At 45.3% G+C, this 72,089-nt stretch overlaps 1 protein-coding gene across 4 annotated transcripts; it reads right to left on the bottom strand.

Moving 5' to 3' along the window:
* Positions 1-57,260: 57,260 nt before the first annotated feature.
* On the bottom strand, positions 57,261-70,619 carry LOC138259462 (SERTA domain-containing protein 2-like). 4 transcript variants are annotated; one of them, XM_069207223.1, is made up of 2 exons: positions 70,448-70,619; positions 57,261-61,341 (listed from the first exon to the last, which is right to left on the bottom strand). In XM_069207223.1, exon 2 carries the CDS (start codon positions 61,333-61,335, stop codon positions 60,244-60,246), a length of 1,092 nt encoding a protein of 363 aa, XP_069063324.1. In that variant the 5' UTR covers positions 61,336-61,341; positions 70,448-70,619; the 3' UTR covers positions 57,261-60,243. The 4 variants fall into 4 exon arrangements, with proteins under 4 accessions (XP_069063324.1, XP_069063323.1, XP_069063322.1 ...); XM_069207222.1 differs by having other exon boundaries at positions 57,261-61,338; XM_069207221.1 differs by lacking the exon at positions 70,448-70,619 and adding an exon at positions 64,558-64,804 and having other exon boundaries at positions 57,261-61,338.
* Between the last annotated feature and the right edge of the window lie 1,470 nt (positions 70,620-72,089).

Here is a 72,089-nt window from a genome sequence, read left to right as displayed (position 1 = left end):
CACTTTGTATTCTTTTGGGAATCTTGGACTGAATAAGCAATGGTGGATTTGATCCATTATGCCCTCTTCCCTGACCGGACAAACCAAGCTGATGAACAAGTGTTCTAACTGCTGGAACTCTCAGAATAAACCAATAAAGTTATTTTACCATCCATCAAATGCAGAAATTCCTCCTCGGATGAGGTTGGAAAAGGAAAGAAAACAGGTAATACCACCTCTCAGACACGTGAAAAGAAAAGTTTATCTTGGATAAAAAGAAGGATCAGGCTTTAGAATAACTTCATACTCATAAAATGTCAAGAAATTAAGATGGCATATCAGAGAAAATAGCTCCCCTCCTCTATGAGGTGTAGTAATAGCCACCAAGAATCTACCTTAAAGGTAAAAAAATATAAATCATCACAGGATCTGAGCACACAATGGATATCCCAAAGTGGAGGCGTGCAATGAATAGTAGGTCTGGATAAAGAAAACCCCTTTAACGATCTACAAGCCAACACTTAACCTTCTTTTAAGCTCTTCCAGGGTAAACCATAACCTTTACTAGCAGCCCATGTTTTAAGATGAATAAGAAAAGGTTCAGCTGGAAACCATTAAGAGGGAATTGTAAAACAGAAGAAAGAGAACAAGTGAAGAGGAGAGAATAAAGGGCATGCCACTTTTGAAATGAAGCCCATTGTCATAAGTATGACCTTAAAATAGAAGGTCTGCAACAATGCTGGATAGCCTGTGGAACAGCGAGAGGAAGACCTCGGTAAGTAAGGATTCCCTTTCAAACTCAGACCAACAGCCTTTACTGAAGAGATAGAAACAACGGCCGCAAAAGAGATGGAAGTGGAGGAAGGACCCAAGAGACTGGAGTAGAGGAAGCTAAGACATCAACAAGGCACCTTGGTGTTCCACCAGTATGCATCCAGTATCGCTGCACCAGAAGAGCAATGGGGTCCAATGAAGATCTTCAAACAATAACATTTTACCACAAAAAAAAAGACAATAAAAAGGCTGTTGCTAATGCCATTCCTAGAGGCCTTTTTTTTAATGTAGCGCGAACTTGACCCGACGATTTTTGAGCGCTTTACATGAGCACCAGTTTCACAAGGTCATAGTCGTTTTTCGTTTATTTTTAAGGCATGGGAAGTGTCATTTACCCAGAATCACAGGGTGTTGAGTCGAGGGAAAGGTTCGAATTTTGTGTCCCAGTTCCAAAGTGGGCAGTTCGAGGTGTTGCGCCACATTCTCGACAATGCTTGTTTGTGGGAGGGATTGTAGTTGGCCAAGGTAGTGTCGCTTTGATTTATAGAGATTATTTTCGTAGCGAGATTCATAGAGCTAAATTTATTAACACTATAATCGCGTGACTTTGAATAGCTGGCCCCGTACACACTTCCGTTTAAATTATTTAGACTGAAATAATATTTTGAGTAGTAATAAGAGAAAAGTGTATTTTTCAAAATTAAAATGAGAGACAAGCTCGAGGGTCACTAAAAAAAGGGATGAGTATTCAAAGGGCATTATTCTTGGCTATGACAGGGTGCCTTAAATGGTTGTCACGTATGAACAAATTATGTAACAGCACAAAACAAACACAGTACTTAGTACGGGTTTCTTGGATTGGCAAGGACGCGCGGCTCAGGCTCCAGGGTGTCTTTTCACTAAAAACACGACTCCTTGATGCCGAATCCCAGCTCTCCACTAATTTGCTGTGTGATTACAAGCTGCTTTGAATTCCTGGCTCCTCTCCTTAAACGTCAATAATTCGCAAAACCTGCTTTGCCAGTATCTAAAAGCTAGAGCCACAGCTGACGCATAAATGAAAAAAATCTTCACCAGCAGCATGACTGTCGAGCACAGTACAGCCTCCTAAAAGAATTCTTTCCCCTCCACCATCTTCCCCCCACCCCCGCTGCCACTTCCTTGCTGGTGGGGGGGTTGCTGCTGGCGAGAGAGGCAGTTGGGTGGAGATTCCTTTTCTCACTCTTGCAGCAGGAGCTTGAGGAAGGTAAAAAACAAAGAACTGAATTCTGTGGACACTGCCGCCCCGAGGAACGTGTGATTTTCTATAAATAATGTATTTCATTTGAACATTTATTTCCCGTTCTTTGGATTCAGGAATACGAAGGAAGGCAGGAAAAATACAAACATTTATTGTTTAAATGTATTAATACGGAGAGATGGCGATTATGCTGCAGACGGTTTCAGCAATGTTAGTAAAAGCACTAGCATGCTTCCAGGTCCCTATTTTGATTGATAACCGCTCTCGAAAGCTAGTGCAGCTGCCTCTTGCGGTGTTTGTTACCGTGGGAAGCTTGAACGCCTGCTTCCTCATCAAGGCTGGAGAGCAGGGAGCTTTACGTATGCAGCATTAATACATTCTACACTTGGAGATGCTGTTAGGGAGCCCAGCAGGTACCCTGGTTTTAGGGGCACCTTATGTTACCTCCAGGAAATCCGCCTGCTCTATCTGTGCCTCGGTGATGCTGTTTTGACCACTGGGTCGGCTTGCCTTTGAGACTCGATCTACTGTCACAAGACAACCCCACGGCTAAAAATGCACATTTTGAAATGCGTCTGCTATAGTAATTTGTTGCTTCATCCCAGGACAAGAGCTCTTAACTCCTGTACAAGTGATGGTGCTGTCAAGAATCGACTACTGCAATTTCTTCCTGATCAATCTTCCCGAAACTCATCTCACTCCACGCAGTTCTACGTGTGGTGTCATGGTTCGTCTCTGGGGTCAAAGGGAATAACTGTCTCTCTCTGGTACCGGTAAGGGTCCCTTGGATTCCCATTGAAGCCAGGGTTACTTATACAAGGGTTTGCATTCACTCACAAGGCCCTTCACTCCGCCACTTCAGGTTACATGGCTGCAAAACTAAAGCGATCTGCTGGCTGTAAAGCTGACTCCAGGCCATCACCAACTGAAAATTCTCTACGTCGGAACCCCTTGACTCTAACAAGCATTTGCAATGCAATAGGTCTTGCATATGTTCGAGTTAGAGCTGTTAACGTTTTAAATGTCTAACTGAACTTTTTTTGCCACTTAAATTGAAAATGAAAAGTAAAACAGTTGACATAAGCAAGCCGATTCAAAGCCCCACTGCCGCCAACGACGCGAAGGAGAGACACAAAAGAAAAAAGAAGTTCGCTCACAGTCAAACCTATGTGCAAACGTGCAATTATCCATGTAACAGGGTTGATGTCTGTTAGAAATTGGGTCTTTGGTTGGCAGTCAGGTTACCCGCCATCCAAGTAAGGATGCTCACTCTGGTCAGGGTAAGTCACACACACTCCAAATTATCCTGTGCCCACCCTCTGGTAGCTTGGCACTGAGCAGTTAGGCTTAACTTAGAAGGCAATTTGTAAAGTATTTGTGCAATAAATTATGCAATAACACAGTAGAACACCACAAAAATACACCACACAGTGTTTAGAAAAATATATAATATTTATCTGGTAAGATGCAGGTCAAAATGATTCAAATTCAATAAGTACATGTTGAAATATCACTTAGAAGATGATATAAAGAGTCTTTAGTTCTTAAAAAGCAACAAATGTCTCTTGCAAGCACAAAGTACCTGCTTTGCGTTCAAATTCTCAAGAAGGGACCGCAGAGGAGGAGTTGCGTGGAAAACAGGAAGGTGTGCATTGATTTTTCTGGCGCACACAGACAATGCGTCGTTGAGTTTTCACGCAGGGCAGGCTTTGCGCGAATTTCCAGAGCATAGACTGGGATGTTCTTTGGGTTGCAGGGTTTTCGGACGCCCCAGGGATGATGCGTTGAAATCCTGGTCGTGCAGGACAAGGGCTGCGTTGATCAGGTGGGCGATGCGTGGACATTTTTCACGCACAGCAGGCGCTGTGTCAGTTCCTCTCAGGAAGTCAAGCTGCGTCTTTCTGGTTTGGCATGCAGTGATCTTCTCACCGCAAGGCAGGCTGTGCGTCGTTTCTTGCAGGCTGTGTGTCGATTTTCACCACCCACAGTTCTTTTGCAGCGATGAAGTCTTTTTGGTCCTGAGACTTCAGGGAACAGGAGGCAAGCTCTATCCAAGCCATTGGGGAGCACTTCTCAGCACAGCCAGAGAGCAGCAAAGCAGCAGAGCAACAGCAAGGCAGCTGTCCTTCTCAGAAAAGCAGTCCAGGTGAGCCCTTTGGGCAGCCAGGCAGTTCTTCTTGGCAGGTTGCAGGTTCTGGTTCAGGATTCTTGTCCAGCTGTATCTTTTCCAGAAGTGTCGGAGTTGGTAGGGTCAGAGACCCTACTTAAATACCCAAATGTGCCTTTGAAGTGGGGGAGACTTCAAAGAGTGGCTTAGAAGTGCAAACAGTCCCCTTTCATTTCCATCCTGTTTGCCAGGGTCCTAGTAGAGGGTATGGCAGTCCTTTGTGTGAGGGCAGGCTATTGTCCTTTGACATGTAAGTGTCAGGCCCTCCCAGGCCAGGAAGACCCATTCAATATACAGATGTGTGCAAGTGTGACTGAGCATCCTGTGTTTGGGGTTTGTCTGAGTGGAATGCACAAGGGAGCTGTCAACTAACCCAGCCACCATGGATTGTAAGGCACAGAAGGATTTAAGGGCAGAGAAATGCTCACTTTCTAAAAGAGGCATTTCTAAAATAGTAATAATAAATCCAACTTCACCAGTCAGAAGGATTTTGTATTACCATTCTGGCCATACTAAATATGACCTTGTTACTCCTTTCAGATCAGAATCTACCACTCAAGCAGTATATGAGGGTAGCCCTAATGTTAGCCTATGAAAGGAGCAGGCCTCCCAGTAGTGTAAAAACAAATTTAGGAGTTTTACACTACCAGGACATATAAACTGCACAGGTACATGTCCTGCCTTTTATCTACATAGCACCCTGCCCTATGGGTTACCTAGGGCCTATCTCAGGGGTGACTTGTATGTAGAAAAAGGGGAGTTTAAGGCTTGGCAAGTACTTTTAAATGCCAAATCAAAGTGGCAGTGAAACTGCACACACAGTCCTTGCGATGGCAGGCCTGAGGCATGGTTAAGAGGCTACTTATGTGGGTGGCACAATCAGTCCTGCAGGTCCACTAGTAGTATTTAATCTACAGGCCCTGGGCACAGGTAGTGTTATTTACTGGGGTCTTACAAGTAGATGAAATAAGCCAATTTGGTATTAACCAATGTCACCATGTTTTAAGGGAGAGAGCATATGCACTTTAGCACTGGTTAGCAGAGGTAAAGTACGCAGAGTCCTAAAACCAGCAAAAACAGTGTCCAAAAAGTGGAAGGAGGCAGGCAAAAAGTTAGGGGTGACCACCCTAATGCTGTCAGGTCTAACAATGTCTAAGGTGGTAACCAAACTGCCCCAAGAAGAGACAAATGTAAGGCATTCACCAATGATAACAAAGGATTTCTGAAAGGCAAGCCTACTAACAAGTGCTAGTGATGGGCTTGTGGTGGGCGTGGTTAAAAGCCCACAGATAGATGACAACAGGTCAGAGCATTTGCGCACCCGACCTAAAAAGGAACAATTTTTAACTCATTCTTTCACAGGGAGTACAACCAGAGCCTGGAAGTCCTTACCACCACCCCACTGACTATCTTTAAATCCAAACTAAAAGCCTTTCTGTTCAAATCACATTTATCTCATTATTTCATCCACCTACAAATACTATTGGAGTTATATTTTGCAGTGTTTTCTGCCTTAAGGATTACCTCAATATTCTGTAGTACTTTCCTGAGCCTCGTACGTGTGTACATCTTATTACTGAATACTTAAGACTTTTATTTATGTAACGGTCTGTATCGTATGTAAAGCGCCCTAACACCTCTGGTAATGTCTGCTCTATATAAAACCACATGAGCAAATATATTTGAAGCCCCTAATGCATTGAGACGGCGAACCATGTTCCCAATTTAGGTAATTGCAGTCACTTTGTTTCTCACTGTGTGAACTGGTTTATTTAAATGTCCTCTGCGGGAGAAGTGTCCACATACTGTTTTCTGTTATAAAAAAAAGAAGCAAGATCCTCCAGGCTGTCCTAATACACAGAGCTCTGGCAGCAACCTGTCACCGGGACTGGTTTGATGCCCCATTTACAAATATGTAGACCAGGTTTCAGCTGCATTAGTGAAGGAGAGCCCTATCGGTTAAGGTCGCACCAGTGAGCGCCCTGGATTACTACCCTGCATTTGGAGTGGGTCCACTTCGTGCCTTTTCACATTTATGTGACTATTACATGGATTTCCTTATCAGCAAGTTGCTAGCACTGTGCTTGTCTGTAGTGCATCATGTGGTCGACTGCCCCTCGGATGCGTGATTTGTGTACCCTGGCACACCAGCCTCTCGCAGTTTTTAGTCTTGCAGCTCTTTGCCTACCACCTGCCTTTGCTGACCACTCGTTTTGATTGGGGGTTAGGGTGGCAGTAGTATTGAATAATCCATAGCTGTATGCATGGGTTATGGCTCGTGGACCTTTGCAGTGGCGTGTACATTTCCCCACCTTTCTGACATTCGTTCGCTTGTTCTAAATCCTCTTAATGGAAAGACGCCACTGTGAGTATAGCCTCAATGTGAACCTCGTGGACATGCGATATAGTTCGGTGCCTCGGTCCAGTGCTAGAATGCATGGGAGATTTATTTTTGTTGCTTTTCCAGAAATTTATGGCAAAACTCGAATGACTTGCATGTCACAAGAATCTGCAAATTTATAATTAAGGAAGGCATGAAAAGTTTCCTGAGACTTTCTTAGCGCTTAGAGGATTTCACATGCTGGATTTACATGCAAAGTAGGCGTTCACAGCATCATTTCCAGTCTGGAAGTTTCTTAAGCGTTCTGCAGCTTCAGAAATATCTTTACCACCTTCTCATCTGGTTAGTGTGCAGAAGTGACTTTTTTTTAACCTTGCATTCCGTTTCCTTCTAAAACCCAATTGCCTGTTTTGGGAGCATACTTTATGTGCATTGAGTGGAAGACTGCAGAGCTCGGCATTTAGATTTTTCTGTCCTCTAGGTACCTCATGCTATGTTTCTGTTGCGAGCCAAACACCTGTGCAAGACTTGGGCCGCCAATTCTCTACCCACCTTTTCACCAGTTGGGTGTCTTGATGGGATCTCCAATGGTTTCAGAGTACTTTGGAGGACAGCGGTTCAGTGTTCAATAAATGTGCAATAATAATACATTCTTTTTGCAGGGTGTCTGTTCGGAAGTCCCACTCATGTGCAAGTAAAGTATTTTTATCACCCAGACTCCACACCCAACATCACGGCACGTGGGCTGCGCTTGTGTGGTTGAGACGAATAACGGCCTCCAATTTACAGATATAGTAGGGGTAACAACATGCCTTGAAGCACTGTCTAAACGTGTGACGTATTTTGGTTCACATATTTCTGTTACCGTGAACAGCTAGCATAGTAGTATCCATTAAGAAACAAGATTTGACAACACTAATAGGTATGGCCCTGAAAAGCATGCATTTTTTTTCTTAATTTGTACGTACAGTCAGTATGCAAAACATGTACAACATATAAAAATAAAGATGTGCCCAAGCTACCCAGGGACACAAGCTTTGCCACTAAAATGCCCTGCTTTTCAGACGACTGTGCACAAGTTATCAGGCAAAATGCTGTCATCCATAGTGCAAGACAGCCAGTGGATGATTTTGGAATGGCTACTGATCTGTGCTATAAGTGAGCAGACTAGTGGAGGTATAGGGCTATCTAAAAGGCCCCGCATAGGTATGCATTTATATGATGCATTTCTTGGAAAACAGGATTCAGGTAAGAAAGCTGCCCACAGACCAGACCTAAAACCGGCACCATTGTCATATGACAGGTTGATGCAAGCTGCCACTGATTTAAAAAGGAGAACTCAGAAAATTAGTTCTTGTTAGTTTAGAAAACATTTCCAACTCAAGGGAGAGGAAATCCCCGGGTCAGAAAACCTAAACACTTCTGGAACGGCAACGTTTCCAGAAAATTCACCCTACACCACCTCTTCTCAGGCCTGTAAGAAGACAAATTTAGAAACTTTAAAGTGTCAAAATTCCAGAGTTGACAATGTACAACAGTCACCTATACCGGATGAATTCGAGTCTTTTGAATTGTACATTATCATCTTCTTTTGAGTTCACGTTGTCCTCGAAGTCTCCCCCTCCAAAAAACAATCACACAAATCCTTCCTTTAACGCAGACTTGCAGCCGTGCAGAGTAGCCTCCATACTCTATCCACTGTTTTGCAAGTCTTCAGATCGTGCCTGTGCCTCAGGGTATAATACACTCTGGAAAAACGCGGACCCTTCTTCTATTGATCACTATGTTATTTTTTCGGCCGACTGATTTCGATAAAAGTTCCCGTTGCTGGGACAGTTAGCTCTGCCAGTATCATGCACATCTTTGTTCTACACTATAGGCCCTTCCAGAAAAGCCTGCCTTGTATTAAGACTAGTTGCTCATGTTCAGAGTTTCCGGGCATGATCATTAAGCCACATTAGGGGTGGGGTAAGAGGGGTTCTAAAAGCCCTACCATCAGAGCTGTGCCCAATGTGGGGTCTAGGAAGATCTTTTCAGGGCACTCTGGGCGAGCAGCACTGCTTTCTGCTCTAGGGGTCCAAATGGCATCAGAGAGGAGCCACCACCTTGGCCATCCCCAAAGTATTTGAACACTGTTTTTGTCGTGTACAACGCCGACTTTAGGAAACCAGATGCCCATACATGGTTTCCTCAGGCATTGATTGCCCAAATTCACCAGTTTTCATGGCCTGCCTCCTGTTCCAAATCGCTCTTTGTGACCCAGAGGTAGAGCCATGGCGGACCCAAAGGTCTCAGTCATCTTGGCACCCACCAGGGTCCTTCTCCTGCACATTTTGTATCACTCATGTTATGAGCACATTTTCATATAAAAACTTATTTTCTCTTGTACTGACCACAAGCATATCAAAAGCCGTGCAACCATGCTTTCAGGACAAATTTTGGAACCAAAAGCAGTACAAAACAAGTTAGAGTTCGGGAGCGAGCTGTCTATACTTCAACTTTTGTTAATATGCTTGTGGCAACATGGTGAGAATTGGAAGCCATGACCGACCCAGCCTGGAGGTCTCTTGAATGGCCAGTGCTGCACATGCTTCATACACCTGGGATGGGTTTCAAGTGGCCCTACACGCTGTGAAATCAAGATGTGCAGAGCTGCCTTGAGGTAATACCATCCTTTTAGAAGGTGTTGCTGCAATACAAAAGGTATGTTTCACAATGCTGTTTCAGAAATACCTTTTATCTTTAGAGATGCTAATGAGTAATAGGAGCTCTGGGAAAGAACTGGTCCTGAATCACCAAGAGACCCCTCCCCCAAAGACTTTAATGTAGCCTGTCCCATCTGGTAAGCGCCACACAAAATGGTTAATTTAGGAATTGGTGCAGCGAGAGAACTCCTGTAAATACTCCCAAACAATTGTACCACAGGTAAGGGCTATTGTCAGTGCTAATTCCAGGTGTGTGGACAGCTACTCAGCAATTTGAATTATTTTTTTAATTGTTCTCATAGATGCACAGTTGGTTTATGGTCTTCTTGAGCAGTATAGCCATACTGATTGCCAATAACTGATAGGTAACCGTAAAACTCCCTGGAACAGAGGATCAGTTTAATTTCTTGGGGTGGTTCATTGGAGTGTCAAGTTTTTTTATTACCTCGGTTCTAAAGTCTGGTTAAAGTAGTAAACCTTTCACCTCTAATGGTCAGGGCCAGTTGATGCCAAGAAGTCTTCCTCTTGTGTGCAACGCAAACTGTATAGCTGAGGCTCGTATCAATGCTGAGGACTGAATCTGTTATACAAGTTGTTTACAGTCAACAGTAATGAGAACAAATTCCATCTTGGTGGGGTTCAGACCAGGTGTTAAAAAAGAGGCCCACACACCACCACTTAAGGAAAACACATAGAAGGAGCATTTGCAACCTCCATGACAACATTGAAGTGTTAAGTTCCAGCTTGGCACACGCCACAAAAGTCAGTGATGACAACCGGTCCCTCCACCACCACTGCAGCAACCCCAAACATCACCACAGCAGCCACAAATGCAGCGCAGAAGGCGGGAGAGGATCTTTCGATAGCGTACAACCATCCTTGGGCTCAGGGATCACGATGTCATCAGGACTTACCGTCTGAACTGGGAGTCAATTGTACGCCTGCTGCACCACATTGAGCCAGACATCACTGCAAGGGTGGCAGCTCCAACAAACATACCAACCATGACCAAACTCCACGCTGTCCTCTATTTGCTGGCGTCTGGATCTTTTCAGTCAACAGGTGCACAAGTGTCTGGTATCTCCCAGCCATCCTTCTCGGTCTTCCTTCCAAAGGTTCTGTACACAATACGCCTCACCTCACACCCCACCAAATCTTCTTCCCAAACACCCAGCAACTGCAGCAGGAGACCAAGCAAGGTTTCTGTCTAATGGCTGGGTTCCCCCATATGCTGGGTGCAATGGACTGCACCTATGTCCAACTGGTGCCACCTGCAGAAACCTAACACTTGTACAGGAACCGCAAGCACATCCATACCATAAATGTGCAGGCCATTGGGGACCACCATAGGCTCTTCACAAACATCCTTACAAAATACCCCGGCAGTGTACATGATGCCTACATATTACAGCATTCCACCATCACCGAGTGGTTCCAGGATGGCCAATATGTTTGGTATGGTGGCCTACCTGCTTTTAGGTAGGCCACCATACCAAACAGTACACAGACAACACACCTACCATGTAGGATAAACAAGACATACACCACACTAGATACACCTGGCAGGGGAACACAGATGTACAGACACATATGCCACACTAAACTGCAATAGTTGCAATAATTGCACATCTCATACACATATACATTATACATCCACATGTGCATAATACAGCCACGACCTGACTGGAACACCACATGAAGACATACAGAACCCCTTTGCATACAGAAACTGGGCACAAACCACAAAGTGTCCACTGGTTGACAACTAAACACAGATCTCACACACATTACACCTAACAATGTTTAGCTCAGCAATGTGAATTGCGTAGGCCATGTTAATGTAAACAAAGTCACACATAGCCACACCCCCACATAAGTCATGGGGTATAAGCATCTGGGGGCACCAATATCAAATGCCACCCAAGTGTTGGCATGACCAAGTAAATATCACCGACACATACCTGACATACATATAGCGTGCACATTCACCTGTCTGCTGCATTGTAATGCACACATAGGAATACAACATTACCTGCCGTTAAAGACCATGGGGCAGAATGACGAGAAGTCGTCCAGCACCTAGTCCAGTGCCACCTCACATGTGCCCCTTAGCTCCACCTAACGCCACCATGTGTGTGCCATATACGAGAAATGGTCTACCATGGCACAGAGTTTGTGCAGTACTGTAAAGATCATGGATGCTTGTTATTGTAGGACTTTGCAGGAGTATGGTGGACATACCTGACCTTACATGCACCATGCATGGGGACCCATGTAAAAGAATGGTGTGCCCCCTCCCAACGCCTGCACTGTGCATGAGTTGAAAGTGTCTGAGATAAATCATATATAGAAATTTTGGAGATTCCACTGTCCCAACTTTTGATTATGATTATCATACAAATGTGTGATTCACACCCTAGTACACTTGATGGCTGGCACACCATTAACCTGCCACAAAAGGTCACTGTGTTGCACTGCATGCGTAGTGCCACATGGCAACATGGAGGCCAGAGTTTGGCTTTGTAGGGCTACCATGGTCTCTCTACATATGACACCACTGTGGTGCAAGGAGGTAGAAGGACCCACCAATAGTAGGGCACTGGCACAGTTATGGACAACACAACACATATTTCCCAGGGCAGTACCATCTCTTTGCATAGAATATTACAATCCCCTGGTCCCTGAGCCACAACGCAAGATTGTCATGTCCACCAACACAGACCTATTAAACAATTTTACAAAACAGGAACATACATTATACCAGAAGCACGTCTGAGTCACAACTCAACCTTTAACAACTGCCATGGTATATACCAAACCACTATCAAGCTTTACAAACACATCTCCTATCTTTCCTTTCCAGCCGCCAAGGTTACAGCCCACACCCATGGGTCAAGACTCCATTTGCCAATCCCACAACGGTGGAAGAGCGTGCATAAAATGAAGGGCACTGAAGAACACGCAATGTGGTGGAGAGGACATTTGGGCTTCTGAAGTCGAGGTTCAGGTGCCTGGCCTTGACAGGAGGAAGCCTGTTGTATGCAAGATCATACTGATTTGGGCAATCCTGCACAATATATGTATACGGACCAATGTTCCCGGGGATGAATAGGTAGATGTCCCCAACGAAGAGGTGGATGAAAATGGTGCAGCACATTTGGAAGGGAAAATACATAACACTGCTGCAGGAGTTTGCAGGAGACTACAAATTGTACAGAACTTTTACGCATAGTCACGCTACAATTATTATCACTTTGTAAATATCACTAATAAAACACTTTGCACCTGAATCTCTTTGGTCTACCCAATCTCCACTACATATACCATCGGAAATTAACTCTAACCTCAGAAAGCAGGTAAGAAACATAACAGTTACAAGAATGGTAGCAACATAGTTTGTGATGTAAGAGGATCTAGTGCTTCCATGTCACAGATCATTGTCACATAACTCACTGGCATGTGGCTCTTGAAGGCCTAGATCTATGCACCACATCATATAAAGAGCAGTCAAGTGGGCAATGTGCTAATTCCTGGCCCTTTCCCCAAATCATCACCATGCTTGTCAGGATCTATGCAAGGGGTATACATTAGGTAGGGGCTGTTATCAAATGCTGTTTAAGTAATGTAGGAACAGAACAGCGTCACATCTGAGGGGGATTGCTGCTTCACCAGCACTGTGCATGTGTGACAAGGGGGGACATCATTGGTAACTATGGACCTTCAATAACTGTACAGGGTTTGTAACCAACGTATGGTAGAGGCAGAGCTTGCACTGTGTATCCATGGGCTTATGTCTTGGCACTGCCATTGGGCACAACCCAGACACATGGTGCGCTGTGCCTCACTTATGGCACCCATACATTGGCTGTGGAGTATGCTATGGGTTGCCAGACAAATAAAGCAGCAATGGGTGCTGAATCACTATCCAAACATATGACCCATTTTCTGGGTCTAAAAATAAAATGGGACAATTGTAGGAGGCTGGCCTGGTTTGTAGTGGGTACCTAAGGTACTTACACCTTATACCAGGTCCAGTTATCCCTTATTAGTGAAATGTAGGCAGTGTTCTAGCAGCTTAGGCTGTCTAGAGACAGTTGTAGCAGATCAGCTTAGGCTGATCTAGGAGACATGCAAAGCTCCTGCAATACCACTATGGTTACACAGTGCTTATATACAATAAAAGACAATACTCTGTGTTACCAAAAAAATAAAGGTACTTTATTTTAGTGAAACAAGGCCAAAAATATCTTAGAGGCAATACTCCTTTTGGAGGTAAGTATCATACACAATATATACACTAGTAACCAAAATCAGGCAAGTAAACAGTCATAGAATAGTGCAAACAGTAGAAAATACAATAGATTGCAATGAACCTAGGGGCAGCACAAACCATATACTAAAATAGTGGAATGCAAATTCTCCCCTAGGCAAGTGTAGTGTGTAGGGAGTGCTGGGAGTGTAGGAAAACACCAAAGGTAAGTAAAGTACCCCACCCCAGAGCTCAGGAAAGCAGGAGTAAAGTACAGCAAGTTTCCTCAGGACACACTACAAGTCGTGATAAGAGATTTTGCAAGACTGCAAGCAACAAACAATGGATTCCTGGACCTGAAGACCTGTGAAGAGAGGAGACCAAGTCCAGAAGTCGAAGGAGAGTCCAGGAAGGACAGGAGCCCCTGCCAACCTAGAAGAAGGTGCAAAAGTGGATTCTCCGGTCCGAAGAAAAGTACAGAAGAGCACCAAAGAAGATGGCTGCAGGTTCCTGCTTGGTGCAGGTGATGTCCCACGTCGAGTTGTTGGATGCAGGCTGTTTGTGTCACTTGATTCCACAAACAAGCCTTGGTTCAAGCAAGTAAGCGGTTCGCGTCAAAAAAGAGCTGCCTGGACCCAGGAGGGACCTCAGGGTCTCAACTCGGACTGAGGAGACAGAGGGGCCTCTCAGCAATTCAGAGAGCCCTCAGAAGACCAGGCAGCACCCACGGGAGTCCCACAACACGGGGACAAAGAAGATGCAAAGTGCGGTTGTCGCAGCACTATACTGGAAGGTCCCACGCTGCCGGAGAACAACTCAGAGCTATGCGTCTCAGGAGGGAGTGCTGGGGACCTGGGCTACGCTGTGCAAGAAGGATTCTTGGAAGAAGTGCACAGAAGCCCAAGGAGCTGCAGAATATGAGGTGCACAGGGGTACTGTTGCAGCACAGGAGGCAAACTCTTACCTCCACCAAATTTGGACGACTGGACCTTTGGACAGTCTGGGTCACTTGGGTCCACCACCTGTGTTCCAGGAAGCACGCTCGTCGTCAGGAGAGGAGTCCCAGAGTACCGGTTGTCGTCGCAGAAGGGTGCCTGCAGAAGCAGGGAAGTGACTCTGTCACTCCACTGGAGATTCCTTCGGTTCTTCTGGTGCAGGGTGAAGACACAGTCTTCAGAGCATGCACACCTTGGAAACTGTTGCAAAAGCTGACTGGAGCTGAAGTTGCAGGTCACAGGAGTCGTCCTGGATATTTTGTTGCAGTTACAGCAGTTCCTGGAGCAGTCTGCGGATGATCCGATGGTCAGAAGCTGAAGTAGAGGATGCAGAGGAGTCCTGGAGGAATCTTGCAAACGGATCTGAGGAAACACCCAGAGGAAGAGACTCTAAATAGCCCTGAGAGGGGTGTCTGTCATGGAATTGGCCACTGAGAGGTCTCCAGAGGGTCCCCACACCTTGGAATCCAAGATGGCTAATGCTAGGGACACTCTGGAGGAGCTCTGGGCACCACCCCTGGGGTGATGATGGACAGGGGAGTGGTCACTCCCCTTTCCTTTGTCCAGTTTCACGCCAAAGCAGGGAATGGGGGTCCCTGAACTGGTGTAGACTGGATTATGTAAGGAGGGCACCCTTTGTGCCCTTCAAAGCATTTCCAGAGGCTCTGGGAGGCTACTCTTCCCAAGCCTGTAACACCTATTTCCAAAAGGGAGAGGGTGTAACACCCTCCTCCCAAAGGAAATGAATCTTTCTGCCTTCCTGGAATTGAGCTGCTCAGTCCCCAGGAGGGCAGAAACCTGTCTGTGAGGTGGCAGCAGCTGTGGCTGCAGTGGAAACTTCAGAGAGCTGATTTGGCAGTACTGGGGGTCCATGGTGGAGCCCCCAGGGTGCATGGGATTGGCCCCCCAATACCAGATTTGGATTGGGGGGACAATTTCATAATCTCAGACACCTCACATGGCCATATTCAGAGTTACCATTGTGTAGCTACATATATGTATTGACATATATGTAGTGCACGCTTATAATGGTGTCCCCACACTCACAAAGTCTGGGGAATTGGCCCTGACAACGTGGGGGCACCTTTGCTAGTGCAAGGATGCCCTCACACACAGTAACTTTGCACCTAGCCTTCAGTAAATGAAGGTTAGACATATAGGTGACTTCTAAGTTATTTTGTGCAGTGCAAAATGGCTGTGAAATAGTGTGTGTCCTATTTCACTCAGGCAGTAGTGGCAGTCCTGATGAAAGGTTTGTATGAGCTTCTTATGGGTGGCAAAAGAAATGATGCAGCCCATAAGGATCTCCTGGAACCCCAGTGCCCTGGGTACCTAGGTACCATATACTAGGGACTTATAAGGGGGGGTCCAGTGTGCCAATCAGAATTGGAATATGGAGTCACTAAAGTATAGTGAGAGCATAAGCACTGGGGTTCTGGTTAGCAGAACTTCAGTGACACAGTTAAGCCTACGGACAACACACATAGGCCACAAACTATGAGCACTGGGGTCCTAGCTAGCAGGATTCCAGTGAGACAGGCAAAACACACTGACAACCACTCACAAACAGGCCAAAAATGGGGGTAACCATGCTAGAAAGAGGCTACTTTCTCATAGCAATGCCCCACCAAATTGTTGTCTGGGTGGAATGTAGGCAGAGTGTGTTCCATTCCGTATGTACATTATATACAAACTTGTCACACAAATCTGCTGTCTTGGTACATGCCTACAGAAAATCCAGATATACATGTGCAGACTGAGGTACGGTGTATGGCCTAGGTAGCAAAGGGTGTGCAAGTACCAACAATGGTTGACATGTGTCAGCATGGTAACCTAGTATGCTCTGTATAACAACATTACACAGCACATAGCAATACACACCACTCATAGACACTTACACACCAGACCAAGAGCAAGGTACCAACAGTGACAAATTTCCCAAATATGTTTTGGTCTCCAACATGCCAGTCAGGTGTGGGATGTGCAAGTATGCCCAGCAATGTCCAAACATGTCAGGGACCCATTCAAAAAATGAATGGGATTAGAAGAAGACAGATATGTTGCATTTGGCTAATGAAAAAAACAGCATTGAGATGATTTCTCACATCAACATCATACAGTCATGGTAAGAGTTACATAGGTTGTGGAATGCAGGAATAAATGCATCCCCATGTTCAATGGAGGATGTGGATGGACAGCTGAGAGATACCCACAGATACTTGGAAATACAACATGAGAGGTCACTTGGAGGCGACACAAGTTCTGTGGCAGGTGTAATGTCGTGTGTGTGGCACTCATTAAATTCGCAAAGCCCAACAATGGGACGGTAACCATCATGTAGCCAGTAGTAGATATGTTCATCTACAATTTACACAAGTCACCCATTGCATTCTGTCCCTATATGACCAGACAATGTTGCTGTAGAAGATGTGTACAAAGTGTAAGCAGCCTAAAGAATGGCAGTAATGTAGGACACACAATATTCCTTACAGGTAATGCAGTAAAACGTGGAGAAGGAACACACATAGACAATGACTGTGCAGCACATCAATGTCTACATGTGATCACTCAACATATTTACAGAGAGGGTGGCTAGGTCAGTACATAACCCAGTCATGTTTGCCACTACTATAACCTGGTAGTTGCCCATCGGATGGCAACATGACAGGAGGCAGTGAAACACCATCTGTCCTCTGGCAAGTTAACAAAATAGATGTCACAACAGAGATACAACACCTAATCAAGTTGCCCATGGAAATGACTAAGGACATCAAATTATGAGACATGTCCTACACATGCAAGTACACACTCAGTACATGAAAGGGGAAGGCTGACATTAAGTACCCCAGAGGAAAAATGTATATTGTAGTCCGTTTAATCACAATTGTGCATGTGTCTGTCTACAGCATTGCTCTTCTTATTAGCAGTCATGAAGAGGCTAGATCCCCGGCCAAAACACCCTAACACAACTGCTCTGGCTACATAGACTTTTGACATTGTCAGGGTCCTGATGCATGTGCACAGTGGACTGAGTAGTCTGGAGCTCCGTAAACCTGCGCCTTCACATGCAACCATGGATCTTTGTCGGCATAAAAACTCCCACAGTATTGATGAAGAGTAAGCTGCCATCTTTGCTAGACTGCAACACTGCTGCACAGTGGTATACCATTGTATGTGACAGTCATAACAAACATGATGTGGACGATTGTGAGTGCCTAGTTGGTAGCATGCACACACATACCAGATAACTCAGCACACATGTACCACATAAAATGACACTGGCCTGGTAATGTGTATTGGAGTCTGAACAAAAGGCAACTTACCACACATGTAAGTGCATATGTGTTACAAGATAATTGAGAGAAACAAATGACCTTCACATGTGTTCCGACATACGGAAACACAGATGGCACTGATATGACTACTCAGGCATTTGTCAAAATCCAACATGTGTCCATGCAGGAAAATAGATATGTGAGGTTTCATATCCCATGAACACACCACTGTGGTCATATGTTGCTGAAATTACAATACACGTATCTTGTCACACATACACGGCATATAGCAACCTTCATTGACACGTGTGTACACCATCTCCTGCAACTAAGATGCCTGGGGAAATGTATGTCACACATGTAGCAGAGCATCGTGAAGGCTAAACCTATAACACACCACAGGGTGGGCACACATACACACGTAAATCGCCATGGGGAATGTGATTTCAACCAGCTGTAGTCCACTAGATCCTTTGAGTAAAAATTGTCATGGATGTCACATTCCTTACCATGTATTGGACATAACTCACCATATCTATTGTGTTGTTGGTATGTCTACATTTGTATATCAGACATAAGCATGTGGTACACCCACAAATATGTGTTATAACTCATAGTACACATGTGCTAACATGTATGTGAACACAGTGTAGCTATATATGCACAAGGTATGTCATCGCATGCCTCACACACATAAACAAACCTATGGGTTGAATATACCAATGTCTCCGTCAAGATATGAATGGATAGGCAAACAATGTAGCCATACCATAATGACAACATTATTGCAGAGCCCCTGTGACATGGTATGTGAATCTGGGTGCACTCTAGGCCTACATAGCAAATTTCCACACATTCCCGTCATGCGTTAAATTAGTTTGACACAAACAACTCAATTCCATACTCCACAATGCCAGAAAAATGAGAGTTGGCCTCTGAGCGGCTATCACAAGTCCACAGGCCTTTTCACGCACAGTAAGAAAATAGACTTATGACCGTCATGCGTCAAAAATTTAGACGCAAACACCTAAACTTCATACTTTTCTGTGCAGCAAAAAGACACCTGACCCCTGAGCATCTATCGCAAGTCCACATGCCTTGTCGCACACAACAGGACAAAATTGACGCATGACCATCATATGTCAAAAAACGATGCATAATTGAAAATGTGATGCACAGCCCCAGGAAGTGATAAAACAGAACATCCTGCCTGCAAACATGGTACAGTGAGTTCACTTTCACTTCAGTTTTATTGTCTGTGAGTGTGTGTGGAGCTGGTGTTAGTGGACTAGAGTGTTTTTCTGCTGTAGTGTATTTGTACTGTATCTGTCACTGTATTGTGGGGTGTTTGTCAGGGGTAGAATAGATTGTTGAGTAGTCGGGTAGTTTTGAATTTTACTTTCTCTCGCTGCAATTATATTGCAGTATATATACCACGTATGATGTCAGGGGAAGGAAGGATGTCCAAGATGTTGGCAGATGAGCTGGGACGGGGGTATTTATTTGGCTTTTGCAGCATTACCTACTAATGATGTTTGTACTAGGTGGCCGTGTTATCCAGGGCTACCCCACAGAGGCCAGGAAGCTGCGGTGGGGTAAGGTGCTCCACCACCTGACACGAATATTCGGCACCGGGCGCAAAGACCACCAACTCAAACACAGTTGGGCTGACCTGATCTCAAGGGAGCAAGATCTGCTGCATCACGTGGGCATTGAGATTGGTGGAGTAGCTGGTAAGTATCCCATTTTTATAGCACCGCTATTATTTGCATGTACATGACATGTGCTGAAGAGGTTGAGTGCAGCATGTTTTGTCAAAGGATCTGGACATGTAGTATTGTGCCTGTATTAAGAGCGCCAGCGCAATCTTAGGGCTGCCATTGTATTTAAACAATTACGAAGCAAAGCCAGGGCAGAAGTTCCATCTTCCCTGTGCGATCATAACAAAGTGTTTTGATGCATGCATAGCGCCACTCTGTTTAGACCAGTACAACATGAGGCCTGTGCCAGGTATCATGTATGGGGGGGGCAACATCTGTTTGGGGGGGTAAAGTACATGCCTCTGGGAAATATGAGAAATTACCTAATGCCATATCTCTTGCACTTTGAACGGCTGCTCAGAGCAGGTGTTAAAAGGGGGCAAATAATTGTATGTGATTGTACATCAGTGGTCGGCAGCTGGTCATCTGTAAAATCCAGGACAGGCAGGTCGGCAGGAGGTAAGCCATCATCCTTTGCAATGAGACAGTGAAAAGTAAATCTTAGATTGTTGCGGCTGTTGACATGGCACATCATTGACATGTTACAGACCCAAGGTGTGTAGATGTATATTATGTGTAGCATTGTGCATCACACATGGGTCAAGCTCACAAGGTATTTTGGGGCAGTTTTAGGTGCCCTTCGCACCACCTGAATGTTTCTTTTTGTGATGCTCGGGTGGCACAATGCCCTGTGACGGTTTTACAGTGTGGTGCTAAGTGACTCATTGAGGCTTAAGGCCATCTTGTAAGAAGGGCCCCTTCACACACAGCACTTTGTGTGGTAGGGGCGTGCAATGGGTGTTGCTGTGAGCGTGCACAGCAACACTCATTGCTTTTTTTTTCCACAGTGCCTCAGATTGACACATTTTTGTAAACCTGAGTCCTTGCCAAAATATCACACTACTCCAGGGGTGGCATTGGCATGGTGCAATGATGTTAAATGCCATATTTTCTCCTCATTTTGAAGTTGTTCCTTGCGTGCTGCATTTAGCAACAGACATAGACAGAGATAATGGCCTTTAAAGAATGTTTTTGTGCAGAAAGGTGTTCCTTCCTGCACAAAAACCAATCTCCCCCTCAACGCAGCATCCTTGCACTGTGGTATAAGGCTTGCTGTGTTGGCCCAAACCAGCTAATTTAGCCCCGGCACAGGGACTGATACAGGGTTGCCCCGTATTCTAGTGAATACTGGCCATCGGTGAGTTTTGAAAATGACAGTGCGCATCGCTGCCACATTTGGGGTAGTGTGGCACACCATCATTTCCTATTACATCTGGGCCTTTGTCATTTTATCCCACACCACCTACTTCCTTCCAGCCTCCTTGTCCCTGCCACTGACACAGTGGTGGCATGTAATTAGCCTTCCTATTCACCATGATGGACGGTGCCACAGTAGTGTAATATGTGCTGTCACTTTTGGTGCAAATGATGCATTGGCACCATGAATGATGGGACTAGTGCAGCATAGCACAGGTAGGTCTATTACATACAATGCTTTTGTTACATTCTCAACTGCCTGTGGCAGGCCCCACACACGTGCTATTCGGAGGTGACAGTGCAACCATTATGGATTGTCTGCACCATTAGATTGTCCCTCCCTAAATTTGGAACATTTCCTTGCACACAAGATATCAGCAACAGGCATGTATTGGTGTAAGGATGTTGAATGTGGATCAATGCATGCATTTTGTGGCTTAGTAGATGTGGCACTGGGGGAATGTGCAGCTTGGTCCACATGGGCTATTATTTGAAGGATGATACAGCTGCATTACAGACTAGTGACATTCAATCAATCAGTCAGCGATTTGTAAAGTGCTCAAGCAGCCAGGTCTTGAGAAGTTTCCTGAAGTTAAGGAGGTCTTTGGTCTGGAGCAGGTGGGTGGGAAGAGTGTTCCATGTTTTCGCGGCGAGGTGCGAGAATGATCCACCGCCGGTTGTAGTTCTGCGGACGTGGCGGACAGTTGCGAGGGTGAGATCGGTGGAGCGGAGATGCCGGGTCGGGGTGTAGAAGGAGAGTCATATGTTGAGGTATTCTGGTCAGGTGTTGTGCAGTGCTTTGTGATCGTGGGTGAGGAGTTTGAAGGAGATTCTCTTGTTGACTGGGAGCCAGTGCAGGTTTTTCAGGTGGTCTGTTATGTGGCAGTGGCGGGGGATGTCCAGGATGAGGCGTGCAGAGGTGTTCTGGATGCGTTGCAGCCTCTTCTGGAGTTTGGCAGTGGGTCCTGCGTAGAGGGCATAGCCTTAGTTCAGCTTGCTGCTTACAAGGGCTTGGGTGACTGTTCTTCTGGTTTCCGTGGGTATCCATTTGTAGATCTTTCGGAGCATGCAGAGCTTGTTGAAGCAGGAGGAGGAGATGGTGTTGACTTGCTGGGTCATGGATAGTGAGGTGTCCAAGATGAATTGTTGCTTACGTGCGTGTTCGGTGGGAGTCGGAGCAGTTCCGAGAGTGGCAGGCCACCAGGAGTCATCCCATGTGGAGGGGGTGGAGCCGAGGATGAGGACTTCCGTCTTGTCGTAATTGAGTTTGCGGGAGCTGCTCTCTATCCATTCGGCGATGGCCTTCATTCCTTCGTGAAGGTAGGTATTGGCAGAGTCCTTGGGGAGGGAGAGGATCAGCTGGGTGTCGTCTGCGTATGAGATGATGTTGAGGTTGTGGGATCGGGCGATGTTAGCGAGCGGGCCATGTAGACGTTGAAGAGGGTCGGGCTGAGGGACAAACCCTGGGGTACGCCGCAGATGATTTCGGTGGCATCTTAGCGGAATGGGGGCGAGGCGGACTTTCTGGGTTCTGCCAGTGAGAAAGGAGGTGACCCAGTCCAGCGCTCTGTCGCTTATTCCAGCATTGCTGAGGCGTGAGCGTAGCGTGTGGTGGCAGACGATGTCGAACACGGCCGAGAGGTTTAGGAGGATAAGGGCCGCGGTTTTGCTGCTGTCCAGTATGGTTCTGATGTCGTCTGTGGTGGCGATGAGGGCGGTTTCGGTGCTGTGGTTGCTGCGGAATCCAGATTTGGAAGGGTCCAGGCTGCGGTTCTCCTCCAGGAAGCAGGTTAGTTGTCTGTTGACGACCTTCTCTATGACTTTTGCCGGGAAGGGGAGCAGGGATATAGGTCGGAAGTTCTTGAGGTCCTTTGGCTCTGCCTTGGGTTTTTTAAGGAGGGCGCTGATCTTGGCCTGTTTCCATCTCTCTGGGAAGGTGGCGGACTCGAAGGAGCTGTTGATGATCTTCCGTAGTTGGGGTGTGATGACGGAGCTTGCTTTGTTGAGGATGTAGTGAGGGCAGGGGTCAGATGGAGAGCTGGGGTGGATGGTGTTCATGATTTCGATGGTGTCGTTGACGGGGGTCCATGAGAGCAGGAGGTTGGTTGGAGGTGAATCTGTGGTGTTGGTGGTTGCCGGGGGGGTCTGTGTACTGAAGCTGTTGTGGATGTCTGCAATCTTGCGGTGGAAGTAGGAAGCTAGTGAGTCGCAGAGGTCTTGGGATGGTGGAATGTCGTTGGCATTGGAGCTGAGGTTGGAGAGTTCCTTCACGATGTTGAAGAGCTCCTTTTGGCTGTGTGCGTTGTTCATTCGGTCATCGAAGGCAGTTCTTTTGGTGGCTCGGATAAGTTGGTGGTGTCTGCGGATGGCATTTTTGAAGGCTGTGTGGTTGTTGAGAGTCTGGTCTTGGCGCCACTTTCTTTCGAGTCTTCAGCAGCTTTGCTTAGTTACGTGGAGGTCGGCAGTAAACCAGAAGGCCTTTCTGTCGGTGCGTCTATTGGAGGGATTCTTGATTGGGGCGAGAATATTGGCACAGGTGTTGAGCCATTGCCCGAAGTTGTGGGCAGCTACATCAGTATCGGTGGTGTCGATGGGTGGGTTCTGGGAGAGGGTTGCGATAAGTTGGTCTTCAGTGCCCTTGTTCTAACTGCAGTGGGGGATCCGTTGTGGGTGGTGGTGTATTGTAGGTTTCTTGAAGGAGAAGTGGATGCAGCGGTGGTCTGTCAAGTGGAGTTGGGTGGTGTGACCGAAAGAGACGTGATTGCTGGCAGAGAAAATAGGGTCGAGTGTGTGTCTTGCAGAGTGGGTTGGTGTCGTGATGAGCTGTTTGAGGCCGAGGTTGGAGAGGTTGTCGAGCAGGGTGGCGGTGGTGTTGTCGTTGATGTTCTCGAGGTGGAAGTTTAAGTCTCCGAGGAGTATGTAGTCAGTGGATGTGAGAGCGTGCATGCTGATGATGTCTCGGTAATGGAGTCGCTGAATTGCTGTTGTGGGCTGGGGGGCCTGTAGACATTGTGCCTGTAGTGCAACATTGATGCCATTTGTGCCAGTTCTCACGCATGTTGAATGTACCATTAAGCAGTAGACCAACCTTTCATACAAGACACTCTATCTTGTCGGATGGTGAGATTGCAGCTACTTATACAGCAGCACACATGCTGTTCACAGACATGCTCCTTGTGTTGTATGTGTTTTATTTTGTGGCTATTCCCATATGGCGCATAGAGTTGTGTTTCACAGGTTGCACACTTTAGGCCAGATTTTTACTCAAGCGGCACAGCTCAGTGCAGCAGCAATATGTGCTGCACGACGCTGCACCTGTTCAGAAATACAGGGATGTGCCATGTTTACTAGAATATGGTTCATCCCAGCAATTCCCCCTGCGCCTGCAGATTTGTTCTCCCTGCACCAACACAGGCATTGTTGCAGCATGTTGAAGGGGTGCCTGGCTTGAGGGGATTCATTGTTTATGTGTAGGGAGGTGTCCCTTTTGGCACATGTACACGCTATTTTGCTAAGGTGGCATTTCAATGTGTGCTGCAAGATGCAGCACACATGAAAAGGGCAAAGAGATAAAGAGGAAGGGAAGAATTTTGGCCTGTTACACCACCCTGACACCATCCCTGGGGTGGTATTCCTAGTCTCAGATGTACAAGTTGTGTAGGATCAGAGGCTTTGACTATTTGCAGTGGGTGTTGTTTTGCACAGCCACACTATTTGCACGTACCTTCCAGGCATTGTGCTGCATATTTACACAGTGGAGTAGAACCATAGTGAGTGGCTTATGTCTACGTTGTGTACAGGTTGGAGTGCACAACCAAAGCATCAGTCCATGTGTGGTTTGGATGGGGATGGCGCGTCTTGATTCAGGGCCTTTGTGTCCCAATGTAACCCTTTAGCATGCATTGAGGGTGTCCTAGGTGCCTCCCTCTTCTGCCATTTGTGGAATTCCAGATATCCCCTCTCCCCGAACTTACCCTGCATTTGTGGTAGTTCTTGGTAGTCTGTGCTGTGCTGTACTGCAATTCCAGTGACCAGCTCCTCCAGGATGACCACTGCGACCATCTCTTCCTGCTCATACAGAGCTGCCTTTCTGGCCAGTTTCTCCTTAGTCCTGCACTTGCAATCGCGCCAGCACTTCTTGCAATCAGTAACAGTCCTCTTCACCTCTGCCACACTGTTGAATTTTTCTACTATTGCCTGCCATATTGTGTCTTTCCTACCAACTGGCAGTTTGGAGGTGACAAAGAGCTGGTGTTGGTGCTATGTCACCTTTCTGACCAGGATGTCATGCTCCTCCTCACTAAAGCAACACTTATGCTTCCTCTTCTCCTGCAACTTTGCTGGACCCTCCTGCTGGTACTTGGAATTGGGATCTCCATCGGGTTACTTCTGGCCTGCAATCTCCATATTGTCTTTCAGTTTGTATTTTTCGTGCTTGTGTGTTTTCACCCACGATAATCTGATTAAGAATGGCTAACCCGTTTCACATAAAAAAATGTGCTGCAAAACGGTCTAGCGCACCTTTGCAGCATTAGCGTCTTTTTTTAAGCTAATCATTCATAAGCACTATCGTGCGACATTTTTTTAAATATGGCCCACGCATGGCTCTAGGGAATGACGGTAGCTCGAGCTAAAAATTTTGAAGCACAACTGCGCTAGCCCAGTTGTGCATCATTTTTCATAAATATGGGCCCAAATCTGTATTTCGCTGTGCCAGTGACTGCGTTTTCATTCTTGTCACCAGAAAGGGCTGCGCAGCATCAACTCGTGGAACAAACATTGGCAATGTCAATCGTTTTGACTTATATATAGTGAGAGGTTCTTTTAAATTTAATTTAAAAAAAGAAAATAGATACCACATGGCCTTTAGTAGTGAAAGTTTCTCACACATACCATATTTATCATCCCCACCAACTGAAGGCTTCCTACTTGCTTTAAAACTGCTCATCAGGGAGCCATACCAGTTGGGTCATAAGTCTTATTACACTTTACTAGCTACACTTGAAAGCACCGAAAATGCCTTCATGTTTGGCAGTATCACAGATCAGTAACAGGCCCAGAATAGGTGGCAGAGAACACCACTGTCTCCAGGAATAATGGTATCATCTAATGCTAGCAAATCACCGGATTGGAGGCTAGAAAATAACCTGTGAAAAGAGATAAAGCCACATTTCTTTCTAACACCCAAATTGTGAAACAGAATAGCCTTTACCAATAATGCTAGTTCATTCCTTCATGCAATTCAGGAAAGACCTGTCTGAGAAACACATGAACCAGCCCACTTGAGGACTCTGGGCGCAGGCCATTGGTAAGAACTCTCACACCTTCTGACTTTCATACCCTTTACAGTCTTCCCAAATGGCACGTAAATGGTGCCTTTTTCACCATCAACCAAGGAAGGATATAGCAAAGCCCCATGTTCCATGTAGAACCTTCTCTTACTCTGTGCTTTATAAATACCCCAAGTAAAAATAGAGGTTTTGCAGTTCTCTGTGCTCTTGTTTGTGACTTTTCTTTTTTTTAATAGTTTGTACCATTGTCCCCCCTCCCCCTCACCACAACCCCAGGCTCCTTACATTTTTTCCTATCTCCTCCTCTCCCAGAACTAACATAATGGCGGCTGCAGCGCGGACCAGCGTTAAGCAGGTGATGTGCCAAAGGCAAGCCTGTCTGCGTCCATCCGCACCGGATCTGCGCCAGAAATCCTGGTCCTCCTTCCTTTCACCACAGAACCCTCACCTGTGCCTTCTGCAAGCTCTCATGCATTCTCCTTCAGCCTACTCCAATCACTCTTGCGCCAACAGCACCCTTCCCAATCACACAGACCAACTCCCACATGCACAGCATACCAGACTCGCATGCATACTAAACAAACCTGCCACAGAGATATAGGACCTACTGTACGACCCTGCTTCTGATTTGATCTTACTCATGGAGATATGGCTGAGCCCTACTTTGGCACAGAAAATGGCTAGTCATCCATGCTAGCTACATGAACGCTAGGCAAGCACTGATTGTGGAATTGCAATCAGATTCAAAGACACCATCAGCTGCACTACCTTCACAGACGCCCCTGTCAGTTTCTAGGAACACGTCATGTTCCAACTGCGCATCACAGCCAATTTCATCTTGTGCAGAACCCTTGTATATAGACCATCAAGAACCTGCACCAACTTCACCAGCGACATCACAGACTTTGTCGCACCACTCAAGACCCCAGCACCTTCATTCTCCTTGGAGACCTGCGTCCACCTGGAAGACCCTAAAAACCCAAGCTCTACAGCCTCCCTAGAAAAGCTTGGAAACCTCGTACTCTCCCAATTCATAATTCGGACCCACCTACGCCACCATGCACCTACTGGATCCAATTGTCACCTCCCTCAGCAATATCATAGTCGACAAGCCATCACCAGTGACCTGGACAGACCATGTTCTTATCAGTTTCAGCATTCCAGCTCAGCACCACCACAGATCAACCACCCCGAGACCTGCCCGCCGCAGCTGGAAAAAACATCACAGAAGAGGATTTGGTTTACACACTCGCCACGCTACTGTCTGAGCACACAAGCAGCTTACCAGAAGCTATCAAGAATTTCAATAGCTTGATCGCTGCATGAGCCAACACCTTGGCTCCCCCCCAAATGTCCCCCTATATGCAAGAGCCCACCACATGCCAACTGCTAGACAGAGGAATTCAGGCTGATGAAATGTCACTGCTACCAACTGGCAAATGAGTCAAAACACTGCAAACAAAAATCTCTTCAAATCCACCCTAAGACTCTACAACCTGCAGATCCAGAACACCAAGCACATTAATGTTGGCACAAACAGCAGCAAGGAAATCTTTGCCATTGTCAAAAATGTCACCACGCTTCCAGCAACATCACTTCCTCACAAGACTCCTGCAACAAAATCACCTCCATACATGGGAACTTTGATCCTCAACCGGACCCCTTCACCCTTGCTATTCAACTTCCCATTACAGCCAAACATAGAATCATGATCATGTTGCCCACTGTGACCAGAGATGAAACGGCCACCACCATGAGGTCCATCAAGACTTCACAAAAGGACTACTGCTAACCAGTGAAACTCTAACACCCACCCTCAACAACTCCATCGGCTCAGCCATTGTTGCAGACACCTGGAAAACACCATCAGCACTCCTCTGCTCAAGAAATCATCCACTGACCAAGCCACACTTGCCAACTACAGACCGATCTGCTGCTTACTATTTCCGGCCAAGTTCTTAGGTAAGCTTATCAACCAGTGCCTCACCCACCACCTCAGCAACCACCAACCTCTGGATGCCACACAGTCCGGTGTCAGGCCCTACCGCAATACAGAAACACTACTCATCCCTGCCACACATAACATCTGCTTGATTCTATATAGAGGAGATACAGTGGCTCTCATCTTCCTTGACTTCTCTATAGCATTTGAGACAGTCTCCTACCCCATTCTTGTCAGACAACTGCCCGAGACTGGCATCCAAGGACCTTCACTGGATCTGGTCTTTTTAACAGAACACAAGCAGTCAGCCTGGCACCTTACTCCTCAGAAGCACTGAAACTTATCTGTGGAGTGCTTCAGAGGTCAGTCCCACCCTCTTCAACGCATACATGGTCTCTCTGGCCAGCATCGTCCGCACACACATCAACATCCTCTCCTACACAGATGTCACCCAACTCATACTCTCCATCATGGAAAGGTGTCCCAACACAACAAACACTTTCATTGGCTGCGTGACCAAGTCTCTAGTTGGCTGAATGTTAACTATCTCAAGCTCAAAACCGACAAGACAGGCGTACTAAAATTTGGCAAGAACACCTCACAATAGGTCTGCAGCTAGTGGCTGGCTTGAACTCTGATCCACACCCATACAGAGCAGCACTCGAGGAACCTTGGGATCATCATCAATAGCATATTTAACAACTCCACAAGTCAATGCAGATGCTGCGTCCTGCTTCCACACCTATATGATTCCGAGGAAGATTTTCAAATTGCTCTTATGCAACACTAGGAAAACCTGCCACCTGCACCCTTGTCACCAGCAAGATGGACTATGGGTACACCCTCTTCACTGGTATCAACATGCAACTAACCAGAAGACTTCAAACCATCCTAAACTTGGCATCCAGACTCATCCAAGAACCTCCTTTTCAAAACTCACGTCAAGGGACACCTCAGGGAGCTCCACTGGCTCCATATACACACGTGTTCAGTTCAAACACCCCTCACTCATATGTTCAAGGCACTATGCAACTTATGCCCCATTTACCTGAACAGTAGCATCTCCTTCGACCAACCACCCAGATACCACCACTCAGCAAGACTCCTACTTGCATTTAAACATAGAACTAGAGCCGGAAGGCAGGCTTTCTCGTATATTGCTCCTAAAGCATAGAACAGCCTCCTACTTCACATCAGAGCCAACTCCTCTCTTCTTCAATTCCACAAGAAGCTAAAGACTTCGCTATCTAATTACCCACCCTCCCCTAGGAAAGGCTAGACACATACTCCTGCTCAGCACCAGGATTCGTCACATATGATAATGTGCTTTACATATTTTCATAACATAATATAACATGGCTGTGGTAAATTTGACCATGTGCTTAAATAAGCGACTGTTTATGGCACATACTCCATTGTTTTGCAAAAAATGCATGTAAGGGAAATGAAATGAGGGACATTAGTGGGCATGAATCGCAGATCGCTTATTGCCTTTACACTTTATTTTACTACTTGAATGAGAAAAATAAATAGTACTCACACTGTGAGCGTGTGTGTGTATATATATATATATATACAGTATATATATATATATATGTATATATAGATATATATATATATAGAAAATGTCACTTACCCAGTGTACATCTGTTCATGGCATGTTCTGCTGCACATTCACATGCTGTGCATATGGATTCCGACATCTAGTGTTGGGCCCGGAGTGTTACAGTTGTTTTTCTTCAAAGAAGTCTTTTAGAGTCACGGAATCGAGTGACTCCTCTATGGCTCCATTGCACATGGGCATCAACTACATTGTTAGATTGTTTTCCCGCAGAGGGTAAAGGAAGGAGTGATAGAGCATATAGGTATAAAGTAAGAGATGTCCATGTAAATGTATATACAAATGTGTTAACTTAAACAACTACAGGCTTCCGGGGAGGAGGGAGGGTAAATGTGAATCTGCAGCAGAACATACCACGAACAGATGTATGTGACACTTCCCGTTCGATGGCATGTGTAGCTGCAGATACACATGCTGTGCATAGACTACAAAGCAGTTTGTCCTCCTAACAAATAGCGGTGGCTAGCCTGTAGGAGTGGAAGTTGTTTGAAATAATGTTCTTAGAACAGCTTGACCTACTGTGGCTTGTTGTTGTGATAATACGTCTACACAGTAGTGCTTAGTGAATGTATGGGGTGTTGACCATGTAGCTGCTTTATATATTTCAGCCATTGGTATATTCCCTAAAAAAGCCATTGTTGCACCTTTCTTTCGTGTAGAATGTGCTTTGGGAGTACTTAAAAGCTGTCTTTTTGCTTTGATATAGCATGTTTGGATGCACTTTACAATCCATCTTGCTAAACCTTGTTTTGATATAGGATTGCCTGTATGTGGTTGTTGGAATGCTACAAAGAGTTGTTTAGTCTTTGTAGGAAGTTGGCTCTGTATGCACTATTTCAAAGTAAGGAATAGTATGCACAGAGTCCAAGGGTTCCCCTTAGAGGTAAGATAGTGGCAAAAAGAGATAATACTAATGCTCTATTTTGTGGTAGTGTGGTGGAGCAGTAGGCTTATCCAAGGAGTAGTGTTAAGCATTTGTTGTACATACACACAGACAATAAATGAGGTACACACACTCAGAGACAAATCCAGCCAATAGGTTTTGTTATAGAAAAATATCTTTTCTTAGTTTATTTTAAGAACCACAGGTTCAAATTTAACATGTAATATCTTGTTTGAAAGGTATTGCAGGTAAGTACATTAGGAACTTTGAATCATTTCAATTGCATGTATACTTTTCAAGTTATTCACAAATAGCTATTTTAAAAGTGGACACAGTGCAATTTTCACAGTTCCTGGGGGAGGTAAGTTTTTGTTAGTTTTACCAGGTAAGTAGGACACTTACAGGGTTCAGTTCTTGGTCCAAGGTAGCCCACCGTTGGGGGTTCAGAGCAACCCCAAAGTTACCACACCAGCAGCTCAGGGCCAGTCAGGTGCAGAGTTCAAAGTGGTGCCCAAAACGCATAGGCTCCAGTGGAGAGAAGGGGGTGCCCCGGTTCCAGTCTGCCAGCAGGTAAGTACCCGCGTCTTCGGGGGGCAGACCAGGGGGGTTTTGTAGGGCACCGGGGGACACACAAGCCCACACAGAAATTTCACCCTCAGCGGCGCGGGGGCGGCCGGGTGCAGTGTTAGAACAAGCGTCGGGTTCGCAATGGAAGTCAATGAGAGATCAAGGGATCTCTTCAGCGCTGCAGGCAGGCAAGGGGGGGCTTCCTCGGGGAAACCTCCACTTGGGCAAGGGAGAGGGACTCCTGGGGGTCACTTCTGCAGTGAAAGTCCGGTCCTTCAGGTCCTGGGGGCTGCGGGTGCAGGGTCTTTTCCAGGCGTCGGGACTTAGGTTTCAGAGAGTCGCGGTCAGGGGAAGCCTCGGGATTCCCTCTGCAGGCGGCGCTGTGGGGGCTCAGGGGGGACAGGTTTTGGTACTCACAGTCGTAGAGTAGTCCGGGGGTCCTCCCTGAGGTGTTGGTTCTCCACCAGCCGAGTCGGGGTCGCCGGGTGCAGTGTTGCAAGTCTCACGCTTCTTGCGGGGAGATTGCAGGGTTCTTTAAAGCTGCTCCTTTGGATAAAGTTGCAGTCTTTTTGGAGCAGGTCCGCTGTCCTCTGGAGTTTCTTGTCGTCGTCGAAGCAGGGCAGTCCTCAGAGGATTCAGAGGTCGCTGGTCCCTTTGGAAGGCGTCGCTGGAGCAGAGTTCTTTGGAAGGCAGGAGACAGGCCGGTGAGTTTCTGGAGCCAAGGCAGTTGTTGTCTTCTGGTCTTCCTCTGCAGGGGTTTTCAGCTAGGCAGTCCTTCTTGTTGTTGTTGCAGGAATCTAATTTCTAGGTTAAGGGAGAGCCCTTAAATACTAAATTTAAGGGCGTGTTTAGGTCTGGGGGGTTAGTAGCCAATGGCTACTAGCCCTGAGGGTGAGTACACCCTCTTTGTGCCTCCTCTCAAGGGGAGGGGGTCACATCCCTAATCCTATTGGGGGAATCCTTCATCTGCAAGATGGAGGATTTCTAAAAGTTAGAGTCACCTCAGCTCAGGACACCTTAGGGGCTGTCCTGACTGGCCAGTGACTCCTCCTTGTTGCTTTCTTTGTTCCCTCCAGCCTTGCCGCCAAAAGTGGGGGCCGTGGCCGGAGGGGGCGGGCAACTCCACTAAGCTGGAGTGCCCTGTTGTGCTGTGACAAAGGGGTGAGCCTTTGAGGCTCACCGCCAGGTGTTACAGCTCCTGCCTGGGGGAGGTGTTAGCATCTCCACCCAGTGCAGGCTTTGTTACTGGCCTCAGAGTGACAAAGGCACTCTCCCCATGGGGCCAGCAACATGTCTCTAGTGTGGCAGGCTGCTGGAACCAGTCAGCCTACACAGATAGTCGGTTAAGTTTCAGGGGGCACCTCTAAGGTGCCCTCTGTGGTGTATTTTACAATAAAATGTACACTGGCATCAGTGTGCATTTATTGTGCTGAGAAGTTTGATACCAAACTTCCCAGTTTTCAGTGTAGCCATTATGGTGCTGTGGAGTTCGTGTAAAACAGACTCCCAGACCATATACTCTTATGGCTACCCTGCACTTACAATGTCTAAGGTTTTGCTTAGACACTGTAGGGGCACAGCGCTCATGCACTGGTACCCTCACCTATGGTATAGTGCACCCTTGTGAGAAGGTAGCCTCTTTCTAGCCTTGTTACCCCCCACTTTTGGCCTGTTTGTGAGTGTATGTCAGGGTGTTTGTCACTGTTTTCACTGTCTCACTGGGATCCTGATAGCCAGGCCTCAGTGCTCATAGTGAAAACACCATGTTTTCAGTATGGTTGTTATGTGTCACTGGGATCCTGCTGGTCAGGACCCCAGTGCTCATAGGTTTGTGGCCTATATGTATGTGTCACTGGGACCCTGTCACACAGGGCCCCAGTGCTCATAGGTGTGCATGTGTATGTTCCCTGTGTGGTGCCTAACTGTCTCACTGAGGCTCTGCTAACCAGAACCTCAGTGGTTATGCTCTCTCATTTCTTTCCAAATTGTCACTGACAGGCTAGTGACCATTTTTACCAATTTACATTGGCTTACTGGAACACCCTTATAATTCCCTAGTATATGGTACTGAGGTACCCAGGGTATTGGGGTTCCAGGAGATCCCTATGGGCTGCAGCATTTCTTTTGCCACCCATAGGGAGCTCTGACAATTCTTACACAGGCCTGCCACTGCAGCCTGAGTGAAATAACGTCCACGTTATTTCACAGCCATTTTACACTGCACTTAAGTAACTTATAAGTCACCTATATGTCTAACCTTTACCTGGTAAAGGTTAGGTGCAAAGTTACTTAGTGTGAGGGCACCCTGGCACTAGCCAAGGTGCCCCCACATTGTTCAGAGCCAATTCACTGAACTTTGTGAGTGCGGGGACACCATTACACGCGTGCACTACATATAGGTCACTACCTATATGTAGCTTCACCATGGTAACTCCGAATATGGCCATGTAACATGTCTATGATCATGGAATTGCCCCCTCTATGCCATCCTGGCATTGTTGGTACAATCCCATGATCCCAGTGGTCTGTAGCACAGACCCTGGTACTGCCAGACTGCCCTTCCTGGGGTTTCTCTGCAGCTGCTGCTGCTGCCAACCCCTCAGACAGGCAGCTGCCCTCCTGGGGTCCAGCCAGGCCTGGCCCAGGATGGCAGAACAAAGAACTTCCTCTGAGAGAGGGTGTGACACCCTCTCCCTTTGGAAAATGGTGTGAAGGCAGGGGAGGAGTAGCCTCCCCCAGCCTCTGGAAATGCTTTGTTGGGCACAGGTGTGCCCAATTCTGCATAAGCCAGTCTACACCGGTTCAGGGACCCCTTAGCCCCTGCTCTGGCGCGAAACTGGACAAAGGAAAGGGGAGTGACCACTCCCCTGACCTGCACCTCCCCTGGGAGGTGTCCAGAGCTCCTCCAGTGTGCTCCAGACCTCTGCCATCTTGGAAACAGAGGTGCTGCTGGCACACTGGACTGCTCTGAGTGGCCAGTGCCACCAGGTGACGTCAGAGACTCCTTGTGATAGGCTCCTTCAGGTGTTAGTAGCCTTTCCTCTCTCCTAGGTAGCCAAACCCTCTTTTCTGGCTATTTAGGGTCTCTGTCTCTGGGGAAACTTGAGATAACGAATGCATGAGCTCAGCCGAGTTCCTCTGCATCTCCCTCTTCACCTTCTGATAAGGAATCGACCGCTGACCGCGCTGGAAGCCTGCAAACCTGCAACATAGTAGCAAAGACGACTACTGCAACTCTGTAACGCTGATCCTGCCGCCTTCTCGACTGTTTTCCTGCTTGTGCATGCTGTGGGGGTAGTCTGCCTCCTCTCTGCACCAGAAGCTCCGAAGAAATCTCCCGTGGGTCGACGGAATCTTCCCCCTGCAACCGCAGGCACCAAAAAGCTGCATTTCCGGTCCCTTGGGTCTCCTCTCAGCACGACGAGCGAGGTCCCTCGAATCCAGCGACACCGTCCAAGTGACCCCCACAGTCCAGTGACTCTTCAGCCCAAGTTTGGTGGAGGTAAGTCCTTGCCTCACCTCGCTGGGCTGCATTGCTGGGAACCGCGACTTTGCAAGCTTCTCCGGCCCCTGTGCACTTCCGGCGGAAATCCTTCGTGCACAGCCAAGCCTGGGTCCACGGCACTCTAACCTGCATTGCACGACTTTCTAAGTTGGTCTCCGGCGACGTGGGACTCCTTTGTGCAACTTCGGCGAGCACCGTTTCACGCATCCTCGTAGTGCCTGTTTCTGGCACTTCTCCGGGTGCTACCTGCTTCAGTGAGGGCTCCTTGTCTTGCTCGACGTCCCCTCTCTCTGCAGGTCCAATTTGCGACCTCCTGGTCCCTCCTGGGCCCCAGCAGCGTCCAAAAACGCCAAACGCACGATTTGCGTGTAGCAAGGCTTGTTGGCGTCCATCCGGCGGGAAAACACTTCTGCACGACTCTCCAAGGCGTGGGGAATCCATCCTCCAAAGGGGAAGTCTCTAGCCCTTGTCGTTCCTGCAGTATTCACCGTTCTTCAGCCTAGTAAGAGCTTCTTTGCACCAACCGCTGGCATTTCTTGGGCATCTGCCCATCTCCGAGCTGCTTGTGACTTTTGGACTTGGTCCCCTTGTTCCACAGGTACCCTCAGACAAGAATCCATCGTTGTTGCATTGCTGATTTGTGTTTTCCTTGCATTCTCCCTCTAACACGACTATTTTGTCCTTAGGGGAACTTTGGTGCACTTTGCACTCACTTTTCAGGGTCTTGGGGAGGGTTATTTTTCTAACTCTCACTATTTTCTAATAGTCCCAGCGACCCTCTACAAGGTCACATAGGTTTGGGGTCCATTCGTGGTTCACATTCCACTTTTGGAGTATATGGTTTGTGTTGCCCCTATCCCTATGTTTCCCCATTGCATCCTATTGTAATTATACATTGTTTGCACTGTTTTCTAAGACTATACTGCATATTTTTGCTATTGTGTATATATATCTTGTGTATATTTCCTATCCTCTCACTGAGGGTACACTCTAAGATACTTTGGCATATTGTCATAAAAATAAAGTACCTTTATTTTTAGTATAACTGTGTATTGTGTTTTCTTATGATATTGTGCATATGACACTAAGTGGTACTGTAGTAGCTTCACACGTCTCCTAGTTCAGCCTAAGCTGCTCTGCTAAGCTACCATTATCTATCAGCCTAAGCTGCTAGACACCCTATACACTAATAAGGGATAACTGGGCCTGGTGCAAGGTGCAAGTACCCCTTGGTACTCACTACAAGCCAGTCCAGCCTCCTACAACCCTGCCTTAGGGCTGTAAGGCCTGCTAGAGGGGTGTCTTACCTATACTGCATAGGCAGTGAGAGGCTGGCATGGCACCCTGAGGGGAGTGCCATGTCGACTTACTCATTTTGTTCTCACTAGCACACACAAGCTGGTAAGCAGTGTGTCTGTGCTGAGTGAGGGGTCTCTAGGGTGGCATAATACATGCTGCAGCCCTTAGAGACCTTCCCTGGCATCAGGGCCCTTGGTACCAGAGGTACCAGTTACAAGGGACTTATCTGGATGCCAGGGTGTGCCAATTGTGGAATCAAAAGTACAGGTTAGGGAAAGAACACTGGTGCTGGGGCCTGGTTAGCAGGGTCCCAGCACACTTCTCAGTCAAGTCAGCATCAGTATCAGGCAAAAAGTGGGGGGTAACTGCAACAGGGAGCCATTTCTTTACAGTCTTTCTAAACAGTTTAGTTCTGTCTACATAGTACATTAAAGTTCTTTTGATGTCCAATGTATGTAGTGCTCCTTCTGCTACAGGATCTGGCTGTGGAAATAAGACTGGCAGTTCCACTGTTTGATTTATATGAAATGGTGATACAACTTTTGGTAGAAATTTAGGATTTGTTCTTAGTACAACCTTATGTTTGTGCACTTGGAAGAAAGGTTCTTCAAGAGTAAAGGCTTGGATTTCACTTACTCTTCTTAAATAAGCAATTGCCACTAGGAAGGCAACTTTCCATGTTAGAAATTGCATTTGACACGAGCGCATTGGCTCAAATGGTGGACCCATAAGTCTTGTAAGTACTATATTTAGATTCCAAGATGGAACTGATGGTGTTCTGGGTGGAATGATGCGTTTTAAGCCTTCCATAAAAGCTTTAATGACAGGAACTCTAAATAAAGAGCTATGTAGTATATTTTGTAAATATGCAGAAATTGCAGTAAGATATATTTTTATTGAAGAAAATGCTAAATTAGATTTTTGTAAATGAAGTAAATAGCATACAATATCTTGTATTGATGATGTAAGAGCGTCTATATTTTTAGATTGACAGTAATATACAAATCTTTTCCGTTTGTTTGCATAGCACTGTCTAGTAGTGAGTTTTCTTGCTTGTTTAATAACTTCCAAACATTCTGATGGGAGTTGTAAATATCCAAACTCTATTGACCTCAGGAGCCAAATTGCTAGATTGAGAGCTTTGGGATTTGTATGTCTGATTTTACCTCTGTTTTGTGTCAATAGATCTGGTCTGCATGGGAGTTTGGAGTGTGGTACTACAGATAGATCTATAATGTTGTGTACCACGGCTGGCGTGCCTATGTTGGTGCTATGAGTATCATGTTGAGTGAAGTTTGACGCAACGTGTTGACTAGAAATGGAAGGAGTGGGAGAGAGGGAAAAGCATACGCAAATATCCCTGACCAATTGATCCATAGAGCATTTCCCTTGGATAGGGGATGTGGGTGTCTGGATGCAAAGTTTTTGCATTTTGTGTTTTCGCTTGTTGCGAACAGGTCTATGTTTGGTGTTCCCCACTTTTGAAAGTACTTTTGAAGTACATGAGGATGAATATCCCATTCATGAGTTTGTTGGTGATTTCTGCTGAGGATATCTGTCAACTGTTTGTCTATCCCTGGAATGTACTGTGCTAATAGATGAAATTGGTTGTGGATTGCCAATTTCCAAATTTTTGGGGCTAGAAGGGACAGTTGGGATGAATGTGTCTCTCCCAGTTTGTTGAGCTAATACGTGGTTGTTATGTTGTCTGTTTTGATAAGAACATTCTTCTGTGTGAGAAGAGGTTGAAAAGCTTTGAGGGCTAGAAAAACAGCTAACAACTCCAAGTGGTTTATGTGTAGCTGTTTCTGTTTGACATCCAATTGTCCTTGAATGTTGAGATTGTTTAGGTGAGCTCCCCAACCAATCATTGATGCATCTGTTGTAATTATGGTCTGAGGCACAGGGTCTTGAAATGACCGCCCCTTGATTAGATTGGTAGAATTCCACCACTGAAAGGACATATATGTTTGGTGGTCTATCAACACTAGTTCTTGAAGTTGACCGTGTGCCTGTGAGTTTGGCATTGTGTATGACTGCTTGATTTTATTAGCCAATCATCTAAATATGGAAGGACATCTATATGTTGTCTTCTTAAGTAAGCTGCCACTACTGCTAAGCACTTTGTGAATACCCTTGGCGCTGTTGTTATTCCAAAGGGTAACACTTTGAATTGGTAGTGTTTTCCTTGAATGCCAAACCTGAGATATTTTCTGTGGGCGGTATGTGGAAATACGCATCCTTGAGGTCTAAAGCTGTCATAAAATCTCATTTTTGTAGCAGTGGGATAACATCCTGTAAAGTTACCATGTAAAAATTTTCTGCCAGGATGTAAAGATTGAGGGGCTTGAGGTCTAATATTGGCCGGAGGGTGCCATCTTTTTTGGGAATTAGAAAGTATAGTGAATAAACTCCTGTTCCTATCTGAGACTGTGGAACTAACTCTATTGCTTGTTTGAGTAGTAGAGATTGGACCTCTTCTTGTAACAGAATTGTATGTTCTGTGGATAGTTTGTGAAACCTTGGTGGAATAGTTGGAGGAGTGTTTATCAATTCTAGGCAATAAGCATTTGCGGATAATTGATAGCACCCAGTTGTCTGTGGTGATATTTTGACAATCTGTGTGGAACTGCTGTAGTCCTCCCCCATAGGAGAGGAGTGGAAGGGAGTGAGGGAAGTCACTGTTTTGGGTGTGTTGCAGGCTGCTTAGAGGTCGGGAATTTCTCTATTTCTAGAGTATTATCCCCTATATGTGCCCCTAAATCCACCTCGTTGGTTCTGTGTCTGTTAGGCTGGTTTTGTTTGGGAGGTTGATGCCTCTGACAGCTGTAGTCTAAAACTACCTCAAAATTGAGTTTTACGAAATGACCCTCTATATGGTGTAGAATAGAGTGCACCCATTGCTTTAGCTGTGCCAGAGTCTTTTCGTAGCTTTTCTATTGCTGTGTCTACTTCTGGCCCAAAAAGATGTTTTTTAACGAAGGGCATGTTTAGCACAGCCTGTTGTATTTCTGGCTTGAATCCAGAAGATCGGAGCCATGCATGTCTACGAATAGTGACTGCTGTGTTGACACTCCTTACAGCGGTATCTGCTGCATTTAGGGCAGATCTTATTTGGTTATTTGTAATAGCTTGCCCTTCTTCCACCACCTGTTGAGCCCTTTTTTGGTGTTCTATGGGGAAATGCTGTATTATATCTTGCATCTCGTCCCAATGGGCTCTATCATAACGAGCTAGTAGTGCTTGTGAATTTGCTATTCTCCATTGGTTTGCTGCTTAGGACGCAACCCTTTTCCCCTCAGCATCAAATGTTCTATTTGCACTAACCACAATTGAATCAGGTGGTACCTGTTGGGGTATATAATCAGGTTCAGAAGGTGCAGGTTTGTATTTTTTTTCTATTCTAGGTGTTATAATGCGTGCTTTCACCGGCTCGTTAAAAATTTGATCTGCATGTTTTACTATGCCTGGGAGCATCGGGAGGCATTGGTATAGATGTAGAATGAGTTGAGGATAATATGGTAAATAAAAGATCCTCTTCTAGTGGTTCTGTATGCATTGTAACCCCAATCCTTAGAGGTTTTGTGGCTTTCTTTAAGTCTTTTAGAAAGTCTGTGCTTCTCTGTATATACTGTTTTTTTCCAGCTCTGAAATGTGTTTTTCGGGAACGAAAATGATGAGGAAGGTCTCGGCTCTGAAACAAGTTTTCTTATTTTCGACTTCGAAATTTTCTGTTTACAGGAGTCGGAAATGGAGCATTTTGTCGACTGAGGTTTTCGGAGGGGTGGCCTTTTTCGGTGCTGAACTGGAGGGTCGGTCACGACAGTCTTTTTTTTGGGTCGAGCCATGGCCTTCCGGCAGTGGCCTACCCAAGGCCTTCTTTTTTTTCTTATGTGAGGGTGCAGGGGCAGACGTACTGACATGCTGGCCGGCTTTGATGGGTTTGTCTTCCTCAGATTCTTGCTCTGACTCCGGATCTCAGACGGAGACCGCTGTCTGCAATACTTCTTCTTCTACGTCGAAATGTTCTCCACTCTTCGCCATTTCGAGCCTTCTTGCTCTTCTTTCTCTTGGAGTCTTTTTCAATCAGAAGAATCGACAGGCCTCGCAGTTTTCCTCCTGATGGTCTGGAGAAAGGCAGAGGTTGCGAACCAGATGCTGGTCTATGTATGGGTACTTCGCGTGGCACAGAGGGCAGAATCGGAATGGAGTCTGATCCGTGAGGCTCTCCACACAGTCGGCCGGAATAGGCCAGAGTTGGGCATGTGCGCCCCGAAGGGCGAACAAAGTTGTTTCTCGACGATACTGCTGTGTCGATGGAAGATTATTAAGGCAATCGATACAATACCGACGAAAAGAAAGTTTTACAAAGTTTTCTGAATCAAAATCTCGGAGCGAGAGGAAACACGTTCGAAGCCTATGGCGGAAAGAAAACAGTCTAACAATGGAATCAATGCCCATGCGCAATGGAACCGAAGAGGAGGAGTCACTCGATCCCGTGACTCTAAAAGACTTCTTCGAAGAAAAACAACTTGTAACACTCAGAGCCCAACACTAGATGTTGGAATCCATATGCACAGCATGTGTATCTGCAGCTACACATGCCATTGAACATACATATATGGAAAATGTCACTTACCCAGTGTACATCTGTTCGTGGCATTAGTCGCTGCAGATTCACATGCTGTGCACATCCCGCCATCTGGTGTTGGGCTCGGAGTGTTACAAGTTGTTTTTCTGCAAAGAAGTCTTTTCGAGTCACGAGACCGAGGGACTCCTCCCATTTCGACTCCATTGCGCATGGGCGTCGACTCCATCTTAGATTGTTTTCCCCCGCAGACGGTGAGTTAGGAGTTGTGTATGCTAGTAATAGTGCCCATGCAATGGAGTAATGTACATAATGTAGTTTAAAGTAATATATTTACAAATATACAGATGTTCAAGATCAACTTCTAAACGGCTACAGGCTCCCGGGGAGGCGGGTGGGCGCATGTGAATCTGCAGCGACTAATGCCAGGAACAGATGTACACTGGGTAAGTGACATTTTCCGTTCGGTGGCATGTGTAGCTGCAGATACACATGCTGTGCATAGACTAGTAAGCAGTTATCTCCCCAAAAGCGGTGGTTCAGCCTGTAGGAGTTGAAGTTGTTTGAAACAATGTTCGTAGTACTGCTTGGCCTACTGTGGCTTGTTGTGCCGTTAGCGCATCTACACAGTAGTGTTTGGTAAATGTATGAGGCGTAGACCATGTAGCTGCCTTACATATTTCGGTCATTGGAATATTTCCTAGAAAGGCCATGGTAGCCCCTTTCTTTCTAGTTGAGTGTGCCTTTGGTGTAATAGGCAGATCTCTTTTTGCTTTAAGATAACATGTTTGAATGCACTTAACTATCCATCTAGCAATGCCTTGTTTAGAAATTGGATTTCCTGTATGAGGTTTTTGGAAAGCAATAAATAATTGCTTTGTTTTTCGAATTAGTTTTGTTCTGTCAATGTAGTACATTAACGCTCTTTTGATGTCTAATGTATGTAGTGCTCTTTCAGCTACAGAGTCTGGCTGTGGGAAGAACACTGGTAATTCTACAGTTTGATTTAAGTGGAACGGTGATATGACTTTTGGTAAAAATTTAGTATTTGTTCATAGAACTACTTTATGCTTGTGTATTTGAATAAATGGTTCTTGTATGGTAAATGCTTGAATCTCACTTACTCTTCTTAAAGATGTGATGGCAATTAAAAATGCAACTTTCCATGTTAAGTATTGCATTTCACAAGAGTGCATGGGCTCAAAAGGTGGACCCATGAGTCGTGTTAAGACAATGTTGAGGTTCCATGAAGGAACTGGTGGTATAATTCTCTTTAGACCTTCCATAAATGCTTTTATGACTGGTATCCTAAATAGAGAAGTTGAGTGCGTAATTTGCAGGTAAGCTGAAATTGCTGTAAGATGTATCTTAATGGAAGAAAAAGCTAGCTTTGACTTTTGCAAATGTAGTAAGTATCCTACGATGTCTTTGGCAGATGCGTGTAAGGGTTGAATTTGATTATTATGGCAGTAATAAACAAATCTTTTCCACTTATTTGCATAGCAATGTCTAGTGGTAGGTTTCCTAACTTGTTTTATGACCTCCATACATTCATGTGTAAGGTCTAAGTGTCCGAACTCTAGGACTTCAGGAGCCAGATTGCTAGATTCAGCGATGCTGGATTTGGGTGTCTGATCTGTTGTTTGTGTTGCGTTAACAGATCTGGTATGTTTGGTAGTTTGACATGGGGCACTACTGAAAGGTCTAGTAGTGTTGTGTACCAAGGTTGTCTTGCCCATGTTGGTGCTATTAGTATGAGTTTGAGTTTGTTTTGACTCAACTTGTTTACTAGATATGGAAGGAGTGGGAGAGGGGGAAAAGCGTAAGCAAATATCCCTGACCAACTCATCCATAACGCATTGCCCTGAGACTGATCTAGTGGGTACCTGGATGCGAAGTTTTGGCATTTTGCATTTTCTTTTGTTGCAAATAGATCTATTTGTGGTGTTCCCAAACTCTGGAAGTAAGTATTCAGTATTTGGGGGTGAATCTCCCATTTGTGGATCTGCTGGTGATCCCGAGAGAGATTGTCTGCTAACTGATTCTGAATTCCTGGAATAAATTGTGCTATTAGGCGAATGTGGTTGTGAATCGCCCAATGCCATATTTTTTGTGCCAGGAGACACAACTGTGTTGAGTGTGCCCCTCCCTGTTTAGGTAATACATCCTTGTCATGTTGTCTGTTTTGACAAGAATGTGTTTGTGGCTTATTATTGGTTGAAATGCTTTCAGCGCTAGAAATACTGCTAATAGTTCTAAGTGATTTATGTGAAACTGTTTTTGGTGAGTGTCCCATTGTCCTTGGAAGCTGTATTGATTGAGGTGTGCTCCCCACCCTATCATGGAGGCATCTGTCGTTATTACATATTATGGCACTGGGTCTTGGAAAGGCCGCCCTTTGTTTAAATTTATACTGTTCCACCATTGAAGCGAGGTGTATGTTTGGATGTCTACCAACACCAGATCTAGAAGTTGACCCTGTGCCTGTGACCACTGTGATGCTAGGCACTGTTGTAAGGGCTGCATGTGCAACCTTGCGTTTGGGACAATGGCTATGCATGAGGACATCATGCCTAGGAGTTTCCTCACCATTTTGACTTGTATTTTTTGTTTTGGATACATGGTCTGTATTACATTGTGAAATGCCTGAACCCTTTGTGGACTTGGAGTGGCAATCCCTTTTGCTGTGTTGATTGTCGCCCCTAAGTATTGCTGTGTTTGACACGGTATAAGGTGTGACTTTGTGTAGTTGATTGAGAAACCTAGTTTGTGGAGGGTTTCTATGACATACTTTGTGTGTTGTGAACATTTTTCTAGCGTGTTGGTTTTGATTAACCAATCGTCTAGGTACAGGAACACATGTATTTGCTGCCTTCTGATATGTGCAGCTACGACTGCCAGGCACTTTGTAAAAACTCTTGGTGCAGTTGTAATTCCGAATGGCAACACCTTGAATTGGTAATGTATCCCCTGGAATACAAACCTTAAGTACTTTCTGTGTGAAGGATGTATCGGTATATGGAAATATGCATCCTTTAGGTCTAGTGTTGTCATGTAGTCTTGTTGTTTGAGTAGTGGAATTACGTCTTGTAATCTCACCATGTGAAAGTGATCTGATTTGATGTAGGTATTTAATGTTCGGAGATCTAATATAGGTCTCAGACTCTTGTCTTTTTTGGGTATGAGAAAGTACAGAGAGTAAACTCCTGTTCCTTTCTGGTGTTTTGGTACTAATTCTATTGCTTCTTTTAGCAGCAATGCCTGAACCTCTAGTCCTAGAAGATCTATATGTTGTTTTGACATATTGTGTGTTTTCGGTGGGACGTTTGGAGGGAATTTGAGAAATTCTATGCAATAACCATGCTGGATAATTGCTAGGACCCAAGTGTCTGTTGTTATTTCCTCCCAATGTTTGTAAAATTTGGTTAGTCTCCCCCCCACAGATGTTATGTGTTGGGGATGTGTGACTTGGAAGTCACTGTTTGTTTTGAGGAGTTTTGGGACTTTGGAACTTTCATCTGTTCTTTTGGAATTGTCCCCCTCTATATTGTCCCCGAAAACTTCCCCGCTGATACTGGCTCTGGTAAGTGGGTCTTGTCTGTGAGGTTGTGGGTTCCGTGCTTTGTCCTCGAAACCCCCCTCTAAACTGTGTCTTTCGAAATGTGCCTCTGCCCTGTGGGGATTAGAGTGCGCCCATGGCTTTGGCCGTGTCAGTGTCTTTTTTAAGTTTTTCGATCGCAGTGTCCACCTCCGGCCCAAACAACTGCTGTCCGTTGAATGGCATATTCAGCACAGCTTGCTGTATTTCTGGTTTAAATCCTGATGTACGCAGCCATGCATGTCTCCTTATTGTTACTGGTGTGTTGACAGTTCTAGCAGCTGTGTCTGCAGCATCCATTACTGACCGTATCTGATTGTTGGAGATACTCTGTCCTTCTACTACTTGCTGCGCTCTCTTTTGGAACTCTTTGGGCAAATGTTCTATAAAGTGTTGCATTTCGTCCCAATGGGCCCTATCGTATCTGGCTAACAAAGCCTGTGAATTGGCAATACGCCACTGGTTGCTGCCTGTGCCGCCACCCTTTTGCCTGCTGCATCGAATTTTCTACTTTCTTTATCTGGAGGTGGTGCATCTCCTGAAGTATGTGAGTTTGCTCTTTTGCGTGCAGCCCCTACTACAACCGAGTCCGGTGTTAGCTGTTGTGTGATGTACACGGGGTCTGTTGGTGGCGGTTTATATTTTTTCTCCACTCTTGGAGTAATGGCCCTTCCTTTTACAGGCTCTTCAAACACTTGTTTGGAGTGTTTTAGCATTCCGGGTAGCATAGGAAGACTTTGATACTGGCTGTGTGTGGACGACAGTGTGTTAAAAAGAAAGTCGTCTTCAATGGGCTCAGCATGCAGGCTGACATTATGAAATGTCGCTGCTCTCGACACCACCTGTGCGTAGGCTGTACTATCCTCTGGTGGCGACGGTCTAGCTGGATAACATTCAGGACTATTATCTGACACTGGTGCGTCATAAAGGTCCCATGCGTCAGGGTCATCTTGACTCATTCCTGTATGAGTTGGGGATTGCATCATTGGTGGAGTGGCTACCGGTGATGGTTGCGGAGAGCATTGTGGAGATGGTGGCGGGGTTACTTGTTTAGCCACCTTCACCTGTGGCTGCTTGTCTTTTTCCTGAAAGGCAAGTTTGCGTTTCATTTTAATCGGAGGGAGCGTACTGATCTTCCCTGTTTCTTTTTGGATATGGAGCCTTCTTTGTGTATAGTCTGGCTCTATTGTTTCTAGTTCCTGTCCAAATCTATGTGTCTTCATTTGTGTGGACAGTCCTTATTCCTCAGTGTAGGAACTTGTTTTCGGTTCCGAGGCCGGATGTTTCGGTATCGAAACCTTTTCGGCTGCTTTTTTCGGTTCCGACGAAACCTTCTTTCCTTTCGGCGTCGTGGTCTCTCGGTGCCGACCCATTTTGGTGCCGCTATCTCGGTGCCGAACCTGCTCAGAGCCACTATCTCGAGCCCGAGATTGCTGTGTGGCGGTATCTCGACCGGAGTCGGATGACTTCGCCCCCAGCGTGCCCTTTTTCAGTGCCGACGATCGGTCACCTATTTTTCGGGTTAAGCCATGGCCTGTTGGTGGTGGCGTCCCCTGGGCTTTAGTGTTTTTTTCGTGAGTTTTGTGTTTCAACGTCTTACTCGCGGTTTTTGGCGTTTCTTCGGGATCGATCTCGAAACGCTCTTGTCCTGTCGGCGTCGACGCCATTTGCAGTCTCCTTGCTCTTCGGTCTCTTAGCGTCTTCCTGGATCAAAACGCTCGACAGGCTTCACAAGTATCTTCCTTGTGTTCTGGCGACAAACACAAGTTACAGACCAGATGCTGATCTGTATATGGATACTTGTTATGGCATTTTGGGCAGAAGCGGAATGGGGTCCGTTCCATCAGCCTTGAAGAGACACGTGGCCGGGCCGACCAGGCCCCGACGGGGGATTGAAAAAACCCCGAAGGGCCACCGGAGCTCTTCAAAAGTCGGTGTCGATCTGTTGTAACTAACCCGATACCGAACGCAAACAATACTGACGATTTTTCCGAGATTCTAACTAACTTTCTGACCCGAAACACGGAGCGAAAAGGAACACGTCCGAACCCGATGGCGGAAAAAAAACAATCTAAGATGGAGTCGACGCCCATGCGCAATGGAGTCGAAATGGGAGGAGTCCCTCGGTCTCGTGACTCGAAAAGACTTCTTAGAAGAAAAACAACTTGTAACACTCCGAGCCCAACACCAGATGGCGGGATGTGCACAGCATGTGTATGTGCAGCTACACATGCCACCGAACATATATATATATGTATACACACACACATTTGAGTATGTGCATATTAAGGTACACTTGTTTTATCCATCACGTCCATACATACCCTTCACATTTGTCTTGTGCCATTAATACTTTTTTGTGTAGATTAATAGTTGACTACATGTTTGTAATCTTGGGGCACATGGGAATCCCGGCTGGATTCCTGCAGTGGATTAAATTACTATACACAGAATCAACTGCTCGAGTGCGAATTAAAAGGGTCCACATCTGCTGGGTTATGTATCCTTAGGCTCACTAGGTAGGGATGCCCACTATTATTCACAATCATATTGGAGCCTCCAGCATGTGTACTCCACTCTGTATGGTATTACAGCTTGTATACTTTATCTCTCTACCATGGTGCTGTTGACTTTACACTGGTTGTAATTTCTAGGTCTGCTGGCTGCATGTGTGGGCCAGAGGCACAGTTTTGAAGTAGAGTTGCTATTACCACACCATATTTTGTTTGTGGTACAATAAGACTTGCCGAAATCTGTAAATGGGGAACAACACAAAGCTATGCTTGTTATTCTTTGCCATTGGTTATTTCATTCACTTACTAAGGAGCACTGTACACAGCATTCAGTTAAAAAAAAAAAGTGTTGGCTTGGTGATTGCTTGGACCTATGAAGCTGAAGATACTTTGTGACCAATGAGCCAAAACAATATGAAAGACGAAAATACATATATTAGGCAGCGTCCATTGTACAGTTAACCGGACAGCATTGTAGCAAGCTGGAAAGAGTGAGTGGACCAGGTGGGATAGGAAGTGTGCTATGATGACAATCAGTGTGCCTGACCACTGAGGTGTGGTAAGTTTTAGGACAATTTTTAAATGCTGGTGAGGAAATAATTTATATAATGTCTAGAGGAAGAATATCAGTTGCTGGACTCCACTGAGACTAGCAGCCTGAAAACTTCAGGGCAGAGTTGTGTAAGGCTTTGAATACTTTTAGAAACAAGCTTTGGCCAAGCTGATAGGTCTTGTCTTTGGCACCTATTGGCTTTGTCTTTTTTTTTGTTTTAATGTATTTATTAGAGCTGCTATGCGTCTTTTGTACTTGCAGTTTCCTAGGAGCCAAAATGTATGGTATTTGGTGTGTCTGAGGGCTGCATTGATGCCAGCAGGGTAGGACCAGATGGATGTAAGGTTGACCTAGATGAGCAAAGCATGTACAAATGTTTGAGCAAATGTTATTTAAATTACAATATGATGCTTCCTTTAGGAACTGGTTAGAAACAGGAACATTGGGCCAGTAGTGCTGGAACAAATTTCAGAGTAGGGGTGCTGCCATTAGTGTTACATCACAGAAGTCATAGGGACACAAAAGAACAAGTGTATCAACTGTATTCAGCAGGAGTGTGTAGGGCGTACTATGTAGTGTTGATACATTTAGGAGCAGTGGGAGCATTTGTTCGTATTCCTAAAGCATCATGTGGTATCGCATTGTCATTTACAGACAACACACTTCACTGAAATGGCCATAAATGTGCACTGTCATACAGTATTACTAAGAAAATAATGCAGCACACAAGCAGTGCAGAAATTGGGTTTCAGCTAATATTTTATTTGCACATCAGCAAGTGTACAGATTTGATTAAATTATAATCAGTGTTTCCATCACACTTCATAATTAAAAAATAAATGTGCTACATTTGTGCTTTCGTTGATCTATTCTAAATTATCTGAACATTTTGCTTAGTTATTCACATTTTGTGTGCTACACAAATTAAAGCCTTTTCTTTCATATTCCCTGTAACCAGCAAGAATGTTACATAGTTCACGTTACAAAATGCTCGCACGTTACAGTCAGAGACGGAAAGAAAAGTAAACACTGATCTCCTTTTTACAAGAATAAACGGCAATCTGTCAGAAGAGAGAGACTGCCATTTGACCAGTCTTTGAACGCACAACACATGTGGCTCTTTAGTGCTCATCTACCTTCTGAACTACAGTATGGTCACAGGCAAACAAACTAATAAACTGGTAGTGCCAGAGATAAGTAGGATCATTCTTCGTTAGAAATGGGGTCTCTATTTGGCAGTCAGTTTGCACTCTGTCCAAGCAGGGAACCTCACTCTAGTCAGGGTAAGGGAGACACACAGCTCACACAACCCCTCCTCACCCCCTTGGTAGCATGGCACAAGCAGTCAGTCTGATCTCTGAGGCAATGTGTAAAGTATTTGTACAATCACACACAGTGAAAACAACACAAACACAAGATTAGAAAAATAGCCAATATTTATCTGAGTAAAGAAAGATAATTCTGCGAGGAAAAAATAACTACTTGACATAGGAATGTGGTTAGTGGAAAGAACCTGTAAGTGGACTCTCATAACTGGTGGGTTGAAAATTAAACCATGCTTTGTTGCCAAATGGTCGTAAAGAGGTTATGCTCCACAGAAGAGAGTCTAAAACACTTATTCACACTATGGAAGATACCAGCTTCTAAACATCAACTCCCATAGCAGGAGTTCGAGTTGATGAGGAACTTTTAAACTAGTAGTGGGGGGGTGAGCGGGGTGGAGGAGGTGTATGGGCTACAACAGCCCTTTCCCTCCTACACTTTTTGCCCTCAACGCAATTATTTATCCTGATGTGATACATAGGGAGAATATGGTCGGTACCCGCATTATGACATACAATATAGAATCACACATCTTATAAGCAACAGCACAAGTAACTGGATATATTCAGGCCATTCAAGAGGGAAGGAGTACTTAAAATGAACCTAAGTTAGCTTCCGCTGATGTCTGGGGCAGTCCTCTACTATGTTGGGGATTTACAGATGGGTCTGGCTGAACCAGACGTATGGGAACAATTAGGTGCATTTGTGCTATGTTTTAGTTTAGGTGAAATGCCAATGCCTATCCATTTGCTAAATATGTGTTATCACAGAAGAATCAGATAGGATCGCATTTAGGGCCATATTTATACTCTGTTTGCGCCGGAATTGCGTCGTTTTTTTGACGCAATTCCGACGCAAAACTAACTCCATATTTATACTTTGGCACTAGACGCGTCTAGCGCCAAAGTCCATGGAGTTTGCGTCATTTTTTAGCGTGGGCACCTACTTTGCGTTAATGATATGCAAGGTAGGCGTTCCCGTCTAAAAAATTTACTTCGAGGCATGTGCGCCGTATTTACACTCCCGGGCAAAATTCACGCCCGGGAGTGGGCGGGTAAAAAAAATGACGTCCAGCCGCTTTTGAGCGCCTGGACAAGGCAGGCGTTAAGGGACCTGTGGGCTCGGAAGGAGCCCAGAGGTGCCCTCCCATGCCCCCAGGGACACCCCCTGCCACCCTTGCCCACCCCAGGAGGACATCCAAGGATGGAGGGACCCATCCCAGGGACATTAAGGTAAGTTCAGGTAAGTATTTATTTATTTATTTTGTGGCATAGGGGGGCCCGATTTGTGCCCCCCTACATGCCACTATGCCCAATGACCATGCCCAGGGGACATAAGTCCCCTGGGCATGGCCATTGGGCAAGGGGGCATGACTCCTGTCTTTGCTAAGACAGGAGTCATTTCAATGGGGGTTGGGAGTCGAAAAAAATGGCGCAAATCGGGTTGAGGCGAAAAATTTGCCTCAGCCTGACTTGCCCCATTTTTTGGCGCCCAAGCTCCATATTCCCCTACGCCGGCGCTGCCTGGTGTACGTCATTTTTTTTCACGCACACCAGGCAGCGCCGGCAGCTAACGCCGGCTAACGTCATTGAATAAATACGGCGCCCGCATGGCGCTTCAGAATGGCGTTAGCAGGTGCTAATTTTTTTGACGCAAAACTGCGTTAGCGCAGTTTTGTGTCAAAGTATAAGTATGGCCCTTACTGTGCAAAGGACACCAAACAGGGTTATTTTATATTAAAAAAAACAAAAAAAAACTAATGGTTGCATTATAGAACGCCACTTTGAAGTGGAAGATTTTGCATCTTCGTTGAGCTCATGAAGGTTGCAGGATGGTCTAACCTTGTGTTGTGAGTATTCTATAGGTTTCTCGATTACTTAACATGGCCTTCAACCATCTGGGAAATCTCACCCAGACAAAGCTGAAGAAAATGGGACATGTTAAAATTATTCTGTACAGTATATGATAGATGTGCAGAGTTAGAGGATTCACAAGATTCCCACTTCTCATTGCTCTAACCCTACACCCGAATTGGCTACGCCCCACTAATGTGGAGGTGATTGGCCACTCCAGTTTGAGGGCAGGAGCCCGCTTGGTACTTATCTGCTGTATTTTTCATGGCCAACGCATTTCTGTAGCTCACCAAATAATTTATTTGTGAAGAGAAACATTTTGGTACATTTTTGTTAGAAGGATTACCTCCCGTTCCTCTCTCACCTTCCTTCTTAACCAAGGAGGCTCCCTTGCCTCGAATAGAGCCCTCCCTTCCTAGATGCCCCTGCCCACTCCTCATGCACCTCTTCTGTCAGTAGAGATGGCAAGCCCATGATTGTTAAGGGCGGTGGTTGCAGAAGTCCTCCTGCCTCAGCCTGCAAAGCACATTATGCCATCTCCACATCCGACCTTGGTGGCGGTTGTTAATTGTGTGGCATCAAAGTTGGCAGCTCCTTTTGCTTCCTCAATGGATGTGTGTTTTCTAGGTAGCGTTGTAGGTCAGTCTGGCTTCTGTGGCAGAAAGCAATGGATTCCCTTCCTTTCGGGTGGAGGGGCATGGTCTGCTCCGTTTCCTTCCTGAGTTATGCCCCTCTGGATTTTCCATGGCCTTCTCAGGGTCCTGTTGGGGATTTGATAATGAGGGTTGTGATACCAGTCCCTAGTTTTCTTTCTACGCTGTGATTGTTCGACAGGGAGATCATTCTTCCTTCTACAGTTCTTCTGGATTCGATTCTCGCTGCCCTCCTGGGCGGATCAACCTTTCCTCCAGTGAATGTACTCCCTCTGCTGTCACAGATTGGTACATGGACCCTGGTGTTTGAGGAGCTTTTTGCTCTGCGACTTGGACTTTGCAGGCTCGTCTTCTACTCCATACCTGTTGCAGGTTTTCATTGGGTTGGCTGGGGCTGTCCAGGAGAGGACATGGTGCTCTGCTCTGTTTTCAGATGTGGTCCAGCATGCGGGGTCACTTTCTGTCATTTCCTCCGATATTCAGCGCTCTTCCGCTTTGTCCCCTGGGGGCTATCATTGCAGTCTGTTTCTCTCTCTGGCTGCGACATTGGAAGGCTGCACCTGAAGAGATGAGTGCAACGTTCTGATGCCACTCCCGTTCAAGGGTTCAACAATATTTGGGACCTGGTTGCCGGCCATGACCTCCTTGGCATTGTACTGGAGGGAACATTGCCTTGCCCTTTGTGGGGGTTATTCTGTTGGTATGAGGTGGTGGACATCTATGTCTCCTTCCTGAAGCTGGGGTCCAGTCGCTGTTCCTTTTGGTGGAGGTTGATTCAGCCCCGGTGTTCTCCATAACACACCATTCTTGGTCTGTCAGGGGTCCTCTGCGAAGGCCTCCTGACCATCTCTTCCACTGTGGGGCATTGCCGGTAGGGGTCAGGCTCCAGCATTCTCTGTCAGTTTTGCCACAGTGTGTGTCAGACTGATGGGTGTTGGTCTTTGTGGCTACGGGCTCCACAATATTATTCATTCATGTTCCCCTTGATACTGCGTCCTGCCTCATCCGTTCCTGTTCTGGTTTTGTGACCTTCCCTTTGGACTCCTGTCCTCACCCTGGGTGTTTGCGTCAGTACTGACGCCAAGGTTAGCTGTCTTTCTTGCTGTGGGAGTGTTTGTGTGTCCCTCTTTTTGCGTTATCTTGGTTCAGTCTCCAAGCACGTCTCATTGGAGGTTCCAGTGGCAGGAGTGCTGCAGGTCCTGCGAGGGCTCGACTTTTTGATATATTGGCATATATCATCTTTGGATCCATCACAGGCCAATGAGTTCCTTGGAGGCACGTTCTCTACCTCTGAGAATTGGGAACATTTTCAGTGTTGCGGTTGGTCAGCTTGCTGGATCAGGTTTGGTCTCTTGTGGCTCAGGGTCATCACGGGCTGTGGGGTGTTTGCAGTTGTGGGGTCCTTTGCCATTACTTGTGTTCCTGGTCTCTCGGGCTAGGTTTACCCTGCACCTTTTAGTCAACTGGATTCTCTCCCTTTGGTCTCTGGGGGAATCTCGTTCTTCTGGTCTATTTCCAGATGATGGTGCTGGTCCACGCCCTGTTGTGGTGGCTAATGGTGGAACATCTGGTTAGTGGGGTCCCCCGGTCTCCTCCAGCTTCGGTGGTTGTACGGATAGACACTAGTCTCTCTGGGTGGGGGGCTTGGCTGGTGTCAAGGGTTCTGGTCTTTAAGACTCTCGGCGGGGGGCTACGGATTGCTGGGAGTGGATGGCCTTTCTTCTGGCTATGCTGCCTTGTTGAGCACTCCTGAATGGGTCAACGGTGCTGGTCCAAACTGCCTTTCTGGGGGCTAGGGCTGTCGTCCTGTGGGGTGGGGCTGTCCAGCCCAGCCCGATTGCATGGGATGTTTTCTTATGGGCACAGGTTTTTGTTCTGTCTGTCTGCTCTGTCTTTTTTTTGGGTGGGAGGGGAGAGGGGGTTGAAGAGAGGATGTTTGGCTGCGACATTCTGTCCTCCCAGGATTTCTCCCGACACCCTTGTCTTTTTTATCTTCTTGTGCAACGGTGGAGTCTTCCTGTAGTGGCCCTGTTTACTTCGCAGGAGCCTGCTTCTGTGCAGACATTTTGTTCAGGGGACAGCTGCCTTGTCACTGTTCTCTCGGTCTTGTGTATGCCTTGCCACGTTTTTGGTTGTTCGGGCATTTCTGGCGGGGTCAGGAGAGTGTGGGCACAAGTGGTTCTGGTGGCCTCGTGAGTATTGGTTCTCTTTATTGGTGTTGTGGGACAGTCGGAAGTGGGTTCTTTCAGTGGTTCCATCCCCGCTTGTCTTTCTGGCCCTTCCCCTGGGATTGTTGAGAAAGTGGCATTTGTTGGCATAGGGGATGGACCAAGAGTCTTCACTGCTCTGGGGGGTTCCTGTGCTCTTGGCAGCGTCCTTGCTGTACCTCGTTTGTACTCTTTGTGGGTGTTGGTTTGAAGCCTTTTACATATGCCTTGTTTTCCAGTAGCCTTTCCTTCCACCTGGCGATATGGAGACCTTGTCCAGTGGGGTTCCTTTCCATCACTTGTTTCCGGACAGTTTTGTTCTGTTTTCGGTTCCCGCTTTCTTATGACTATCAGTCTGGTTTTTCCATGTGTGTCTGAAGGCGCTCCTGTGGGCATTTTGTTCTGAATCGTCCTCTGTTGTGCAAGTTTCACTGTTTGACCAGGAAGCTGTGTTCGCTGTGGTACCTGTATGTGGTGCAATTGTTACTCATCAGGGTTGCATTGTTTATGTTTTTTTTGGTCCTGTTATGGAAGGTGTAGATTCACCTCCTGCTACCTTGAGTTGGCGGTTGCGTTCTCTGCTCTGATTGGCATTTGTGTTACGGGGTGTGCTTCCTCCGCTGGGTGTTCAGAAGCGGTCTGCGTGTGATATGGCTGCACCAGGGTCTTCAATGACGTGATTTGTAGGGCAGAGGCTGGGACCTTTCCCTCCATGTTGTTTTGATGCTGTGGGATTGCTCTGCTGGACCATTAGGATTCTGGATTGGGTCACAAGTTTGTCCTCTCTAAGGGAATTGTGGTGTTTCTTTGTGTGCTCAGGGCACTCTACTGCAGTAGGTGTTTGTGACTCAGTAGTCAGTTTCTGTTTTTATTTGCTATGTCTCATTGGTTAAGAAGGAAGGCGAGGGAGGGACGCAAGGTAATGCGTCCATTCCTTACTGATAATGGCATTACTCCTAGTCCTACTCGCTCGCCTCCCTTCAAGGTCCCTCCCAGTAGAAGAAAACAGAGTGTCTGACTTTTTTTTTTTTTTACATACAGGATGTGGAGTGAGAGGGCTCTATTGGAGGCACAGGGAGAAGGAAGGGGAGGGAGTAATGCCATTTTCAGCAATTAATGTACCCAATGTCCACTGCCCACTTCTCCTAACAGTAGCATGAAGCAAACCTAATAGGATGTGAAACGTGTCCCGTTTGTATTCAAATTACTTTCTAACTCAATAAAAGGGACTGAAGGGAAGAGTTCAGACCCATTTCAACTTGAAGCTAGAAAACTGCTGGCCCTCCAACTCTACCTTCGGCTTAGCAAGGGGGCTGGATATACGCAATAGACCTTCAGAATATATATATACTCATATTCTAGTAGTTGTGGAGAAGCATCAGATATTCCAGCGGTTTATCACTAGCAAATGTTACAATACAAGATCCTTCCATTCGGCCTGAAATCTGTCCAAAGAATGTTATCCAAGTGTATGGTGGCAGTAGGGCCTCATCTATAAAGAGAAAGATTGCTAGTCTACCTATTGTTAAATGACTGGCAGATAAAGGCTTTTCCACCTCAGGAAATCTGGTTACATACATAGAAGACTGTGGGCATTAAAAAAGCTGGGTCCATGAGCCAATCACATAATATCCACTAGAGTTTCAATTCAGTCTATTCGTTACTTGTGAGTGTTGCTGGGCACAGGCTGCCAAATCATATCCTTCATCTGCTGAGAACTTACCGCTCCATCTGAACTGCTGAAACCTCCTGCATATAATGAATCTGCTTCTTGGATCTCTTTATCTTCCTATTTTCTCACCCTCTTATCACAAGGCATCTTCAGATGATTAATAGTGCCTATACTCCGACAGTTGGGAGAGAACATTATTTTTGAATCCAGCTGCAGTTCAGGCCCTTCCATTGTGATGAAAGCCCAAAATGTCCCCGAGACAAGTCCATCCAAGTCAGATGGTCCAGTAACGAAATGTTGTACAAATATCAGTCTAATGGAGTTGAGGGACTTGCAAAATATAGCGGGTTACCTTCCAGTAGTTAATAAATATAGAAACAAATTCACTCAGCAGGATTTTACATTTTTCGCATGAGGTCATGTGCATTTAAGATAGTCTCCACAAATAAAAAAACTTCACTAGTCCGGGACCATGTGGAATGCCTTTTTGATCAATTGGGCAGGAAAGTTTCTGTACTCACTTACACCAATAGCTTTGAGTCCGTCAGTAATCGTCAAATACACACTCTAGACCAAAAAATGATTCTCTTAACAAAAGAGCAGCCAAGCCAATGACTGAACAATCTTATTCACCTCTCTGGACACATGAGGCTTCTGTGCAGACAGGATCTCCTAAACAAGTTGAAAAAGATGTTCCTGCACCCCACCCTACCATCCCTGAACTTGTCATAATGGTTCCTGAACTCGTACACAATGGATATTTGAACCTTTCAGAAGATAGTATGTATGTCCTAAAGAAAGCAAAGTGTCCATTCACTACAGTTTTCTATGCATTCGGAGAGGAGAAATTTTGCATTTGGTGTATTGAGAAAGACACTGACCAAGTGAAGTGTTGAGAACGAGTACTTTCCTGCCTTCTTTACTTGCCGATATTACGTTTATAGGATGCCACCTTCAAACCTTTTCCTTCATGTTCTGTATTATTAAAGATTTCATGGAAGGAATTTATTTAAAAGTTATCTACCAGTTAGACCACCATTCCCACATAGTGAGCTCAATATGGTCCTTTTGAAACTCGTCGGATCCCTATGTCAGACGCCTATTCATGAAAACAATTTGAAGCATACTTTGTAATGTTTGCAGTGTTAGTGACATTTCAAGCCTTATGCTCCAACAAACCCTACAATGTTCCATGAAAGAAGGTAGTCACGAGAACTCACTCAAGTTTTCTTTTGAACGTAATCACTGATTTTTACGTTAGATTATTTAGCTTTATACTAAAACACGTTCCCATGCTGAGATTGTGTTGCCTGAAACAACTCCCCTGCATCTATTTCAAAAGACTAACAGTGACACGTTCATGTGTGGGGTATAACTCCGCAGCACGCTAATATAAAATTAGCCTGCTGTTCTCTCGCTTGTTTTCCTCTTCTTTACAAAAAATCTGTTCTGAAAGACTTAGGTCTTTTACATCACTATGATTAAAAAATATATATGACCCTTTTAAAAGAAACTCAATGAAAACTGACCGATACACCCTACAATAAACATTCATTATGGTTTCAATTTTAAAATAGAAATACACACTTATGTTTTGTAAGGTGCTCCAGGATCCTGCATATGGGCAGGACAATTTAGTGCCAATGAAAAGTTCCATGACAGCAAATTAGTTTAAAGGCTGTTTATTCACCAACAGGCATACAAGGTCGGAGGAAAACATACCCATGGATATAGAGGATTCACTGCCTAGCATACTAATGCTGGGATCCGAGTGCTATTCTTTGTGTCAAGGGCCATGATGAGTGCCGGGGTACCAGCAATTTGCCTACCAGCGGCCCTGAACAAGATAACTTGAACCCGAGCCACCAATTTGTCCCACGGTCGTGGTCCATCTCCACTCTAAGGGCCATATGTACGAAAGCTTTTTCCCATAGACACAGAATGGGTAAAATCCTTTGGTACATCTGGCCCTAAGTAGCGACCACTGGAAGGGTTCTCTGGTTGTCTCTGCCTGCTAATCACAGAGAGGAAGATGATGGGGTTGTTGAAAAGATATCAACACCTCATGCCTGCCCTCCATCTTTCGCTGAATCTCTTGGAAAAACTGCACTTAAGTATGACACAACCGCACTCATGCTGGTACTCAGAAAGGCCAATAAGTCCTCCCCTGCAAGCCACATAAAGCCCATGCACACTGTATGTGTTCCTCCTGGCTATGTTACAAGGCACTGAGGTTTCAGGTGTATACAAAAATTGTGTCATCCTGACAAACTTGCATGAAAACTAGAGGGAAGGAGATACTTCATAGTAGGACAATGAGAAAACGTTCAAACTACTTACCACACTTCCTACTTACCCATACATGGAATAGCTGAAGTCATACCTCAGCAAAATGAAATTTCCAAATATTTTAAAGAAATCACTTTCTATAAGAATAAACAGAAACCAAATTCATTTTCCAGTATTTTTTAATGTTCACCGCTGAAGAAATTCAGATATTGCATAGTTTGAGTGCCAACATTATTCACATGTGCTGGTCTGCTTGTGACAGACACAGTAACATTAGCACATACATTTGAAGGTTAACACGACTGGTGTAATAAGTTTTGTATACTTAAAAATCTAAGGTAAACGGAAGATAAGTTAAAAAGGGCCAGGAGGAGAGACATTTGCGGTGTCTGATGATACAGCCCAAGACACACCCATCAACATGGACATTCTAATACTAAATTCCGCAATTTAGAGGCAGAAATTGCACTCACTTAACTTGCAGGGGGGTGTCATATAACGTGCATTATCCCAATTTATGGTAAGAAACCCACGGATGGAATCCAACTTTCATAAAGAGTATTATTCCAAATTGTTACAGCTTCAACAAACGATGGAGAAACTTGAACTGAACGTTTAGGAAAAGCAGCCATGTCAGGAGGATCATAAGACAGACAGATACGCTAAGAAATCAAACCCACAACGGGTTTTTTTTTTTTAATTAAAGTATGACTTACTCCTAGAAATTCTATAATAATTACTCATATGGGAGTGAGTCTGCAGTAACACTTTCTCCTGGGAAAAAAAACTAATTTTCTCCGGCTGTAGATTGATTTAGGCAGAAAACAACACAGCACACCTTTGCAGACTGCAGAAATATTTCAGATTGCAAAAGTTGGTGCATCAAGCCATATTCAGAATCCTTTGTTACACCACACCAACTCACAAGTGATGTCACTACTTACGCTCAGCAGATCACAATGAAGACTGAAAAACAAAGAATGGTAAAATTGTGCTCCAGTCTGGGGATGACCTCCTTCGTCTGCCAGATATCTAACTGCGAGTGAATAGGGCAGCAAGACAAACCTAGTGGTACATCCAAAATGTGTGGAAATCAAATCATATTACCCTTTTTCAGCATCATTTCAAATACTACCTGTTTTGTTGTGTAAATGATGATGGCTTCAAGTTACAGGTCTACAAAAGAAAAGGAAAACGTGTTCCTAAAATCTACTCAGTGTTGTATAATTAAGTCCCGTCTTCATATCTAGTTTTGCTGCTTTTACCGAAACACTGCTATGAAGCTCGCCCAAAAAACAAAACCCTGACAACAGGACTTTGTACAAGTCAGATCAGGAGTAACAGTTTTTGGAATGAAAAAGATCCTATCTTTTGGGTTTACAATCAAAAATGGAATCCTGATTTCATGTTCCCCCGGGCGCTTACCACAAAAACACAGAACATGCATTACCTGCAAAAAAAAAAAAAAAAAAAAAAAAAAAAAAAAAAACCTTTTCCATGTGCAACGTGAACATTGATATCTCATTCTCTATGCTTTGTCATTTCCCTCCGAGGCTTACTTTCAGATTGTTTGCCTTTCAAACTATCCAATAACACATAACTTTAAAAAACAACAACCTGATAATAATGTGGAGTTATGAAATGTTTTAAACCCAACTGCCAAGTGACAGAGGTGTACTACTGGAAAAAACTAGGTATATCTGAACATAATAAATTAAAATCGTTCTTAAATAGTTAGGATTGGCTTCACTATGTTCTAAGCAGCAGCACAAACCTTAAACCGCACTCACTGCCCAAGTGGTGCCCGAGTTCAAAACCGTAGGACGTGAAGGCAAGCTGCAGTCGGTGATCAGAATCTGGAGGTGCCAACAGGTTCACACCAAAAGGTAACACTTGAAAGGTAGATAGGTAAGTGATCCAGCGACGGCAGGAATCCGACAGCCACTGGGTGGCATCTCCAAAGAGCATACCAGAGGTATAAAAATTGGTCACTCTGCTCATGCCATTTGTAACAGTAGGTAGCCTTTCTGCAACCAGTTTAAAACACTTGCATATTGGGTGTAATTTAAAAAGATCAGTAATATGAATACCTCTCAGCTGAGACAGGTACAGCAGCGACGTCAAAGTCGATAATCTTCACTTCAGAAGGAGGTAGGGGACGAGTTATTGTAGACAATGCGTTTGGAGTTAGACAACTCACATGCCTTCCAACCTCACACAACAGTTTAGTTTATGGCTTTACAAAAACAAACTTTAAAACTGTTAAAAAGCAACTTCCTCGCTGACTAGCTATCACACAAACATGCATTAGGTCAGCCAAAAGGGTGACAAGCCTCGTTCCTACAGTACATCCCTTGGTTTGTCAAGTGCGGCACCAGTTAGCCCCAGAGTGAGACAATACCCTTGGTTGGGGCGCATTGCAATACTTCGATATTTTATATAATCACTTCAAGCAGAACGTAAAATACAACCCTGCCTTCATAAACCCTCAGAAACAATAATTTACATTCACATCCCCACCCACTCCAAGGTCACCCACTGTCTAAATGTTAAACCCAAATGCGCGGATACCAAAAAAAAAAAAAAAATCTCAAATGATCAACATTCATGAGCAAGTGGGCATTTGAGGCATTAACATGTATAGAGTTTTTTTCCCTTTTATAGCAAGATTTAAGGCATTGCAAGAAAAATGTATTAAAATATAAATAATGTCTTCACAGAAGATCATATGGAGTCTCCAAACTCTTCACTTATTTATAAAGCCTTTGGCCTTCATCAACGGATGAAAACATCATTGCACTCGTCACAGCAGCTAATGTGAACGCGATCACGGAACGATAGAAGCCAAAACAGCCCCTACTGCAGTACTTGAAAATACAAAACCCACTGGCCATATGTTGACCAAGGCTTTTTTCTTTTAAAAAAAAACAAAAAAAAAAACTCGACGGCCTTGCACAATGAAGTAATGAGCCTACAGTCAGCATCGGAGTTTCTTTGAAAAACAATAAATTATGTGAACTATTTCTTTGTAAACATTGTGCCATTTTATACTGGCAGTGTGTGATCGTAAGAGTACACCCGTTACAGTCCAGGCAGAAAAAAATGAACCGTTGGTGATGGTGCTGTACATAGCGAAAAGCAACGCTAGGAGCCAACGAGAATTTCCATGATGTTATCCAGTTCGTTCAAATCTCTGCCAGGCTGGCTGGAAGCAAAAGAGGTGGAATTACAGGAAGAATTAAAAGAAGGAAGGTCGTCGGTAGGATTAAAAGGCGACCGCCCACCAGTGGATGCTACTTGAGTAGCCTCCCTCTCGAAGACAGAGGTGTCAATGTCCAGAAACAGATCGTCCAGAGGGAGGTCCTTCAGGTAGCTGGAGCTCATGATCTCTAAGTTTCCAAAGACAGAGTCCAGTGGCTTGGATTCCAGCAGGCGGCTTGGCAAGTCTTTCTGCTGGGATTGAAGCGGGGCGGCGTCGGGCTTTGAAACCAAACTTCGACTTTCAGCCAAGTCCAGAGGATGCTCCTGGCAAATCTCTGCTCCAAGAATAAGCTCCCCAACAAGTTCTATGTCCATGTCTTCAGCAGACCCTGGAAGCCTGGACGAAGCATTCTGGGAAGGGCAGGAATCAAAAGCTAGCACCCGTTTCAGTTCCACAATTCGGTTTTCATCAGTGTATGAAACACTAGAGAGGGGACTTTGTGGAGAACATTTGCTCGGGGAAACCTCATGTTTTCTCTCAATATCTTGATTTCCCAAGAGCCGTGAATGGTTTTGTGATGGAGCTCCATCATCAAGTACAATTTCTAGGTCTTTGAGGATGGATGATATAGCGGATGTCAGAGAAAAGTCGTCTTCTGAACAAAACATGTTATCCAGTTCTTCATCAACAACATGAGGGTGGGTGTGCAAGGGAAGGGCAGAAGATGCATCAGTTCCTGTGGGCACAGGTTGCGAGTCTAAGGTAGTAGAAGGCATGAGATATGTCACTGGAGGAGCTCTGCTATTCTCCAGGCGCATCTCTTCCTGCAGCACACGAAGGGTATTGGCTATCAGAACAGAGCGACGCAAGCTGGGCTCCACTAGCATCCGTCCAGTGTTAAACTTATCTAGTGACATGTTCAGGACGGACTGACGCAAGCTGCAGCCCCCATCCAATCCGTGAGGCACTAGATCACTACTCATCACTTCTTCTCGCTCTGAAAGTTTGCGCTTAACACCTTTCGATGGCATCATGACCTGCTAGGAAAAATATAAAAATACAGTTTTAGAAAGATGCACCAAATGAGAACTAGGCATGTCACATAAAAACATAAAAGTTGAACAAAATTACATAAACAGTGTACATAGTGGTATAGACGAGCCTTGTAATAAAAAAAAAAATCCTCCCTTGACAATAAGATTCATGGTGCTTCTATAGTCACAATGTCTTCTTTGTGCAGATTATCTATCCTACCTACCAATGTACCCAATATGGCCGTAAATCATGAAGGTGCTGGGCTGTAAATCATTCACAGGACCAATACTTCTTCAGGACATGGGATGCTTCGTATCGAAGCATAACATTCATGCCACCTCACTGAAGTCATTCTTCCCTTGCAATGTTGTAAGTAGTATTATAATAAAAATGTGCAATATTACACTGAACAGAAATTATTTTAGCCAGTCATTTCGACATTGCCCCAGATATATCCTGCTGACCTCGTGACTTTGTAACTACTCACTGCAGAGCAGGCTAGCCCTTCCACCACAGGTACGTGAATCAAGCACCATATGCAAATCTTGATTAAATGCATCGGGGGTGGTCAGAAATAAACGGTCACTCATAAGGAAATAAATAACTGTGTATCAATACCCATGTCGTAAATTATATGCAAACTAAACAGGGCCAGATCAGCTCCAGGACACAAAAGACACTGGCAATTAATAGAGAACTTCGCATAGTAACACTGATGTAAACCCCTTTATAATTTAGTAGCTCCGTTCGGAACAGTCTCCATTTTTGCCCCCTGAACTGAACACCATGCTCAAGAAGAGATTCTACTTGTTCAAGTATCAGTGTTTCAAGTGGCTAAACTATCAGCCTAAATACGCAGGACACTAAGTGGGAAGCAACATGGATCAGATTTTATTTTGCATTAAGGGAGAAGCAGAGGATGGCTATCCTACTTTAGCACTGGTGACAGTTGTGTTCATCTGTCAAAAAGTGGGTCATCCCGAATATCACGCCCTACATGCACAGGAGGCGGCACCTGCCCTTTTCTTTCATCCAGTCCATATAAAAATAAAAGACACTCAATATTAACCAACACTCGATTACTTCAGATCACTGAATCTAGCCAGTTTCAACCCACTCAAGTGCACGTGACGAGCCGTTGAACTTCTTCAAGTCAGTCATGGTGCGCGGACTAAAAATGTCAAACATTCTTGAACGGCTCCCATAATAGGTAGCAAGTTAAGTCCAAAACAGGTCGAATTTCTTCCGTGCTGTTATTATCGTTACTATGAAATCACATGTTTCTTAGGTGGACACCCAGGACAAATCAACATTCCATCTCCCCAGACAGCACGTGCAGTGCCTGTATTACGTCTAAGAGTTGATGGAACGAGGCTATAGCCAAACTTTGTGGGGAAGAGGGGTGATCTGTCCTTGGATGGCATACCTGTCCACGGAAGGCGTGTCCTGGGACCAAGTTATTCTAGTTATAGCACCGCAAATCTGAAAAACGGCGTGCCCCTTATAGCACACCCTGGTTTACCCCAGAATCTCGATTTTGAGAATTAAATCTCCACGTGGCCATCACCCACTCTCTTAGTTTTACTTCCTTCCCTCTACTTCAGTCAAAGCTTTATTCAAGGACTAATTCGCTCCTCCCAAGAAAATACCCATCACCCACGATACCTTCAAAAATAATACCCAACTGTATGCCCGCCAAGCTCATCGCACCCCCAAAGCACTGCCCATTTACCTGGTAGTTTACTGCGTGCAAAAGCCATGCTCTTTAATCATTAAACACACAGTTGTCGCTAGTTTAACGACATACAATTCTATCCAACGGTGTGTATATACACACTATAGGTGCAAAACAGAACTGTGATACTGCAATAGATATCCTCGTTACATCACTGGTTTTAATTATATAAAAAAAGAAAAAAAAATCAGCAGCCGTGGGTTACATGTTGCTGGGAAATAAAAAACGCGAAATTACTGATTTATATATTGACAAGTCTTACATAAAGCAAGTTTGTTCGAAAGCTGGCGGTTCTGACATGCAGCACTGCGCAATATTAAAAAGATGCAGTTTTACAATTGCTGTATACATTGTCCCAATAAAAAGGCTGCATTTCTTCACAGAATAAGTCTCACAACGCCAAATAAGATTGATATTTTGTAGGAGGTTCTGCCTTTTTCCGCCGTTCGAATGAGAGGAAGGGCGGAGTAATGTACGTGAATGTTCATTATTCTCCAGGGTTGGGGTTGGGGGGGGGGGGAGAAGAGGGAGGATCCCAGCCATCACCGCCCCACCTCCAACTTGTGTGGGGGGAGGGGCAGCCAAAGGAGCTTCTGCTGACAACGTCGACGACCGAGAACCATGGCCCAGAGAAATGGCAGAAAACTGTGAATAAACCTCCGGACGAGAGGACCCAGGCAAAAATAATCAAACTTGACGGAAGAACCAGCGTGACTTCCCTGAATTAAAAAAACATCTATTTCCAAACATTTAAGTAACAAGCAGGGTCTGCCCTCCAAAGACATGAAATGATAAAATAAATAAATAAATGCTGCGATTTTGTAGTTAAACCAGCATTTGTACTTTGATGTCTACCTTTGCCCGCCGCAAACGCCCCGAGACATTTACCGGATATCCAAGTACAGCTCCTACCTCCCTCATCTCCCCGGTTGCAAGATTAAAACGACTGTGAAGCATCGGCTAGGCAGTAGCTTCCCTCCTTAGCGTACATAAAACCTGTAATAATACAGAAATACTGCACCCAAGCCGTGCAATCAGCATCTTATGAGCCTTTAAACATATGATTAAACTGGAGGACAGCGCTAGCAGACACAAGAATCTAGAAAGCCTGAGACAGACTTATTATAGGAGTCTACATCATCACTCCTGAAAATCTACCCTGCCACAACCACCCTCTTCCCCTTCCCTTCCAATGTATCGGGCACTGGCCCGATACAACAATGTTAAAATACTCATTATGACATACCCCCGGTTCCTTAAAACGCAACCCCGCGACAAGGAATGTAGCCAGGAAGCAAGCTGCCGGGCTTTCTCTATCAGTTCGCCAATGACGATAAAAGCACAACATGAAGGATGGTGAAGTTGTTCGATGCCGAGAATCAGGATACAGAAAGAGAGGTACACGGACTGAACGAGGCCCGGACACGTAGTTGGCCGAACTGTGCCCGGCAAAAGAGATGCGCGGCCAATTCTAGCCTTTACTCACTGTGGCTCTCCAGTTCTCCTCCAGCGGTGGTTGCAGCCCTAAGCAAGGCATCGGAAGTACTGTGAGGGATAGAGAGGGGCTCGGGATGTGGCCTCGGGCCCGTTGTCGGTTACTTCATACGGAACAGAAACAGAAAATTTTCGGGGGTCTGAATTTCTCCACACTAAACTCCCTGCATCCTCCTTCTCAGGCTTCCCGCCGGTACATTCAAGTAGGGAACCTGTCGCGCCCCCTGGGAGTTGTAGTGTATAGACCCCTCCCCTTCTAGTAAGCCAATGACTAACAGAGAAAGAAAACTACGTGTCCCGAATATCCATGCGCACCCAGGACGCCATTTTAACCCAAGCCGGGCTGTTGCCAGACCACCATCACAAATAAATAAATAAACAAGGGAACGGCAGGTTAGTTAGGAAAAAATGCGGATTTATAGTCACTACAGCGGGACTCCCTTTTCTTTAGTAAAACAAACCGAGGTAAACAATACTAAATGTGGGCGCTTTCTAAGCAGCTGTGGACCTGGAAACAGAAAATGTTAACTTTAAACCCTCCCAAGAACTATAACGAACGGATTGGCCCTGTGTTTGAGAAGCGGACAGGTTGGGGGCGATAAGGCGTTTTTAAGAATCGCCCACCTATAATGTCCCCTAAATTGTTGTGTCACCGAGTTATCCTACGTGTTAAGACTACCAAATTAAAAATCAAATGATAACATTTTTGTTTTATCCCTTTTAAAACAACAGTCTCTGATATATGGGGGAATTAAATTCCCATTTTTTCAACTCTACATTACGCTCTTAGATGCTCCCAAATGTTGTCACGTATGAAAGCTGTAAACTGTCCCCGAGTTATTGGAATTCATTTCGGTCGCTCCTGGGCTTTTGGACTCATGCACAAGGCATACCTTTACTGCACTCCTCTCACAATTCCCAACATACTTACTGCTAGTGTCTGAAATATCAGGTGTGAAATAAAGCGAATCGCACGGCAATGCCTACTTACAGGGATGCACGCCTACTGCAAGAAGTACGTTTTACGGTTGTACTACTTGAAAAAAATCTGAAAGTGAAAGGGAAAGCCCAGTCTACCGATGACTCGCATATTTCTACCTCTGTATTCATGATGTTTACATTGCTCGTTTTGAGGATGCAACCCCTTACTTGTTTATGCCTTTGTGGAAAGGTAAGGTTGGGTCACGAGTTGTCATAACGTGATACCTGTCATTTTCGTGAATTCGGCTACATATCACTTTGGCACAATATCAATGGAGACAACAGACTATTGTAAAGACCACGAATGTCATGAAAATGTAACAGGGAAGGCAAGCTTGTACCCGAGTCTGAAAGCTCAGACAACTGTGAATACATATGTACACCTGATATACATGCTCTTGTACAGTTGATGAATAAAATGCCAACTAACATGTCTGTAATTTTTTTGATATGCCAATAAAGTGTAAGTGAAAAATTTCCTGTTGCCTCTAAAAGTGATTTAACTATTTCCAAAAACTGGGAAATAATTAGCCCCTTGCTACTAGTCTAATTGTATCTTGGAAAAACTAAGATCGCTCAGTTATTTAACCAATTGCCAGTGCAGTTGTTTTTGACCAGCACGCCGGCTCAAGCTTTCACCATAACAAGGTGCCAGGATACCATCGCGGGTGGTAATGCGCCGTACAAATATACATAACAAATCGGATAAATGTACATCTTTACATCGCTATGAAATGGCGAAGCAAGCAGAAAATGCTAAAAGATCATGTTAGTTAGCTCTGAATTGGGATTTGGGAGCGCTACGGAAGAGACGCATAATAGGCCCAGTCTCTTGATGTTTTTGCTTTGGATTGCATGTATTACGGAGCCATGAACAGTGTAACGCTTAGCGGAACCGCAGTAGCGCTGTAATTCACCTACATGGGCAAGTCCCCAAAAAGATAAAAAGAGCCCTGTGCTAAGTGCCTTGCAAAAGAAATATGCAATCCAACTATATATTTAAATAAATAAATAAACAAACACTGGCCCAGCTAATAGGTCTAGTTTTTTTTGTTTTGTTAGGGGGAGTGTTTGGTAATCACTGAGAGTGTTTTGCACCTGTCAGCCCTCGAAAGTAACATCCTGGGTATAACGGATCTGGGAGCTGTGAGCAGGCCCCCTTGCTGGACGGATTGCAGTAACAGACTTAAACTGTACTCTCAAAGAAGAGTATTTAAAAAAGGAGTCCAAAGATACATTTTGCGTTTTAAGTGATGACCCTAAAAAGGCACACACATCGGAATAGAGCAAAGCAGATATTGATGGCAAAGGGTCATTAGTTATGAATCTTTAAGAAACTCTTTATGCCTCCAGGCCTCTACTTTATGAACAAAAAAGATCCTTAAATACAGCATGTTGTCAGGATAACAAAATATAACAACAGGAAAGCTCAAAAGTTATTAATGAACAGAACTGTCTTGATGACAGGCTAAGAAATCCAAGCAGCACAAAATTCTTAACAAAAAGCTATGAATCGGCAATTAAAATTTTGTAGCAGCAGGGTAAATATATCAAAGAGCAAAAACTGGGCCTCAAATATCACCTTCGTAATGTTGCATTTGCAGACTTATGGAGAGGCTACTTGATTCTTCCTCACCAAAACCTAATACGAACACAAATGGGACCATGTAACCATCCGCAAAAACAACAGAACAAGCTGATGGCCAGAGTTCTAAAACTTTTTAAACACTCATCCCCAGTCGCAGATCTGGGTTAAATCCATAATTAATTTTCTCACCATGCCACCCCAGTTTGGACCCAGCCATATACAAAACAGTCGTGACCCTGTTCCCCATGGGAACAGTCCAGCCCGATCTGCCAGGCCAGGTCCTCCCTGGACCAGAAACAAGCATCTTGGGACTGGCTTCTGGGTATCACCCTTCATCAGCCAGGCTAGCTTGAATCCAGTGGCACTGTGAGCAGGGGACCCAGGTCTGGGCCTAGCCTTACCACTTAGGGTGAACATAGCAACACAACAAGATCCCAGGATGCTTGTTTTCGGTCCAGGGAGGGCCTGGCAGTTCAAACGGGACTGTTCCCATGGGGAACAGGGTCAAGACTGATTTGCATATGGATGGGTCCAAACTGGGGTGGTATGGTGAGCAAAAGAATGATGGATTAAACCAAGATCTGTGACTGGGGCCAAGTTTGAAAAGCTTCAGCACTCTGCCCATAATCCCTATATGTTGCTAAAGTTGCCCTAAGTGGCCCGTCATGCCCAGATGTGGGTCCCTTGCTCACTGTGCCACTGGCTTAAAGATAGCCTGGCTAATGAGGGTGATACCCTGAAACCAGTTCCAGGATGCTTGTTTCTGGACCAGGGAGGACCTGGGCTGTACTGTTCCCATTGGGGACATGGTCAAGACTGATTTGCATATGGCTTGGTCCAAACTGGGGTGGCATGGTGAGCAAAGGAATGATGGATTCAACCCAGATCTGTGACTGGGGGTGAATGTTTAAAAGTTTCAGCACTCCCCCATCATCCCTTTGTGTTACTTCCAACCACAAAAATGCCATGACCTTCAGACAGTATGTCCAAGCAATAGCAAACCATGAAACAGGCATGAAAGCTATTAGCTAAATAAATAAAAAGGGCGGTCCAAAGCTCACTCACTCTTTGTACCACTCTTACTTTTTGGGAAGAACTCTTGACAAGAAGTACTTAAAAAAAAGATAATGCTGTATTTTTCAACATACAAATGTTAACGTAGTGACACACAGCACCGGACAGATAAAACTTGAAATATAATCCCTCAGTCCAAACGGGCCTGAAAAGAAACACTGTTAATACTGCTACCTCTTAAAAGTGGATTTTACCAATACATTTTAACCCCAGGACCACTCGCCACACTTCCTCCCACAAAAGATATTTTAGGCAGATTTAAAAAAAGTTATTAAAGCATGCACTACAACATGCTACTTTTCTGGAGAAAAAGATCCTTCTAGTATGGCAAAAATGTACAATGTTGGGTGCAAATCTCACAGTACAAAATAAAAGACCAGGAAAGTGTCCCTCCCACAAGCTGCTTTGTTCTGCCCTGAAAAAAGTATGGAGATTGACAGAGTACAGTGGGTACATGATGGGAGTTGTATCAGAATCTGTATCTGAATTTAAAGTTTCCTGGCTGCTTAGAGTCTGGAATTTTCACTCCCTGCAATCTATTGGTTTCGCAATGCTTTGTTTTGCCCTCGGCAGTGCAACAATGTAATTTTCATTTTTAAATGAAACAAGTTTAAAAGCAATGTGTGAGTCTCAGCACCACACAACCACTCCCTGTATAATGTTCCCTGGAAGACTTGAAGTTATGCAGCAGGGGAGGACCAAATAAGGGGGCAGAATTGACTAACTTATGCAGCACCAAAAAGCAAATTATGCGACCTGAGGAACATTTGTGAAAGTATTTCCTAATAATTTAGATATTTTTCACATGTTAACACTGTTTGGGCAAATGTTTCCCCCTTTAGTACCAGTCTAACTTCCAAATACAGTAAAATGCAACCTGAAGATGAGCAGTCAACCCTTGCACCTGGCCTTCCACTGCACGGCAACACAGGTTTATGCAATTTTAGTAACTTTGGATTCATTTGAGCTAGATACATTTTTTCGTTAAAATCTGCAGGTTATCCATCAGATGATGGGTTATGTTGCAAATGCTGCAAATCTATAAATATGCAGAAAACATCATGGACGCAGAATCTCATAATTCCAGTGGCCCAGCCTATAGGGCAACCTGGCAAAGCCAGAAAGGCTTGTCTGACATATCAGTGTGTGGGCCGGTTTCCTGACTGCTTGTGGGACTGTTTTATGATCTGGTGGGCACTTATTTTACTGTTGATTTTTCTGATATTGCTGCTAACATTGCTTGCAGAAAGCACAATTCCATGCAGTCTCCAATATCTTGCAAAACACTTATACAACTTATCTTTATAAATTCAAAACTGCCCTGATTTGCAAACGTGGGCCACATTTTTAGCTGATAGGCTAAAAGGAACACTTATTTTTATTATTATTCGTGGGCCTATTTTCTGTATCATCCCGGCCGTGCTCCACGACATTCATAATGTGCAGAAAGTTCATTCCCACTGACACTTTGAATAAAGTGTCTACAATTTAACGCAGAGAAGGTGCTGGAAAAGCACCCATTTGCCTCCCTAAGTAACACATGCCTTACAGGGCACAAGTCAAAATGTTGGCATGCGTGACTTGCACAAGATCAGGAAATATGAGGGCGGACTTGAAGGCATTGGAGTGCGTGTATTTAAGAGCCCCGTGCATTACAACTAGACGTATAATTACGCCCCCGGATCTCACTTTTGCACTATCATTCTTGACCAACGTGAACTATGTCCCTAGTCAAGGAAAGATACAAGACGTTCGTCCCGTTTAAGAACGGTCACCATTACTGCTCACAGTGCTGGCACTAACATCCTTACCTGCTCCCGCATAGGTCTCTCTTTCTCCCATCTACTCGACAAGAGTGGCGTCTTTATGCACCGCCCTTACAAATTTCAGATACACTGCTCCTGTCCCATTAGAGCTCCGGTCTCTTCAACTAACTCCACCCATACGGAGACTGTCCACGCAGCCCCTTCCCTTGTGCAGGATATCTTCTCTATGATGCAACCCCTTCCCCGGCCAAGGCAGAAGTAGAGGACGCCTGTCCCGTTACAGCCTTGCCCGCTGCAGTTCATCAACCTGCTCCCACCAAGCAGACTGCAACGTACCACCCCCTCCCCTTGTCAAAGCAGCTGCTTTCCGCACCCCTCCTCTCAAGAGAAGCTTGCATAAGACTCCTACCCCGTTAGTACGCTCGCGGGTCCCTTCAGACCCAGCGCCGGCATGAAGTCCGCAGTGCCCTTACCTGCTCCGCAGGGCACAAGTCCCGCTCTCAGCCCCTGTACACCATGCCTGGCCCCCCTGAAAGGAGCCCGTTCTCCGGTGTTTAGCCCTCGGCTCCTCGCTCTACCTTCAGACCTGACAGGTTCATCTCCTTCGCTTCCCTCTCTCTCTCTCTCTCAGCAGCAGGCACTTTGGCAGAGCCCAACCCCGGAGCACCCCAGACTCTCAGCCATTGGCTGTGGGGCACAAGACTTCCTCGAAGCTCATTGGCTCACAGGGTCACCAATCAAAAATGTCCAAAAGGTCTCACCCCTCCCCCTCTTCTCAAGCAGCTTGCGATTTTATCCCAGTGTTCAGCCTTTGGAGGGGAGAGGGGTTATGGGTTGTTTTTTAGTACCGTATATGTTAAGCAGAAGAAAGGCGAAGGTTTGCGATTGTCACCCAGGACTCATTTTAGCGCAAACTCACATTGGCGTACAGAGTTTGGTCAATTCCAGCTGTATTTCATTTGTACGGAAAGCATTTCTTGTAAACTACGTTTCCGTGAAAATGTGCGCTGTACTGTTAGGTACTGTTGTTGTTTGTAGGAACGTGCAGTCTGTCTTATTTACATACCGGGGGACGTTTCAGTAGATATCGTGTGACGCTTTTAAAACCATGAAGATTTAAGCGGTAAAGCACACCAATCTGCTGATCGTATCGTTGCAAATTTGAGTGGAAATGTAAATTGTTTTGCACTTATGCGAATTTCACAAGGGTAATTTCAACGTACGCATATCTCTGAGCAACTGGTATTAGTTTAAGTGTGTTTGGAAGCCAGGTCCCACAAAACCGTTAACAAACTACATGCTTCCTATGAGGTATCCAGACGTGCGGGTAGAGTGTGCCAGAACTGAGACTGGTGTGAGTCACATCACTTTTAAGTGTTTGATTTGGTGAGGGCCTGCTGGGGCGCGGCTTGTCAAACTGAAGGCGAATGTTGTCGGTGAATATTGTGAACGAGGGCTGTCATACTCATCCTTCATTCTGGACATCGTGGCGTGGGCTGCTGCACGTGAGCTCCACATGAGGTGGGTGTTCCCAGGCCCTGGAGAAGGAATCCTTTGGGAAATCGATGTCTTGGTGTGTCAGGATTAAGCTGGTCCCGAGCCATCACTGGACAGATCACCAGTGGCCAGGTTGAACCCACAACACGTCTGCGGTACAGAATGAGGCTATATTCTCTAGAAACTCTAGTTCATGAGAGGCAGTAAGTGGCCGCTAAAGGCCAGGTCACCAAGTAGGGCAGTCAACCTAATATGGTGGGACACATTTTCATCACCTAGTGGTGGGCTCTGACTCAGATATCACAAACAGTGAGGTGCCGTGTGGTAACGCGTCCAGCCCTTATAAATTACCTGTACCTGGACACGTTGGAGGTCGGTGAATCTTTTAACCGAGTCGGGCTCTCCTCATCCTCAATAGTCGAGTCACTCAGATCAATAATCAATAACTGTTGTAATCGGTAATCAGTACTCAATTAATAGGTCAGTATAACACATCTGAAATCAATAACAGTTGGTATTTCGGCGCACCATGACCTTTCAGTCATGAATAACCACACCAGTTTATTAAAAGTTAGTGAATTTATTTCCCTATATTAACAAAGCTAGCACGATATATAT

This window comes from Pleurodeles waltl, chromosome 9, assembly GCF_031143425.1.
Source record: "Pleurodeles waltl isolate 20211129_DDA chromosome 9, aPleWal1.hap1.20221129, whole genome shotgun sequence".
NCBI lineage: Eukaryota > Metazoa > Chordata > Amphibia > Caudata > Salamandridae > Pleurodeles > Pleurodeles waltl.
Note: the sequence above shows the minus strand (reverse complement) of the source record. Positions and strands in the feature narration are given on the sequence as shown.

Bases quoted from the DNA above. Each gene is read 5' to 3' on its own strand.
- LOC138259462 (XM_069207220.1), bottom strand. From the start codon at position 64,608: ATGCCTTGCTTAGGGCTGCAACCACCGCTGGAGGAGAACTGGAGAGCC. The intron at 61,342-64,557 runs GTGAGTAAAGGC...TATTTTTCCTAG, and splicing joins AGGAGAACTGGAGAGCCACA to CAGGTCATGATGCCATCGAA.